This window comes from Pelmatolapia mariae, linkage group LG10_11 (genome assembly GCF_036321145.2).
Source record: "Pelmatolapia mariae isolate MD_Pm_ZW linkage group LG10_11, Pm_UMD_F_2, whole genome shotgun sequence".
NCBI lineage: Eukaryota > Metazoa > Chordata > Actinopteri > Cichliformes > Cichlidae > Pelmatolapia > Pelmatolapia mariae.
Genome location: NC_086236.1, coordinates 61,505,135 through 61,569,931, shown reverse-complemented (window position 1 = coordinate 61,569,931; position 64,797 = coordinate 61,505,135). Strand labels below are relative to the sequence as shown.

General features: G+C 38.0%; 6 protein-coding genes, 1 long non-coding RNA gene and 1 pseudogene across 7 annotated transcripts in view; 4 read left to right on the top strand and 4 right to left on the bottom strand.

The window, feature by feature from the left end:
• The window catches only part of LOC134637023 (C-X-C chemokine receptor type 3-like), a 3,422-nt gene extending 3,060 nt beyond the window's left edge, over window positions 1-362 (bottom strand). Inside the window, exon 1 of the mRNA XM_063487344.1 lies at window positions 251-362. The gene's annotated coding sequence lies outside the window, so the exon portion shown is untranslated. The remainder of the gene's footprint in view (window positions 1-250) is intronic.
• A 4,282-nt stretch (window positions 363-4,644) lies between these two features.
• On the bottom strand, window positions 4,645-6,078 carry LOC134635494 (C-X-C chemokine receptor type 3-like; annotated as a pseudogene).
• A 7,841-nt stretch (window positions 6,079-13,919) lies between these two features.
• cxcr3.2 (chemokine (C-X-C motif) receptor 3, tandem duplicate 2) lies at window positions 13,920-15,795 on the bottom strand. The gene is made up of 2 exons (XM_063487142.1): window positions 15,709-15,795; window positions 13,920-15,533 (listed from the first exon to the last, which is right to left on the bottom strand). Exons 1-2 carry the CDS (start codon window positions 15,730-15,732, stop codon window positions 14,451-14,453), a joined length of 1,107 nt encoding a protein of 368 aa, XP_063343212.1. The 5' UTR covers window positions 15,733-15,795; the 3' UTR covers window positions 13,920-14,450.
• Window positions 15,796-24,038: 8,243 nt separating this feature from the next.
• Window positions 24,039-24,696, top strand: cnfn (cornifelin). The gene is made up of 3 exons (XM_063484873.1): window positions 24,039-24,162; window positions 24,255-24,391; window positions 24,604-24,696. Exons 1-3 carry the CDS (start codon window positions 24,039-24,041, stop codon window positions 24,694-24,696), a joined length of 354 nt encoding a protein of 117 aa, XP_063340943.1.
• A 2,380-nt stretch (window positions 24,697-27,076) lies between these two features.
• tlr21 (toll-like receptor 21) lies at window positions 27,077-30,022 on the top strand. The gene has a single exon (XM_063485937.1). It carries the CDS (start codon window positions 27,077-27,079, stop codon window positions 30,020-30,022), a length of 2,946 nt encoding a protein of 981 aa, XP_063342007.1.
• Window positions 30,023-30,319: 297 nt separating this feature from the next.
• Window positions 30,320-36,190, bottom strand: si:dkey-250k15.4 (uncharacterized). Its single transcript, XM_063487485.1, has 4 exons — window positions 36,139-36,190; window positions 33,037-34,359; window positions 31,299-31,375; window positions 30,320-31,196 (listed from the first exon to the last, which is right to left on the bottom strand). Exons 2-4 carry the CDS (start codon window positions 34,187-34,189, stop codon window positions 30,573-30,575), a joined length of 1,854 nt encoding a protein of 617 aa, XP_063343555.1. The 5' UTR covers window positions 34,190-34,359; window positions 36,139-36,190; the 3' UTR covers window positions 30,320-30,572.
• Window positions 36,191-36,445: 255 nt separating this feature from the next.
• On the top strand, window positions 36,446-41,443 carry pafah1b3 (platelet-activating factor acetylhydrolase, isoform Ib, gamma subunit). Its single transcript, XM_063487963.1, has 6 exons — window positions 36,446-36,508; window positions 36,786-36,876; window positions 37,624-37,713; window positions 37,849-37,965; window positions 38,130-38,252; window positions 39,610-41,443. The coding sequence occupies exons 2-6, from the start codon at window positions 36,796-36,798 to the stop codon at window positions 39,868-39,870; spliced, it is 672 nt and encodes a 223-aa protein (XP_063344033.1). The 5' UTR covers window positions 36,446-36,508; window positions 36,786-36,795; the 3' UTR covers window positions 39,871-41,443.
• Window positions 41,444-42,574: 1,131 nt separating this feature from the next.
• Window positions 42,575-43,367, top strand: LOC134637518 (uncharacterized). The gene is made up of 3 exons (XR_010095130.1): window positions 42,575-42,718; window positions 42,848-42,913; window positions 43,127-43,367. It is a non-coding gene; the product is annotated as an uncharacterized LOC134637518 (long non-coding RNA).
• Window positions 43,368-64,797: the final 21,430 nt, after the last annotated feature.

Here is a 64,797-nt window from a genome sequence, read left to right as displayed (position 1 = left end):
ACACACACACACACATTTTTAATCTATAAAATTGCCTCCCAGCTTTGCTTTTTACCGTTGTTAAAATAAAGCTTCTACAAAACCAGAAGACTCAGGAGTTAAAGACAAGGAACGCTGAGCTTGCGCACACAGGTATTGCAAACAGACAGTAGACAGAATTATCAGTAACTTCCATGGCTGCCGATAAAATGTTCATAATGTTAAAAGACATCTTGCAGGCGGGCTGATATATGCAAACAAATGCACTTACTTCACATAAAGAGCTTCAGCTGCAGAGTTTGAGAAGCTTTCTGTGTGCTGTGGACCGATGATACTAAAAGCAGGACCTCAGTATGTCCTACCGCTTCAACTCCAAGTAAACCAGTGTTAAAGGATCAGTACTGGTCGGATGTTTCTCGCTGTCCCTGGCTTGACGTAGAGTGCAGGGCAAAAAACTGTCAAAACCCCACATAAAGAGCTTCTAACACTAGATGGAGCTGTTGACAACATGACTTTGTGAGATGGGATGCAGGGCACAGTCGTTTTCACAGTCACCTGACTTCACCCGTTCGAGGAATTTAATTTTAATTGTCAAATTTGGATTAACTGAATTAAAAAAAATGCATTCCTTTGAAAATGGTTTGGTACAAAGACTGGGCTGAAAATAACTGAGAAAGCAGCCAATATCCAAAGACAAACTTTGATCGATACAAAGAGAAATATGTTGCAAAATGCGAGAACTACGAGATAAGAACATTTCAAAAAACACGTTTTTTTCTACACATTCTCACATTTTGTAACATATTTACCTGCGTAGCTAGACCTTTAAAAAGCCTGGAGAACTTTTGCTCATAAAATCTGTTGCTCTCTGGCAGCAAAATATACGAAATGAGGGGTGGCTCAAGACTTTGCCACAACACTATATGTCGACACAAAGCTACAGTAAAACAACAAAATACATTACATAATGGATATCCAATGCGGATTTTCTCCCATATCACATATCATTTGTCTAGCTATTTGATGTACCAATATGCCAAATATATGTTACAGGTGGCACTTTAATGGCCATTTCAGGTTACTGCGGAAACTGAGTGTTGGAATTGATATTTTTTATATTGTCATTTGTGCTTAGGAACATATAATCATTTTATTTAGCGAGACGCTTACTTCTGCTTTTCTGCATACCTCATACACACAGTTTAAGTTCATTGAAAGGTCGTATGTCTATGTATGGTATAGCTGGAAATACACACACACACACATGCACCTACACGCACGCACACACACAGAATACAGACATTGATGTTGTTTAGATATGCCTGCTTAAGAATGTCACATGTATTTGTATTTCATATTCATGAATGATTGCTTGCTGACAATAAAAAGTGCTGTAGCGAAGGAATCAGTCGAAGTTGGCTAAGGACAGGTGAAGGCCTGGGCTGACTTCCCTCGCGAGCCACAAAGACAAAGCGCTCTGTCTTGTCTTGTTTTGTCGTGCAGTTATTGAGTGTCTTGTGTTCCAGCGGGGTTTGTGGCTAGATAAACCCAACACTGAGTTACACGTGAGGAATTTAATTGCGCCCGAGAAGACAAATTATTTCACTGCCGTAAATAATCAAAAACGTCATGACAAATATAATTCCATGGATAATATTCATTTGATTTAGATTTTTAGGTTTTTAGGCCTTCTCTTGTACAGTTTCTTCAGGCTTTTTAAGGACACACCGAGACCAGAGTAATATTTTTTAATTATAATCAGAAAGTCTGTGCCCAATATTACAATACACCCACAGGGCCAAAATTATTTAATGAAATTACTTTACTTGTTGTTAAAGCTGCGCAAAGAGCTTCAGAACCAAGCCAGTTAAAACATCTAACAGCCGGTAAATTTCGTTGATGAGGTCTTCTGGTCTCCAGGTTTCAGTTGCAACTTGAAGCCTGTCTACAAGTTTGCTCATTTTTCTTCATTTGACAGAAAAATTTGTCTTCAATTATCTTTGTAGTGAAAAAATGCTTAGATTTGAAAAAAGAGAGCCTTATTATTACATAGATAAAAATAAAACAAATAGCCTAAAACTCAAACCTGGCAAAGAATGTAAACAAACATAATTAAAAACGTCTATACAACAACATCAACAGCAGAAAAATTTAAGAACAAAAAGTAAAAAACAAGGAAAGCACAACAAAGGGTGACTAAGCAGTGGTTTTAAAAAGTATTCATATCCCCGTTACGCTGATACCTCTTAATAAAATCCTTGCCTTGAGGAGTTTTGTAATTAATGAAAAGAGTGTTTAGGAACTTTAATCTCAGTTTAAATACGGGTGTTCTGTGAAGGTCTCAGAGATTTGTTGGTGATCATCAATGAACAAAAAGCATCATGAAGATCAAGGAATGCACCAGACAGGACGGGGTTGAAGTTATGGAAAAGTTTAAAGCAGGGATAGGTTATAGAAACATTTCCCAAACTCAGTTTGCAAGCAATGTTTAATGCCTCATCTGAAAATGGAAAGAGTGCGGCACAACTGCAAACTACCAAGGCATGCTCATCCACCTAAACTGACAGGCCTGACATGCCTACATGCAAAATGCTGTGTGGTGGAAAACTAACACACCCCATCCCCACCATCAAACATGGTGGTGGCAGCTACATGATGTTCAACCTGTTCAAGGCTGCAAAAGGATTATGACTCAAGCAGGGGTCCAGATGTAATTACTATTGTGAATCTTTGGTGAGACTAGAAAATTGCTGTTAACAGAAGCTCTCCATCCAGTCTGACTGAACTGGAGCTATTTTGAAAAAAAGGAATGAGCAAAAAATATAGTCTGTAGATATGCAAAGCTTGTAGAGACATACCTGCAAAGACTTGCAAAAGGTGGTTTGATAAAGTATTGATTCAGGGCACTGCATACAAATACATGCCACGTTTCAAATTTGTATTTGTAAAAAATGTTTAACACCATGTATCATTTTACTCCCACTTCACAATTTTGCACCACTTTATGTTGGTCTATCAGATAAAATCTGAATAAAATACATTTTGGTTTGTGATTGTAATGTGAGAAAATGTGGAAAAGTTCAAAGAGTATTAGTACTTTTTCAAGACACTGTAACTTTCAGGCTTGATTATTGTTCGGCCAACTGATCAGTATGAGAGTAAGATAAGATAAGATAAGCTTTATTAGTCTCACTTGTGGGAAATTTGTTTTGTTACAGCAGAAAGTGGACAGTAAAAGTTACAGTAGAGTACGGAGTAAGTAACAGTTTCCTAGTGACTGGTACAAAATTCAATGTTTTAATGCTTTCTGTTACACAGAACTGTGACTGAATAAAAGCAATCCTTCAAATAAGACTGGTATACAACTCCATCTGTTTTATTCGGGGACTCAAGTGTATTACACCGAGTTTGTTGATGTGTAGATATCCATGCTGCTTTTGGAAAAAGCAGGATTTCCAGACGATGTGGATCCCAACCATGGCCATACACTTTGTCTTGGAATACTTCTATAAAGCACTCTTAAATGAGGATTTTTACTTTCAATTTTAAAAGATAAATACATTTTTGCTAATTAATGAAATAATTAAATTCATTGCAGTTTTTTCCTCACAAAATTTCTTAGTTTGTTTTAAAAATTATCCACAAAGCACTACATCTTTCAAAATTGAAATTTACAATCTACAGAGATTTACACAGTTCATTTAGCATGTTCAAACACTTCTTTAAATTGACACATTTAAAACCAACTCTTAAAAAAATTACTGTCAACTATATAGATAATTGGTACATTTTACTATATATGGGAAGAAAATAATGTACGTAGTTTGGAAATACTGTATATTGTTGATGAGGGAATAATAAATGGCACTTTTGCTTATGTAAAAGTGTTAGCTGTATAAAGAACATGTGGAACATTATAAAAAATGTTTTAGACATAAACACACATTTTAAGCAAAAATCTTAAAAGCAAAAATAAAATTAAAATAACAAATTAACAATTAAATAAGTCAACATGTTCCTTTATGTTGATTTTACGTTCAGTCTGAAGGCTACTCGGCAGCACTGACTAAAGGACAGGAGCTGGAGATGTTCAGATTTTCATTCGAGTGAACAAGACTAGAAATGAGTACATCAGAGAGATGGCTCAGGCTGAACAGTTTGTAGACAAAGTTAGAGAGACATGGCTGACATGCTTTGGACATGCACAGAGGAGAGATTGGAGATATACTGGACAAAGGATGCTGAATGTGGAGATGCCAATCAGGAGCAATCCACAGAAGAGATTTACGGATATAGTGAAAGAGACGATGAAGAGGGTTGGTGTGACAGTGATGGATGCTGAGGATAGGGGAAAATTAAAGCAGATAATATGCTCTGGTGACCCAGCTGAAAGGAAAAGCAAAAGAAGATGAAAACATAGATAGGGTGAGTATGTGTTACATCGATTACGTTGATTAGAGGTAACCGTTTGGGAGAGGCGTCTATTTAAATTCAGTTTGAATTCTTGTTATTCTTGGTCAAAGGAATAAAAAATACAAAGAAAAACAGTTTCAATGGTTTTTCTTGGTGTGGCCATTAAAGTGTTAATTCATTAATTGTCAATGCATAGTCAGGAGTGTAACAATATTTTGCTCACATCTGAGTCACAAGAGGGTCTGTTCATCTTTAATAAGCTAACGGATTCTCTACAATCATCATCCGTTCCAGCTCTTCCTGCTGAACCTGACCGTGATCAGGCTGCTGTCTCTGGCCTACACCAAGATCTCAAAGTGAGCTTTCTGGTTCAGTTTTATTACATCTCAGCATGGTCAGTAAGTGTTGCCTGAAGTTTCCACACAGGCCGAGATACAGCAGAGGCCTCAGGCTGGCGTGAAGGCAGCCTATAGCAGAGGTGACCATAAGAAGGGTTTTTAGTGAACTTTCAGAACCTTCATGTGAATCGTTAGGAGGATCCTGAAGACTGTTCTGGAGAGTGTCCAAAACAAGTATGAAGTTGTACGGCATCCAACACAGACAGAATACGACCACCAGAGACAGGATGACGGTGACATTTCTCTGGATTGGGAGGCCATTACAGCTGCACTGCTGCCGTAGCATATGTGAGCAAAAGATCATCAACATGATTCCAGGTAGCACCAAGCCAAATATGTGGTGTAGCAGGCGAGACCACAACTGCCAGTCAGTTCCAGATTGAGGGTAGATATTAACACAAGTATTATCTTCTGTGTAATTATTTTTACCCACCAGGAAAATCCAGTCAGGTGCAGTGAGGAGGACAGAGATAAGCCAGACTAACAGGCAGCTGATATGAACTAACCAGCGCCTCCCGTGGGAATACAACTGGATGTCATGGATGACAGAGAGGTAGTTTTGAATACTGATGCAAAACAGCAGAAAGATCCCACAGTAGTAGTTGAGCTAGAATAAGATAGAGAAAACTTAGTGTAAGACACAAACCTCTAACATCTATAAAAATTACACTTGACTTCTTCCCTTTCACTTCTCTCCTACTCTAAACCTCTGTTTCTAATCTTGTTCTCTTCTTTGAAAATTTTAAATACTCAGTGGATGTCACTGTCATCCTGTTGAGTACAATGACTGTTCAGCTTTCTCATAGCTTCACTGAAAATGTCTTGTTTTCACTTTCAGTCTCTGTTTCACACAACATCTGGTTCTTATCTTGAAAACAACCCCAAACATCTGGCTGAAAGTCCCAAAGAACCAGTCACAAAGCTGAGTCATCTTTGCAGCCCAGAAGGGCAGCATTAACAGGAGGAGGATGTCCACAAAACTCAGGTGGAGAATAAAGGTGTCTGATAGGCTCCACAGTCTCCTTTTTTGAACCAGAACTGTCAGGAGAATAATATTTCCCAGGATTCCAACAAAAAACACTACGGCATACAGAGCAGGGACCCACACTCCCTCACTGCCTCTTTCCACAGGAACATTATCCACTGTACTGTTAAACACTGTAAACGCTATAGGGCTATTCACTGTATTCGCTGCATCATAATGATAATCATGAGTGTTGTTCTGGCCATATTCCAAATAATCATCGGACTTTAAGATTCCGTCAGTTTCCACATGCAGCTGTGCCATGTCCATATACTGTGGAGACAAAAACAGAACAGACAAAAATACATCAGTGTTAGGTTTAATGTATGTGTTGTAGGTTGCCATTTAAAAAGCTAGAATGCTTCTGTTTGCTCTCTATGTAACCCACGCATGTGAGTACGTGCACGACCTCGATAAGGGGAACAAGCAGCCTTGAGAAGAACAGATTCTACTCAATGAAGGAAGCCACCTGACTGGGACAAGACACCGACAGCATCCTGGGAGGGCTGCACTCCCATCATATAACCACACACATTGTATAACCATGCTTGCACAATACACTTTGTAACCATATATAGTAATTTCTCTTAGTTAATACAGCAACAAGCTTTATGAATATTCATGTGTGTAAACAATAAAAACAAAGTGCAGGGGGAAAGCAAGTTGAAGTGGGTTGGAGACAACTGCTTCCCTCTCGCAAGTGAAAACTTGAGCTCTTTATGACCTCGTTCCTGAGTGAGTTTCTGTTTATCCAGCAGTATCAGGGGTAAAACTCTGACAATCAGTGCCTCAGAAGCTGTATATCAGAAAGTTCTCTCAAATCTCCCCATAGGAAACCCCTAACATAGGCACACCCCACTCGCTGATTGGTAGCTTAAAGCCCCTCATGCACAAAAAGAGTTATAAACACTTTAACTTCTTCTCAAAATTGCCACTTCATTGCCAATTATTAATATTTGTTATTTGTCATTCATGTAATTCATTATTTTATGTCAGAAATTGCCATAGTGACACAAAATTCTGGAATTTCTAACAAGGTCCAAAACAGAAAGTGAAGCTTTACTTTATTTTAGTTTCAGCTGTCCATTGTGTTAGCCTTTGTTTTCTTTATGTAATATGCAGCTGTTTGGCAGCAGGACTAGAGCAGAGCATGGGAGACAGAAGTAAAACCAACCAAGAACTGAGGAAATCCGAGGGCTTAAAAACACATGAAATAAACAAGGAGAGAGGAATTAGCCTGGGAAAACACAGGAAATCTTAAATAAGACTACTCTTAACTAAGGACAAAGAAAAACAAACTCGAAACACTGGGTCAAAGACCAGGGACCATGGCACTTAATAAATGTTTTAGATAAAAATAATGCAGTTATTAAACACAAGATTAACCCGGTGTTTCCAAAACTTTCTGTTCATTATTACCCAGCTGTGTGTTTTTACATTTTAGCAATCAGTGTATGGTTTTTGGCAGTTAATCTTCCATTAAGCTTGACAGGGAGCCTCAAGCAAACGTAGAAACTTGCAACTCCCCTGTTATCCGAGGATGGCTGTAATGAATAGCATATAAATGGACATGAAGAGAAAAACATTAACATCCACGCATACAAAGTATGCTTGTATATTAGATAATCTGCAATAAGCACCGTTTATTTTGTTGTTTTCTGTACTTCCTGCATCAGTAGTTGAACGTGATAGGACAAAAATTATTTTGTCTATTTGGGGCTCACACCTGCATTTGTTGGCAGGTTATAATATTTCGCTTTTCTGATTTCTGGAAAGTGTTGTAATAGAAGTAAGATGACATGAGATGTTATTTTAGGTTGCCACATTTTTTAATACATTGATTTATGTTTTTGTGTGAAATGTTAAAATGCATAAACAATTCTGTTTGCAACATTACAGTACATCCACAGGGTTAACAGACCAAGGACTCTTGGGTGACTATTCACTGAAAAATGAATTGTTATCATCTTTGTGGTGAAAATAATGAAAATTTACCAAGAAAAGAAAACACAAGCATAAAAACCAAACCTTTGACAATATCTACAGACGAACATAATGAAAAACATAATTCAAAATCCATAGTCGAAATTGATGAAGTAAAAGAAAGGAGGGGTGGAGGCTGCAGAAGAATTTTTAATGTTCAAGTTTTATTGATTAATTGATCAGTAACGCAGTTGTAAATTTTTTTTTTAACAATCAGCAGTTAAAAACTTCATGTTTCAGGTGCTTTTACAGAGAATTCTGACTGACTGAAAGCAGTTCCTTGAGTAGGAATGCTATAAGCTTCCAGTTATGTGTCGAACCAGGTTAATTAAGTTGAGTTTGTTCCTGTTTAGACATCCAGGCTGCTTTTGAAAAAAACAAAAACAAAAACAGGTTTTCTTGGGGTTGTGGATCCCACACGAGGCTATAGCCTTGATTTTATAATACTTTGGAAGCACCCTCAGACAAGGATTTTACTTTCAATCTTAAAGACTAAATTCATTTTATAGATAAAATATTGTGCTATCCCCTCATCTTCCCACGAGTGTCTTAATGCTCAGAGGATGTTGCTATCATCCCACTGAGTACAATGACCCTGTTCTGCATGTTCAGCTAACGATCTGGATCCAACCGGAAATATTGGAGCACAGTCAAACTTAATCCAAGTCAAAAACAGATAATCAAAAAAAAAAGAAGCCTCCACACAGGCTCAATCTCTGAGACCTATGCCTTTATTGAGGAAAAAAGGTCCCATTAAACCACTTCAGTGTTGCTTCTTTCTAACAACCTGTACCTGGCAAATTAAGGGGCACAAAACTGACAAAGCACTACAATAAGAGCCGCTAACACTAGTGGGAGCTGTTGATATTGTAAAATTGTGAGATGGGGCGCAGGGTCATGACTGACAAACCTAAAACTGAAGCAGAATCCTGACTCCACTCAATCCCTTTTCAAGTGGGGTGCATGATGCTGTTTAAGTAAACCTAATTACATGAAGTTCACAGTCAAAGACCAATATAGGAGCTGAAGCAAAGGTAAACAGTGATAAATGGAATCATGTGCAAACATGTCAATGTAAATACAGCGTACAAGGCAAAAAACAGAGTTTGTACAATCCTAGTGAGTATCAAAGTGAGAAACAAACAAACAAGCAAGGAAAACATGGAAAGCAGAAGAAATGGTGAGTAAGCAGCTTCTTAAAAAACTATTTATACCCCCGTTACTCCGATATCCCTTAATAAAATCCGGTGCTACCAATTGCCTTCAGAAGTCACGTAATTAGTAAATAAGAGTCCACTTGTGTGAACTTTAATGTCAGATTAAGTACAGCTGCTCTTTGAAGCCCTCAGAGGTTTGTTAGAGATCACTGGTGAACAAACAGCATCGTGAAGATCAAGGAAAGCACCAGACAGGACAGTGATGAAGTTGTGGAAAAGTTTAAAACAGTTAGGTTATGGAAACATATCCCAAATTTTACTGAGTACTGTTTAATTAATCTGAAGAAGAGTGTGACACATCTCCAAACCTGCCGACACATGGTTGTCAACCTAATTTGGCAGCCAGGAGGGCGAAGAGAACAAGTCAAGAAGCATGGTGACTGTGGAGGAGCTGCAGAGATCCACCTGAGCAGTGGGAGAATCTGTCCACAGGACAATTATTCATGGCGGGAGCACTCTGTTCATGCACTCTACAAATCTGGCTTTTATGGAAGAGTGGCAAGAAAAAAGACACTGTAGAAAAGAGCGGAGGTCCACACAAAGATAGATGTCAGTGACATGGAAAGAGGACATGGACCTAACATACTAAAACAAGAAATCAAGAAATATAAATACCAAACTCAGAGTCAGCAGAAAACAACATAATCAGGAAGTCATTGGTACAGAATTTAATGTTACAGTTACAGAGATTTCTAACTGAAAGTGATCCTTTGAATAGGAATGCTACATGTCTCCATCTGTCTTATGTGGTCACCCAAGTGCATTAAGTTGGATTTGTTAATATGTAAACATCCAGACTGCTTTTGAAAATCACAGGATTTCCTGAGGATGTTGATCCTACCCATGGCTACACCCTTTTTCCTGGAAAACTTCTTAAAACAAACACCCTTAGGTTTTTCTTGCTACAAAATTCTTATAATTAATTTTTGTTTTAAAAACTCTTCACACACTCAGCATAGCCAAAGTGAACGCAAAGTACAGTAAAGCACACCACCGCTGGACTTTAGTGGGGATGTCTTCTCTGAAGTGATAAATCACGCTTCTCCACTTGGCAATCCAATGGATGTATTTGGCGGTTGCCAGGACAGTGGTACTTGTCTGACTGTGTTGTGCCAAGCGTAAAGTTAGGTAAAGGGGGGATTATGGTGTGGGACTGTTTTCAGGGCTCAGCCACTTAAGTCAAGTGAAAGGAAATCTTAATAATTCAGCATTCAAAGACATTTTGACAATTTCCTGCTCCCAACCTTCTGGGAATAGTTTGGAGATGGCCCCTTCCTGTTCCAACATGACTGCACACCAGTGGGCAAACTAAGGTCCACAAAGATGTAAATGAATTTGTTGTGGACTTTTTTTTCCTGATGTATAGGCTCTCTGTGGCGATCCGATACAGCTATGCATAAAATAATGCATTCATAGTTTTGTATGTAATTCCAATAATTATTTTAGTTTTGGGGGGAATGTGCAACTGTGCTTTGCAAAAAAACCCACTAAAGCATAAAAGAGCATTTTTATAATAATGCTTTTAGTTTTTTCCCAGAAATTAGAATAGTTTATCAGACAGGACAGGAGAGGTCAGCTCGGTTCGAGTGGAAACAAAGTTAGAGAGGCAAGGCTGAGATGGTTTGGACATGTGCAGGGGAAGGACAGTGGATGTATTAGACAAACGATGGTGAATATGGAGCTGTCAGGCAGGAGGAAAAGAGGAATGTGGTGTTCATAGATGTAGTGAGAAGGACATGCAGAGGCCTGGTGTGACGGAGAAGGATGCAGAGGACAGGGTGAGCTGGAGGGAAATGATCTGCTGTGGTGACTACTGAAGGCAGCATCTGAAAGAGGAATGGTAAAATGCAGATATCCACGGATGACACGTTAACCAGAATTAATCCATATAAGGCCCACCAGATTATAAGGTGCGCTGTCGATTTTTGAGAAAATTAAAGGATTTTAACCCATTTAATCCCACAGGCAACAATTGTTGACATTTTAACCCCCTATTACCTTAACAAAATTTATTATTTTGCAGGGAAAAATTTGGGATTAAATGGGTTCAGTGCACCTTATAGTCCGAGAAATACAATAATTGCCTGTAAAATGTAAACGTAAAAACGTAACTTCTGCAGTGCCAACAGGGCTCAGCAATTGTTTTTCCCCAGGTGTTACATAACAAATTGGGACTGCTGTGCAAGGCCACACGAATAAACTTATAAAGGGATAAACTTAATAATGCGCAGGTCAGAGTTCAGCTTACTCAAGCAGCTCTTCATAGCAGCCCCATTTTCTCATGTAGCCCCATGGGACATTAATTGCTCATCCCTACAACCATATGCAATTTTTATAATTTTCACATCACATCGTGTGTCCTATGACACAAGTCAGTTCTTGATAAACCCAACACAACTCCTATGGTGTGATGATGGCACTGTGAGGCAGGATTAGGTAGAATATAGGCATTTATAATTTATAAAACAGTCTCACAGGTTTTCTATTTATTCTTTGTGAAGTAATTATCAAAGGTTCTATAAAATCAGAAGTGTTCAGGGCAACTGTTTCCAGTAAATGTGCACGCATAGGAATCCAAACGGATACAAAAAGACTGCAAAAAGACTTACTTTGCTGCAAATAAAACATTTATAAAGTATTTTAACAGAAGTTTAAAATACTTTATAAAAGTCAGTAAATATTGCAGGATGATTGTGATATATCCAAATAAATGTACTTACTTCGCATGAAGCTCTGCAGTTTGAGAAACTTTTTCCCTCCTCAGTTGGAAATTTCAAAAGGCATTGATTTTGAAAAACAAAATCTGAGTGATATGATAGTAAATGTGTTTTATCTTACCTGACATAGAAAGCTGGACTGTACTACTTTATGGTAATTTGAACCACAGTTTTAAAATTTGGATTCCCTAGTCAATATGACCCATTGCCACTGATTTTCAGTCCAGTTCTTGTGTAATTTAGCATAAGTCAGGCTTTTGGCAGTGGGGCAGGTGAGTGATCTTCTCTTGGTGGCTCTGTCTCCTCTGAAACTCTGTTTCCAAATTCTATCAAAACAGCTGATTCCTGACTTCTCCCTCTTAAACAACTCTTCTCTTGATAGCAGTGGGCATGTGAAAAGAGAGAGCGCAGGTAAATCTGAAATCACCTCTTTATCAGTAGCCTGCTCACCATAGTGAGCCCAACAGAGATTGCCAGATCATTGCATTGCACCTGGAGAAGGACCAGGAGACCCTGACACAGGTACAAGGACTGTACGGAAAAATGAAAAATGAGTAAACATGTCCAAAATCTGACTCCTTGGAAGCAAAGGCTCAAGAATTTTGCACAGTAATGTAAAGGTGATGAAAGGACGTGCTGTGATTTTTTTTTTAGGTCTCCACAAGACTCTGTAATTACCACTGTTTATATTATTGAATCTCTAGGCAAATTATTTTAATCTACACTGTTGTTTAATCAGATTCCACCAGAGGGCAATCCTCTTACATGTAATCAGACTTTACATGTGTTTTTTTCTATTGTATTATTTTACATTAGACATTGTCTGACATGTCTGACATCTATTGTAAACATACAGTTAAACTTAATGTAGCACTCATGTGTTGTGTTTCATTTCAGTTGGTCAATGTAATGTAATATAAGGCCATCTGTCTTCGTAGAAACAAGCAGGTCTCACAACTCAGCTCTTATTTTGTAAGTATTTAAATTAACTTCAAATAATAGACATAAAGACAGTATACTAAATACCTATTTAAAAGTTAGCTGACTTTGAAATGTGTAATTCTCAAGTAGATTCAAACGTTTTTGTTTTTTTGTCTAATTTTTATGTACTTCAAAATATTTTCATTGCAGTAAGCTACTTTAATGTCAGATCTGTTTACATTTAAACCTCACAACTGCATGAATACTTTTGAAATAAATATATGTATTTTTTTAAATTAATGATGTTATCAAACATAAGGTGTTTCTAAACCTTTTGGTACTTTTGCTTCTTATAAAAACAAATGTTGGGTCTAGTAACGGCTCTTCGGATTTCGCTCATGAAATATCAGAGTTGATGTCTTAGTTACAGTTTCTATATTTTTTGACTTATGCATGGTTACCTCTAAGTGCCTTTTCACGTTTAGCAACCAGTGTGGTTTATGAAGGTTAAGGTTCTTATCTTGACAGATAATCTTCCGTTAAACTTGACAGTGTGCCTCAAGTAAATGTTGCAAGTGCAGCTGTGTTGCAATGGCTTAGAGCTAATGAGTCACTCATTTGTGAAAATTCTTTCTGTCGTCAAACTCGGACCACCTGGCTCCAAACTGTGTGTCACTGAAGTTCCCTGTAAAAAGATCTGACTTTCAGCTGCTCCCTTATTTGTGAAAGATTCATCACAGAAAGTGGGTCTGCATATGTGATATTTGATATGGCAGAGTTTTTTTTTTATGGCAAATAACCTGCCTGAATCACCACCATCTGCACATGCTGGGCAGGTTTTGCATGTCAGGCAAATGTATTAACCCCTTCACCATGGTGCCACATGCAGTTTTCTATAATAAAAAACTAAGCAAGAAAAACAGAGAGCTGTCTTCCTGGAACTTTGCACCTGGAAGTGAGCTCTGTCAACCTTCAGCTTTCCAGCCAAGACTGCTTTCTTGCACAAAGCATAAAGTTTATTCGCTTTGTGGTATTTTCAGTATTTTCATGCTAGATTATAGAGGTTAAATCCATTTAGTGTTTTCCTCAGTGAGATTAATAATTGTGTTTTGTTTTTTTTTTGTTTTTTTTAATTATTTTATTTTTTTAGCAATGACATTCCTGGCAAAAAGTAAACCTGTAGGGAAGCAATGAAAAAATACATAAAAGACAACTGGACAATAATTTCCTTTAAAACATTTAATACAAAAATTTTCAGCATCGGTCAAAATAAAGGTTGCGTTTCAATGATACATAGAAAATTTAAGAAGAGCCATAGCCATTTCATCTTTTGCAGCACTAAACATTTTGAAGCACACAAATAGGATGATTGATTTATACATGCTACGACATAAATTATAACATATACAGATTTAAAATCTTTTAAAAATTTACAATCTACTGGGAATAAATACATGAGATCTGACTCTGAGTACTTATGCAAACGTTACCCAATACTGCTGATCAAGCTTTTTAGGAGTATGTAGAAATCAAAAAATTTCACAGTAAGTTAGCAAGAAATATTTTGTGACACCATCAGCATTTTGCAATCGGTTTTACTCCATTGCTCGTGTCACACACCAAAGAAATCAAAACAATACAAACTGCAAACTTCCAAAAAAGCACCAATAACATGTAGCAAATATTTTTGAGAACATTTTATTTCAGTTTTCACCACACTTTACAATACAAGCTTCACACCCAAAACCACAAAAATATATTTTCATCTTCCTTTCTCTTTATGTATCTCTGACTAAAATCACACCATGACAGAATACGAGGTGTTTTCACTCTCTGCAGAACTGAATGATCCCGTGGCTTTTCTAAGCCTTCGCTCTCGCCACCCTTCCATTGCCAGCCAGCTCCTCTGTCCCAGTAGCCCCTTACACATTCTGACTAGCTCCCGCCTAAATTTCACTCCTACAAAGCCGTACAGCAGAGGATTGAGGGCACAGTGTGACAGTCCCAGACTTTCAGTGATCAGAGTTCCAACGTCAAGCACATAGCCAAGCTCACAGGATGCACTTAACACACCCAGCCTTAGCAGACTATCTGCCAGCTGGAAGCAGGTGTATGGAGCCCAACAGATTACAAATACAGACACTAAGGAGATGATGAGGCGGAGAGACTTGCGCTTTTGGCGGCGAGAGGCATTGCACAGAGACCTGAAGATCCGGATGTAGCAGTAGAGCATAACTAGGAGGGGAACCCCAAAGCCCAGAACTACACTGACAAATTCCAGCCCCACCTGCCACTGTAAAGTGTTTTCAGTGAACCACACCTGGCACACGGGCCCCCTCTGCTGACCGACAAGGTCTATCATTACCACTTGTTTAAAGTAAATGTCAATTCCACTCAAGCCCAGACAGACTGCCCAGATAATGGCACATGCAAACTGAGCATGGCATGTGCTTCGTTTCCAACTTGAGCTGATGGCATGAACGATTGCCAGGTATCTGTCAAAGCTGATGCAGGCCAGGAAGAGGATGCCACTGTACCGGTTTAAGGAGAAGAGAGCACCTGAGATCTTGCAAACAGCCAAGCCGAACATCCAGTGGTGAGCCCATTGCACTGCAAACAGGGGCAGAGTGAAGGCCAGAAGAAGGTCTGAAATGGCCAGGTGAAGGAGGAAGGTGTCTGTTAAGGAAAAGGCACAAGCTCCACCACTCTGAGAGATTCTGTAGCGTCTGATCACACACAGCACCAGCACGTTGCCAACAACTGCCAAGACAAACACCAGGCTGTATACCACAGGGGAGAACTTCTCTGCAAAACCATAGATGTCTTCCTGTAAGCACGGAGCTGCAACAGCTTCTGTCATATTTCCATAATAATCATAATCCTGTGAGAAGACAGAGATACAGAACTCATCAATATCTTTCAAAGACCTGGGTAATTTAAAAAAAGACTTGCTTTTGGACAAGGTTCAGGTAACACTTTGTGTTTCCTAATGAACAATTATGCATAACAACTAAATAAATTAAATTAATAACTAAATTTCAAAAATATCCACTCACCCAGATATTGTCTGTGGTTGACATGACTGAATCTGGGATTGGACGGCGAGCCAGCAGAAGACCTAAAACCTTCCAAGGGAGATGAGAGTACACTGTTCTCATAAACACGTTTGCCAAACATCCCTTTTCACATCTTGCCTTAGCCAGATGACAGAGGATTAGAAAGAAGAAGTAAGAATTTCAGGAACTGATTGTTTTTTTTTCTCTCAGTTTTAGACAGATGAAAACATAGCTAAAGTGGGAATTGATGACTGTTTCAGGAAAATTTTTACACATATTTTTAATCCATGTCTCCACCTAGCTGTAAGCGTCAGCCAGACAGACAGAGCATGACTACTGTGCTTATATGAAAAATATTCCATTGCAAAGAAAACTTAGAAGAAAATGCATCTTCTTTGAAAACATAAATTGATTACACATCATAAAGTAAAAAACAATAAGTTGTCAGGCTTTAAAAAGCAGAAAGTTGTTTTTGCAAAGAAATCCTCCACAACTAAGGAGAAGTGAAAGTGCTTTGTTGGCACAAATTTTACACTCGCCACTATGCTGCAAGTTCAACTTGCTTCGACGTATCAAGCATTTCACTCAACCTACAATGTAGTAACTTGTTTGTTTGTTTCTTCAGGAGTATTTTTTTTTTTCCTGTTTTTGTCAATTTACTATGTCAAAATGTGAAAATATAAAACAGTTTAGAGCTCAGCAGGACTGCATTATAAGATTTATTAAGTGATTTCAAACATTGGTGACTTCTGAAAAAGAAAAAAAAAACATTCCTCACTGAAAACATAAGATCTCTCTATAAATATGCATTACATATATTACTCAAGGGCCGGTGTCCTGCAGGTTTTAGATATCACCCTGGGTCAACACACCTGAATCAAATGATTAGTTCATTACCAGGCCTCTGGAGAACTTCAAGACATGTTGAAGTAATTTAGCCATTAAAATCAGCTGTGTTGGATCAAGGACACATCTGAAACCTGCAGGACACCGGCCCTTGAGGCCTCGAGTTCCCCCACCCCTGGTTTAAAGGATGACAACAGGATATAAGCTGTGTGCAGAAACAATGTTAAAGGTACTTCAAAGGCTCTTGGAAGTGAATTAAAAGTAAATGCTAAAACTGTTTTACTAAATTAGCGTACTAAATACTAAAAGACTCCACTGACACTTCAGGGTATAAATTTTAAATTGAGTTAAGATGAAAAATTTTAAAAAACGTGTTAGCAAGCAGTGGGCAACTTAATTAAAGTCACTCAGTTAAAACTGCTAAAGCTGGATTGACTGAGTGAGCCATGTTAACTCACTCAAAGATTATATATATATGTATAAATAGAGCAAACAAGACTTACCCTCAGAACTTTTATAAAAACAGGATACAAGCTGATGAAGGCTGGTGAAAGAGATACTGAAGGCTTAATGATTGTGCAGGCTTTAAAGAAGACAGGATATGACATTATTTGCATTTATCTTTGTGGTTAAATTAAACATAGGTTTAAGAGGATGACATCAGAATATATCATTTGCTTGAACTGTGGTAGAGATGATTTCCTGCAGATGATGTCTCTATGCAGACTTTAAAAAACTTTAAAAGTTTATGAGGTTTGGGCACCAATGACAACAAACAGTCTGTCCACAAGTTTGAAACTAAGGTGAAAACATAAAAAAGTATGTTTAAGCAGTAGATAATTGCATAGTCAGGTTCAAGAACATTCAAGTGCAAATTGAAAAATTCAGTTAAGAAATGAGTCATAAACGAGACAGAGGCTGGATAGTCTGAGTGAGCCATATCCCCTCACGGTACAAGTGTTATTTTTGAAAAACGACCAGTGCATTCGTTTGAGAGGAACTGAATACTGTTGTGGTTACATCTGTCTCAACCGAAGGTCTCCTGGAAAATTAAGCTATTGTGTAACATCATACATGTTTTTGTGTCCTACTTGTAGAAATGTTTAAATTACAACTTTGAAATAAAAACAATACTTTTTTACTTATAGCATATATACATATGCATATGTATATATGCTACTGCAGTAAAGACAAAGGCATACACCTTTGTTCTTCTGACAGCCCGTCAAACACTATGCTTCCATGTTTAAATTCAAACTTTTTCTTATGTGACCCAATGTAAACAAAAAATCAACCCTAAGTGTTTTATTAATGTGTCATTTTACACTTGTATTTTGTAGCTTTATTGAAATAAAAAAGTAGCAGCATGAGTCAGTTATCGGCGTATTTATTTATTGGTGGATGCAAGTGTTCAGAACACAGATAGCTTTTGGAAAGAAAGGGTCTCTCAATCCTAGAGGTGCATGTTTTAGACGAAGAATAAGTCCCTAACTGGAATGAGAGCAGTCCCTGATGACATTTTGTGGTCTGAGGTGGCAATGTCCTCTAGGGTTGACAGATAGCAACCTGTGGTTTTTTCTCCACCAGTGCTTGCAGCACCATTTTTTTCTGCCACAGAGCAGCGTGCGTACCACACTGATGTGAATTATGTTATAACAGCAGAAAGTGGAGTCTCACTGAGGAACTCACAAGCTCTCCACAGTCAATACAAAATGAGGCTGGGTTTGAGTCAAGCTTCTCCTGTATTTCAGTATCAACTCTTTAGTCCTAAAGGTGTTCTAAACTACTATGTTCACTGAACACTACACTGATGGGCAGTGGCGGTCTTAGCCTGTTTGGTGCCCTGGGCGAACACCCCCCTCTGGCGCCCGCCCACCCCGCCCCCTGCCCCAGGTACCCTCCACCCCGCACCCACACATACAATATATTAAGGATTGTACAATAACATATTTTACTGTAAAAACTGTTATTGGAACAAATCAATAACTGACAATGACTAATTAATATTGTGCTGAACACAGTCCAAAAGATTCAGTAAGCTACATCAGTGTCTACTGTTTACTATCATAGCCAAGTGGCTAACAAACATAAACTGACATTTTCACTATCCCTACTAACTAATGTTATCTTGTTGTATCTCTGTTGTGGTCAGTGCTATCCTCTATGCTGTTGCATGCTGGGGCAGCAGGTTGAGGGTCACAGATGCCAACAGACTAAATAAACTGATCCACAAGGCCAGTAATGTTGTGGGGATGGAGTTGGACACTGTCAGGGTGTTGTCTGAGAGGCAGATGTTTTCCAAGATAAGGACAATCATGAATAATACCTCCCACCCACTCCATGAAGTACTGGCTAGTCAAAGGAGCACATTCAGTGAGAGACTGAGATTACCAAACACACAACTGAACGACACAAGAAATCATTCCTGCCTGTGGCCATCTCCCTGTACAACTCCTTCATCCAATACACTGTAAACACTGCAATAGTTACACCCTTTTTACACACGCTCTATCTACTGTGGAATATTCTTGTCAATTTTCTTGATATTTATTTATAATCACCTCTGTTAATTCTTGATATTTATAATTGAGTGATCTGTATATATTAGTGCTATTTCCTAAATATGTAAAATCTGTAACATAATGTATTGTTTGGAGTTTAGTCTGTTACTGTTACTATTTTTACCATTTCTTCTTGGACCAACTGTAACCCACATAATTTCCTTATGGATTAATAAAGTATTCTGATTATGATTGTTTCAGGACACATGACCTGCCATTATCCAATGACACATCTGCTTACCTGTATCTTTTGCTCGTTTCTCTTTTTTTCTAAACTGAGCACCTGATGGCTTTGAACTTTACTTGTCCATCTTCCATTGGTTTTAATTTTGCACTCCAGTATGAACACCCATCCCCCAATCCGAGGATCACCACAACATAACCTAATAGACCTACACCTTAGTTCACAAATATGCTTTGTCTAGGGTTTATTTCTGGGATTTCGCACAACCCAGGATTCAGACCAGGAATACAAAATGGCTTGGATTTACAACATTATGAATGAATATTGTGCTCTATTTGGAAGCAGCCGCCCCCCTCCCCTGTCGACACTTTGTGTGCCAGACTTTAAATCATCAAACTGTAAATTGTTTACTTTGACTTCAGCACAGCAGCAAGCAGGCGCACCGAGGGCTCTCGCGTTCACTTTATAGAATTTTGAAAAAAAACATTTTCAAACAAATTATAAGTCTGTATCATAATGTCTGGTGTTTCGTGTTTGTTGGTTTGTTTTTATTTTGTTTTATTTTGCGAGCTGGTTATTAGATGCTGCTCCAGCCAGCCAGTGAAACCCCCGCCGCCCCGCCCTCTCCTCCATGTGCCGCAAGCAGCAGGCGCACCTCGCAAACGGAGGGCGCCTTTACTCCCAGCAAATGGGCGGCAGAAAACCGACCGGTGCCTATTCCATCTCCAAAATGCGCTGGCTGATGTCGGGCAGCATGAGTACGAGCAACGTTTTTTTTTCCGATTTGCCCGTGATGCTGCCCCCACCACGATGCCGCCCTGGGCAACCGCCCATGTCGCCCCTATCAAAAACCGCTACTGCTGATGGGCATATCTCATCTCTGTATGCTGACTCATCTTCACCTGAGATTACCTCAACAACAATGCGTCATCAGCAGATTAAACAATGATGTTGGATGAGTGGACAGGTGTACAGTCACTGGTGTGCATTATGTAAAGAAGCGAATTCAGCAACCTCAAAGAGATTCAGTGTTCAGTGTAATGAATGAGGATGTATTGGGACAAATTTGATGTGATGAGAGGGGTTTGACAAAAACCTCTTGGTCCAAGTGCTGATCAATGACTTTACAAAGCGCTAAAAATAAACTTGTCAGTGCTGTGATGAAGAGACAATATTGTTCCAGTATTTCCACATTGAATCATCAAGTCAACTAATATATTCTGTTCAATTCAAAAAAATGTATTTATATAGTGCAAAATTACAAAAACAGTTGCCTTAAGGCACTTTATATTGTAAGATAGCAAAGACCGTATGATAATACAGGGAAAACCCCAAGAATTTGATGGCCCCATATGAGCAAGCACTTGGCGATGGTGGGAAGGAAAAATGTCCTTTTAATGGAAAGAAACCATCGGCAGAACCAAGCTCATGGGGAGGCAGCCACTTACTCCGACTGGCTGGGAGGGAGAAGGGAAAAACAGGCCAAAGACAGAGTGTAGAAGAGAGCCTGAGATTAATAACAGCTAATAATTAAATGCAGAGTGGTGAATGAGGTCATTAAGGTAAGATGGGCCCCAATTATTCAAGACCTTGTATGTGAGGAGACAGAGTTTAAATTTGATTCTGGATTTACAGTGGCTTGCAAAAGTATTCAGCCCCCTTGAACTTTTCCACATTTTGTCACATTACAGCCACAAACATGAATCAGTTTTATTGGAATTCCACGTGAAAGACCAATACAAAGTGGTGTACAGGTGAGAAGTGGAACGAAAATCATACATGATTCCAAACATTTTTTGTCTGAGTGCAGTCAGTTGCCCATAGACATTGCCTGATGAGTGCTAATGACTAAATAGAGTGCACTTGTGTGTAATCTAATGTCAGTACAAATACAGCTGCTCTGTGACAGCCTCAGAGGTTGTCTAAGAGAATATTGGGAGCAATAACACCATGAAGTCCAAAGAACACACCAGACAGGTCAGGGATAAAGTTATTGAGAAATTTAAAGCAGGCTTAGGCTAAAAAAAGATTTCCCAAGCCTTGAACATCCCACGGAGCACTGTTCAAGCGATCATTCAGAAATGGAAGGAGTATGGCACAACTGTAAACCTACCAAGACAAGGCAGTCCACCTAAACTCACAGACCGAACAAGGAGAGCGCTGATCAGAAATACAGCCAAGAGGCCCATGGTGACTCTGGACGAGCTGCAGAGATCTACAGCTCAGGTGGGGGAATCTGTCCATAGGACAACTATTAGTCGTGCACTGCACAAAGTTGGCCTTTATGGAAGAGTGGCAAGAAGAAAGCCATTGTTAACAGAAAACAATAAGAAGTCCCGTTAGCAGTTTGCCACAAGCCATGTGGGGGACACAGCAAACATGTGGAAGAAGGTGCTCTGGTCAGATGAGACCAAAATGGAACTTTTTGGCCAAAACGCAAAACGCTATGTGTGGCGGAAAACTAACACTGCACATCACTCTGAACACACCATCCCCACTGTCAAATATGGTGGTGGCAGCATCATGCTCTGGGGGTGCTTCTCTTCAGCAGGGACAGGGAAGCTGGTCAGAGTTGATGGGAAGATGGATGGAGCCAAATACAGGGCAATCCTGGAAGAAAACCTCTTGGAGTCTGCAAAAGACTTGAGACTGGGGCGGAGGTTCACCTTCCAGCAGGACAATGACCCTAAACATAAAGCCAGGGCAACAATGGAATGGTTTAAAACAAAACATATCCATGTGTTAGAATGGCCCAGTCAAAGTCCAGATCTAAATCCAATCGAGAATCTGTGGCAAGATCTGAAAACTGCTGTTCACAAACGCTGTCCAAGTAATCTGACTGAGCTGGAGCTGTTTTGCAAAGAAGAATGGGCAAGGATTTCAGTCTCTAGATGTGCAAAGCTGGTAGAGACATACCCTAAAAGACTGGCAGCTGTAATTGCAGCAAAAGGTGGTTCTACAAAGTATTGACTCAGGGGGCTGAATAATTATGGACACTTTATTGACGGATCATTTGATCTTACACCTTTTTTTTTTTTTTTTTTTTTTTTTTGAAAAACGTCCTTATATCCATTATGAACCTGGCTGTCTCTCTGCACACACACACACACACACACACACACACACACACACACACACACACACACACACCAGGAGTTATAAGGTTAATGGGCGTGCAGTCAGTTAGCTAGTTAGTACCTTGGGTTTAATATCGGCACATATGACAAAATAAGCAGCTTCTCTCATTTTATTTCAAACAGGACAGTGGTAACAACAATAGGCTATGGACAATTTTAAGTTTTAGATTTTAAATAGGCTATATAAATTTCAATGGGAGCAACAGGACGGTCAAATGTTGCTGATTTTACTACAGAGTAGGACGAATTGTAGGGTAGCAAACATCGTCGGAAAACCCGTTTTCAACACTGCAGGTTACCTGGGTGTAATGTTTTTCAGCTAAAAAGAAACTTGGTCTGACTCCTACCTAACTATATAAAGAGTAACTGAAGGTTAAATGCAGCTAAAATGTCCTGTTTTAAGCCAGGCACTCACACCTCCGCCTCTGTTTGTAACCTTCACTAACACTATTTTTGTACTTTGCAAAGTTATGAAACCTGACAGAAACTCTTCAAATAAGCCATTTAGCATTACCATTACAACCACTCTTTCAAGAATTTTTGAGATAAAAGGAAGGTTGGAGATAAGTAGCCAAGAAAGCTGGTCAAGTGATGGCTTTTTAAGTAGTGGTTTAATTACTGCCAGATTGAAGGCCTGTGGTATAGAGTTGATTAACAGAGATAAGTAAGTCATATTTAAAACTGAAGCATGAATTAATAATGTAATGTAATGCACTGTACATTTGAACTGATGATTTATTACCTTTTTTTAACAAAAAAAAGCCATAAAGAACAACAACAAAAGTGGCATTTGAACAGCCTAGAAGTCAGAAATACTTTGCTAAATTGTATTATATAAGTATAATATTTCCGTGCTTTTCATGAGTAATTTCTTGAGTCACTGGTACATACATACAGAGCGCCACTTTATGTAGTCAACAGAGTATGTGTTCATTTAATTTTTTCAGCTTGTCCCCTGTTATGTACACACACCACACCTGCCATGAAGTCAAAACCTTGTTGATATGTAAATGTACAATAAGTTCCTGCTTTGTCCCTTGAGTGCTATTGTGCTGATAAAGCCTGCATCATTCTAGGTGCACCGTTTTAGGTGTGTGATACGCCCCAAGACCAAACATTTTTTCATTTTTTCCTTTACAAGACATTCAGCCCTGTTTACTTTGTCATTGTTTGCCATCCCATATCAACGTAGAAACTGAACTACAACCTACGCATACTGTGTCACTGGGTATAAGAGCTGTGGTTGTAAACCCTATCCTAGTCTTCAATTTCAGACCTCGCTTTCAGGAGCCAGATACTAACTTCAAGAGTTGAAGGGGACTGCAAATTTTGTTACAAATCAAGGTAGTTTAAACTCATCCTACTAACTGATTTTCTTTATATCTGATTTGGGGTAAACTCTTAATCAAGAAAGATCTAATTGTTTTTGGTTGGAATAAAATCTTAAGAAGCTTTCACAACACAGATTTGGATATATAACATTTGTTATAAAGAAACGATATAAAAGTGTCTCAAAAGTTCTATAAACAAGGAAGTAAACTGGTAAAGTAAGTGACTTTCATGTTTAATTTGCTCCAAGTTATTTTTCTTCTGCTTGCAGCCATGGAATACCAGACAAATGTGATAAATGCACAACCTCAGGTGACTGTGACACAGTACACGGTGTCCTCTGGGTCGTCAGAGTGGAGTACAAATGCATGCGACTGCTGTGAAGACTGCGGCATCTGTACGTGTCTATATAAATTTTATGGGAACATGCTGAAGTTTACCAACAGTGTAACATGAACATAAATATGATGATACATGTCTCACCTCCAGGTCTTTGTGGAACATTCGTTCCCTGCATCCTGGCTTGTAAGGTGGCTCAGGACAGTGATGAAAGCTGCTGCCTGGCCTGCCTTCCTGGCGCCCTGATTGCTTTACGGACAAGCATACGCAACAGATACAATATTGGTGTAAGTGTGCTGCAGATGTCTAATCATTTATTAAACAAGAAGGCTAGAATTCTAATCATGAATTCAATCATGAAGTCATACAATTCTCTAGAATTCTAATCTAGATGGTGTTTTATATTACATTCTTGAAATCCCATCACTCTAAATATGGTTCTGTAAAAAAAAAAAAAAAGATGTTTTTACCAGTTTACTGTGACTTTGCTTTTCCTCAGGGCTCTGTGTGTGACGACTGGTTAGTCATGGCCTGCATTCCAGCATGTGGATTATGTCAGATGGCACGTGAGCAGAAGATAAGAGGAAACTGAAAATTTATACAATATATGATATCCTCAAAGTATCAAAGTAAAATAATACGTGAAAATGTATTTCTTCAGTTTCTGTATCTTTTTTAAAAAAATGGCATAGACATATTGTAGTAAAGCTAAAGGATTTGATAAGAATAAAAGTCGGATAATTGGACTAAACTGACATTTTCTTCTTGTTTTTCCTTTTTCATTCTATAGTTTAATAGGATTACATAGTATATCTGTTATATTTGAAATGTGAGCTCTGAGTCTTAGAATAAGGCTGAAAAACCCCACATCTTTCACTCAAAGTTCAACAGCGACTCATTGTGCTGACACCAAGTTTGTGCAACAAATCAGCGAAAAATCTGACGGATATGTGGGGATTTGCAGCACAAGTGGCTCTTAACCACCCTTAAAAACCCCCAAAACAAAACAAACAAAAAAAAAGTCAACCGGTTTATGGTGGTAAACTATCATCATCATTTCTGAGAACTGTTTTACTACCTACAATATAATTCAATAATGTTCACAATTTTATATTTTTCTTTTTTTAATGTTTAAGATAATTGTGTTAAAAATACGTGATTTATAGATGTCTGAATGCAAACTGTATATCCACTCAAAAACAATATTTCAATAAAACTATTGGAATTAATGTGTTGTGATTAAATAGTTGAACACAGCTGTAAAGGATTATGAAAGAAGAAGAATACGTTGGAGACATCTTCCTCTTTCTGACTGAGTGTTTTATTTTTGGCTGACCATGTACTTCAGAGCTGTCTAAAGGCACAGGGTGAGGCGAAAAGCATTAATCTGAGTAAGTACAAATTAGGGTAACTTATAACTTCAAACTATCAGGACATGTTTTCAGTTTTCCTGGAGAAGTTTGAGGAATGATATCAATATTATAAAGTTATGCTTATAAAGGGTGAATCTTAAAAGTGGCACGCATTATATAAAGAAATTTCTGAAAACTATTTCGCAACTCTTTCTATACATTTTATTTTTATAGACAGCTTCCTCTTTCTGACTCAATGTTTTTGTGGCCACCTAAAACAAAGCTGTCTGAGAAGGCAGGGTAAACAGCATTAATTTAAGTAAGTACAAATTAGATTAACTTCACATATCATGACATTTTCAGTTTTCTTGGGATCGTCTAAGGAAAGGAAATAAACGTTATCTTATTTGCAAAATCATAAGAATTTATGTTTGTAAAGGGTGAAAATTACAAATTATACATATGAAAGTACCCAATTATTTCTCAACTCTTTCTATGCATTTTTTTAACGTTCTAAAATTATTGATATCGTGATTTTTGCCATATATTGCATTCCTGTAGTATTCAATTAGGAATTCATTGCTTTTCAACATTGTGCATTGTGTGGACCGCAATGACGTGAGAGAAACCCTAAAGAGGAGGAGAAGGGCAAACATTCATTTATATTGAAAGTGGATGTGAAAACATAAGAAAAGAGGAACAAAGTTTTTCTCATCGTATAAATTTCTTCGGGGACACGCTCCTCACACCTCAGGATTAGAAGATTCTTTTATGCTGAGACTATTCCTAGAGACTCGCAACTGCTTCTAATAAGAAACGGTAACAGCAACAAGAAAAGGTAAGAATCTGAGCTTGGGTTAGTAAAGTAATTATAAAAATACTGAGTCTAAATTAAAATGTCAGTTGAAGGCAGCAGGCTCCAGCAACACTTGTAGTCCTATATATAAAACAGCTTAATTAATTGTTATTATTTGGCCATGATGAGTGTCCTGTATACTGTTTCTACAATATTTCAAAATGATTAAAAATCAATCAGATATACAATGCTAGTTTGTCAATTTACGTCTTTGTAATGTTTAAATGTACTTGTACTTGGGGCGATCGGGGCTCAGGGGCGTTCGTGGCTCAAGAGTTGGTAGATTGTCTTGTAATCGGAAGGTTTCCGGTTCGAGCCCCAGCTCGGACAGTCTTGGTCATTGTGTCCTTGGGCAACTTCATCTACCGCCTACTGGCGATGGCCAGAGGGGTTGATGGCGCGATATGGCAGCCTTGCTTCTGGCAGTCTGCCCCAGGGCAGCTGTGGCTACAACTGTAGCTTGCCTCCACCAGTGTGTGAGAGTGAATGAATAGTGGAATTGTAAAGCGCTTTGAGGGTCTTAAAAAGCACATTATTATTATTGTCAGATTTTAAGAGAAAGCTGACAACATCAATGATATACCTAAAGCGAGAATTTGCAATCTGATATTAGAATTTTTTCTGATTTGAAAGTATTCTCTTTTCAGATCCCTGTACGGCATTCACCTGATGAAAAAACACAGAGGCCTTCAGACGTTTTCAACTTAATATTTAAACAAACAAAACGAAAAAAGGAGTATTTCTTTGCACTGCAAGAAGACAAAATGGCAAACCTAACTCATCAGCTGCTGTCAGTTACAGTTGTTCTTGCAGCTGTTCAACTCATCAGTAGTTACAGTTTCAGGAACTGCATTGCAGAAGCAGATTCTGATGGGAAAACTTTCAACTGCATGCATCGAAATGCAATGAATATTATTGATATTGTCAGTGACCTGCCACCATCTGCCATCAATCTCACCATTTTAAGAACTCGTCTGACGCAGAAGGCCCTTCCTAACAACAGCTTTAGTAACCTAGTAGACCTCCAGCACCTCAGAATTGATAATAATTCCTTGACAAGCATCAGTCAGTTAGCTTTCCAAGGCTTGTATCAACTGAAGACTCTGAACATGTCATTAAACAAAATATCAGCGCTCAACCCTTCTCTGTTTAAGGACCTGCAAAATCTCACCTCCCTCTTCATGGCCAACAATGCATTGAAACGGCTGCCCGAGGATATTTTTTCATCTGTTCTCAAGCTAGACACTTTAATCCTGAGACAAAACGTTCTGTCAGATTTCTCAGGCATTGCTAAGTCTGTGGCACATCTGACAAATCTGACGACACTGGATCTTTGCTTTAACAATTTGACCTCTCTCAGACACTCAAATGTGTCACTGCCCCAGTCCCTCACTGTTTTGTATGTTTGCAAAAATAATCTATTAACGCTGGGATGTAAGCCTTCATTTCTCAGCTTTATCAAGATTTTAGATTTGTCATACAATTCTCGGCTGCCTACAAAAGCCTTTGATCAAATTGATTTGAGCACTATAAATTATTTGCGTTTGCGTTCAACAAATGTAACGGTAGTGGAGTTTTTAAACATTAGCAACATCAATGCAAGTCATGTTGATTTCTCTGGTACAGGACTGAACAATGACAGCATGCTCAAAGAATTATGCATACTGTTGAAAAAAAGGCTGAAAGAGAAAAATCTTAAAAATATGAACCTGGGTAATAATGGGATTAGGAAACTTACAAATAACACACTGTCCTATTGTCCTAATATCACAGGGGCTTTGGATCTATCCCGCAACAACCTAAAGAGCGCATATTGCCTTGAGTTTCTTGGAAGACATGTATACATAGAAGACTTCAAAGCAGAGCACAACCATCTCAGCTCCCTAGAATACTGTAAAACAAACAAAATGTTTCATTTAAAAAAAATGGAAAATCTGAGTTATCGTTACAATCGCATCTTAAAAGTTGACTCTTATGCTTTCTATAATACACCAAATATCCGGACGCTACAACTTAACATAAACAGTATTGCATTTCTCCATAGACACGCTCTCAAGGGACTAAAAAAGCTCGAGACACTTCGTTTAGACAATAACCTCTTAACCGATTTGTTCAATGTCACATTTGAAGATCTGGTCAGTTTGCAAATTCTTAACCTTCGCAACAACCGCATTTCTGTCATTTTCAAAAGGACTTTTTTCAACCTGAAAATTTTAAATACACTGGATCTTGGAGGTAATAAGATTACCCATTTTCAGAAATCGGGTCTTGATGGACTAAAAAGCCTGTCCAAGCTCTATCTAGATGGAAACCAGCTAAAACAAATTGACCCTTTCTTATACCATGCATTTCAAGACACCCTCACTGTGCTAGATTTACAGAGTAATCAGATTTGCTTCATAACAGAAACTCATGAGTCACCATTCATGAATCTCAGCAGACTGACTGATCTGAAATTAGATCGGCAGCGACCTAACGGACTTACCGTTTTACCACGCACTTTACTACGTGGCCTCTACTCACTGAAATCTTTGTATCTCACCAACAATAACATATACCATCTTGCTCCTGATACCTTTGATGACCTAACAGACTTAAGTTTCCTCACACTGGATAACTGCTGTGTTGGGGTGAAAAAATTAGAACCAGGGGTCTTTAAAAATCTAAGAAATTTGACCAGATTGGCTGCAGAAAATATGGGCATTCAGAACTTCTCCAAAGAGGTTTTTGGGAATCTTACACAGTTACGTTTACTGCAGCTCAACCGCAATGCCATGCAGACTCTTTCTCTAGACGCATTAATGAGTCTGCCTATGCTTCGTTACCTTGACATACGAGATAACCCTGTAAGCTGCACCTGCAACAACGGGCCTTTGCAAAATTATACAAAGAATAACACAAATGTTCAGGTGGTGTACCTGTACAACCTGTCATGCCAACACAATCCAAAACTCAAATTTTACAATTTTGACACTAAAGTTTGTCGCGGAGATATAGGAATGTACCTGTTTTTTAGCACATCAGCTGCAATCTTCTTGTTTACAATCATTCCCTTATTCTATGTTAAACTCTACTGGAAAATGAAGTACAGCTACTATGTGTTTCGGGCCTGGTTTAGCGAGCAGTGGAGCAGACTCCACGAGGAGGAGGAGAATTGTAAATATGATGCATTTATTTCCTATAACTCATCTGATGAACAATGGGTCATGGACCAATTGTTACCCAACTTGGAGGGAGGTGGATCATCTTTTCGGCTTTGCCTGCACCACAGGGACTTTGAGTTGGGCCGTGATATTGTAGACAATATTGTTTCTGCTGTATACAGCAGCCGGAAAACCATTTGTGTGGTGAGCAGGAATTTTCTGCAAAGTGAGTGGTGTTCTCTGGAAATCCAGCTTGCCAGTTACAGACTCTTTGATGAGCACAGAGATGTTCTCCTGCTCGTTTTTCTAGAGCCAATCTCTGAGAGGCAGCTGTCTTCGTATCATCGCATGAGGAAAGTTATGTTAAAAAAGACTTACCTGCAGTGGCCTGGTTCAGACTGTACTAACCCAACACAGGCGCAGGAACTGTTCTGGAATCAGCTGCGTAGAGCAATAAAAACAGGGACCAGACTAGAGACAGAAGAATATTCTGCAACTCGTGAGAGCAAAGAAGCTGAAGACTTTAAGGATGAGAGATCTGATGAAAACTTTTACTTGCAACCTTAGAAAGAAAATAAGAATGTGTGATTTGTGGTTTTACTCAATTAACCTTTCAGTCTAAATGTGTTTTTCTGTGATGAAGTTATGTTGTAAATGTACAATATAATGTGTTATAAATGTAAGAGCAGCTTTTGTTAATTTTATGTTTTGCAGTGTTTGATGTATATATGCAATTTCTAAAAATGTCTTTTAAATTACTGTTTTGCATTTAAAGGGATGCGCAACTTTCACAAACAAATAATATTCCATTATGATATTTGTGTTTTTAATTGTACAGAAGTCCAAAATAAACATAAATGCTTCAAAAGGTTGAAATGATGCATAATCAAAGGCTACTTAACTCAGCAAAAACAGGACAATAGAAAAAGACAGGTTACTCTTCAGAGGATAGCTATTGCATCTATGCTTAATGCTATGGTTATATTCATATGGGAACATAACATGTTTATCACTGACTAAACAAAAACCTTGAAGTGCATAAATTAAGGGAGAATTGTACTTGAATCAGTCATAGAAATATTGATAGCCATGCTTCTATGGAGAGCTTTACCACACATTAGTACAGTCTCATAGGAGGGAAGGACCACTGCTCAGGGCTCAGGAAAGCAGAAAGGGAAGGTGCAGGGTCTCTCTCAAGAATGAATGATGGAGGGTAGTGCATAATATCAGTGTGCTGGGACTTCAGAGAACAAGCTGAAGCGTGACTGAACTGGCTTGAAGGTTGGAAATGGCTGCTCTGATGGTGAACTGGGGCAGCAAAAGAGGGAACACAAGAGTACATGTCAGTTCCAAATGGGTCTTCCTGCTGGGCAATGTGCATTGGCTCTCCTGCGTATGTATCTGGCAGCTGTGATTGGTAAGGAAAAGAGGGCTGGGAGTTGCTGTCAGAGTACTGTAGGCTCTGATTTCCAAATAAGCTGGATTGGTCCATGAAGCTATTTTCAAAAGAACCAAACATAGCTGAATTTTTGCTCTTTGACCAGTTTAAACCATCTTGCCAGTTCTCAGGTACAGAAGCCACTTCTCTCTGGCATAAAGTGGTAGAAGGAGCAAACAAAATGCTTTCTGGAGCTTCACAGGTCTGAAGGTTCATGAACAATGGAGGAGAGAGACTTGGTCTGAGGATATCATCCAAAACACTGTCGGCCATATCCGCAGGGCTCGCCAGCCACTCAGTAACCTTGACAATTAACATAAGGAATCGTTATTTATTATCAGAGAATCTTATATCATAGAAATCTGAAAATAACTTAAGAGTGACAATGTAAACTGAGGGCCTCACCTGTTTTTGACTGCAGTGTGGCTGCAGACTGGTCTTCCAGCTGGAATGTCTATTTGCTGGCATATTAAAAGAGATATCTAAAAATAAGGAAACAAAACTGAAAAAATGTAGGTATGTCATGCCTACTTCTGTTTTTTTAAATAACCACATAAAATGATGTAAAACCAAATTGATGGTTTGTGTCTTTTCTGTATTCTTTATTCTTTACACAAATTAATCGCCTGACATAAAACAAACACAAAACACTTTTTAGGATAGGTCAAAAAATCCAAACCTATCTTCAAACAATGGATGCCTATTAAAAAAAGTATTTTTTTAAATCTTCCTCGTCATGCAATACATGGAGTTAAGATCAATGTTTTCCCTTTAAAAAAAAAACAGCAGAAATGTTGGTTTAAAGATATTTAACAGTAAATAAACCTTTAAAACTATTTTAGCACAGAAGGCATTATCCAGTCATTCTTTATTTAAGGGGAAAAAAGTTTTTTTCAGTGTTTCACTTCTCTTCTGTAACTGTTTTTGCACGTGTTTGACAGAAGGAAGAGGTGGCGCAAAGACAGACAAGTATAAGAGAGGACAGTGGTGAGTTAATGACAACTGATTGAAGTGCAAGAAATGTTAATTATTCTAAAACCATAGATAGACAGATGCAGACTTACACTAAACATCTGTAAGTCTGATGGTAGAGAAGCTGGTCCTAGCTGGAGTACCAACAACTATCTGCCAAAGTTAAATCTGAACCAAACACACAAGGTCTACAAGGCTGAGGGGGAGTAACAATTACTGCAACGGTAAATTCTATAGTACATGACAGCACAAAGACACTAAAAGAAATGGGGAAGAAAAAGTGACAACAGGTAAACGTGATGTAGGTGGAGGTCATGGTCAGTCTCTAAGGGAAACACTTTGTGCAGAATTTGCAATTAGTGTATTTAAGTTGTGTTTGTATTGTGTGCATAAGAACAAAATAATGTGTGTGAGCATACAGGATGCAGCATGCACTATTACTAGTTCAATTTAATCCAAATGACTAAATGGTAAAAAATACACCAACATAAAAAGACAGTGTAAATGTTCAAGCTATCAAACAAAAGAAAATGTACGAACTTAAATATTTCTTACCAATCAGCTTGGCAATATATTACTAACAATCACTTTTATACTAAGTACTTATAAGTAACAATGAATGCAAAGATAGTCCATAAACACTTTTAAAATTAACAAATTTTGAGCATATAATCTGTATCACAATATAATAACATCTATCAAACAGATGTTTGATCAGCTGGAAGTTACACAGTTGAAATTATTACCATGTCAACCAGCATGGCTGTGGTCAAACAGAGATCATTAGACATAATCAGTTAAAACCTGCACCAGAATATCTCCCCTATCAGAGTGATAGATAAAGTAACGCTGATCTTGAACAAATCTGCAGTTTCCATTATATTATGGGGACATGTATTTTAACCTCTAGACCAAAATACTAAATTTTGCTCTACAAGGGCCTGATATCCACTTACGATGACATTATAGTGCCACTGTTCAATTGAAATTTTAAACGAATATCCTCATATGTGCATCTCATTTTTGTCAGAAACAAAAATCAGGTAAAAAAAAAAAAAAATCTGGCAATTCTTTGTTTTTACACTCATCAGGTCCCAGTATGCCCAAATATCAAAAAGAAATAAAAATGCATGCCATGGAAGAGTTCAAGTCTCAAGAGGTTAATGCTCACCTGCGGCAAAGAGATTCTCTTCATTTTTCCTGCTTGGCTCTTGATCATGATCTTGGTCTTTCTTTGTGGGATGCACAGCAAAGCTACGATGTTGCTGAAGTCTAAGGAGGTTCTCTTGAAGCCACGGTCCATGTGTTTCCCTCAGAGAGTTTAACAGAACCTCCCTGCTCTCTGACAGCAGGTTTCTCCTACTGATCAACGGAAGCTTCAAACGTTGAAACAAACGTGCTGCTACTGCACTGACAAACTTCGTTACATACTCTGGATCTTGTGTTCTGTCCTGTATCTCACAGCTGTTAGTAGCGGCTGAACTGGAGAGTTTAAGTGGGCTTGTGGTGAGACCATGAGTCTGTATCTGCTGAACAGGGGGCTCCTGGTTCTTTGGGGTTTGCACAAGAGTAGAAATCACACGTTTCTTTACATTTGTGTTGAAAGTCTTAATATCGTCTCTGTCAACAACTGGAGTCAGCAGTGATTCTCTGCTGTTTTCAGACATGACACATGCCCACTTGGTTTCTGTTGTTAGTACATCGAGGAAGCTGTGTTTAGACCAGTGGCTGCTTTGAAAACTTCCACATGAAAGAGCGAGTTGTTGTTGTGGTTTCTCCTCTGTTGTGACATCTGACTGCTTTGACTCAAACTGGATGTTTTTCTTTTCCTTCTCTTGGCAGTCAGTGTGGGCTTTTGAAGCAGGGTCTGTATTTTTTTTGAATGGCACACAGCTCCCAACATCTGTATCAGCTCCCAACAAACCATCAGTAGACAGTGAAGCAGAATTGTGCGATGCTGAAGATGAATGTGAAATTACAGTGTTCTTTTCTTTTCTTTGTTCCTCCAGTTTTGGCTGTTCACTTAACAAGCGTTCAAAATCAATAGACTTCACCTCATGGTTAAACAGGCCATGGTGTCCTGTCAGGCGGCCGTCTGTGATGATACTGGGCTCCTGCACAGAGCGCACAACACTTGGAAATGGTGGATTTCTCCTTGAAGAACAATGGCAACTAGAACGACAGCAGTTATGCAAATGTGCCATGTCTATGTTGCTTTGGCAATGACGGTGGCGATGATGATGGTGATTTGACTTGATCTTTGAAGTCTCTTTCCAGCCACCTCTTATTTGACTCCTCTCCTTGCGGGTCTTCAGTCGTTTCATTTTTTTCTCCTCATTTGCCTTACTGTAGTGGGTTGAATATCTGGGAAGAGCACTGAATCTTTTTGCAAAGCAACACTTTTTATCTGTTGTTTTTGTTTCTTGTTGAAAATTGTTGACTTTTCCTTCTTATAGAAGTCCTGCCACACACATGGCTCATGCTGCATTCTATTCTGTAGAAAAATAACCACAGTTAGTAAAGAAGGCTTGATAATACAGGATGTGGTTGTACCTCATTGAGGTCGACTCTAGTATTAAAATTAAGAGCAACTTACCAATGATTCAGTGAAAGTGACTAGATATAAATTTGAATCCCTAATCATGTGGGGTTTGACTTGAACATGTAGACCATACATAATACAACTTTCTAAGCACTTCATAAAAATAATAAGAAAGCATGTAACATACTTGGCATAGTTTAGCAGAGATAGATAAAGTATGAAAAATGTCTCCTTTACATTAACATTATTTGTGCAATTAAACCCTGAAGTGAGGATCATTTCATGTACAGTACAAACTGTAAGGAAATTAATTTGCATGACATTTAAAATCATATTAAAAATACAGACACAAAATCATTCCAATATATAATGTATTATTTGACCTGTTCCACAACCACAAGAGTTTCACCATATATGTGCAGCTGTACACACTGAAAACTAGGTTTCGAGAAAAACACTTCACATAAATGGGGGGGGGGGGGGGGGGGGGGGGGGGGAGAGACACTGAGCAGATGGGCCTATTGCAGTCAGACTTTGAGCGCTTTAAGTACCCCTTCAGATATTTTTGCACTTTTATAGCTGTGGTTACATTTCTCTGTGCATGCATGGTTGTAATTATTCATAACGTTTGTAACTGTATAGATACTGAATAGTAAGGTGAGTTGAGCTGACTACACCCATCAAAGTTGCCTGTCAAGTTCATATGGTCTGCTGTTAACCCTGTGTAAAAAAAATAAAAAATAAAAACCTTGAAAAAATATAATAATAAAAATATGTGCAGTATTGAGATGACTGTAAGTCAGAATTACTGCTTATAATATATGTGAGTGTACTTATTTCTACTCTGAATGTCTGGGGGGGGGAGCCCCGGACAATATCCTGTATGCACACAAAAAAGTGAGAACTTATACTTCTGTTTGCCCTGTTGGGCATTCCTACAGCCTGTCATCTGCCTCCATCTCACCCCATCCCACTTCTGTAACACCAACCTGCTACTTTCATTACATCCATAAACCTCCTCTGCAATCATCCTCTTTTTCCTTCTGCCTGGCAGCTTTATCTTTAACATGCTTTGCCCGTTGTGTCCACTGTCCATCCTCACCATATGTCCAAGCCATTTCAACTTTGCTTCAATGTCCCTCCTAGTCACTCGCAACTAAAATTTTAGAATCTTCAGCGCCACCTCCCGTCTTTTTGTCAGTGCCACCGTCTCCAAACCATACATCATCGCAAGTCTCACTAACATCATCTTAACGTTCCTTTTCTATTCTTCTATTCTTATGTCGCCAATCACACCTGACACTAGTGCCCACCCACTCCACCTCGTCCACAACCTCTTCATCACTTCCTGTGTGGACTGTTCGTTGCTTTGGATGGTTGACCCCCAGGTATTTTAAACCCAAAACAGCTCGAACTAATACTGAAACTTAATGAAAACTGAACGAAAACGAGCAAACTAACTGAAGATAAATTGAACTGTTTAAAAAAATATATACTTACAACTTATGTCTGAATTATGTCAGCAAACTAATTTGGAGATTAGCAAACACCTACTATCCCCAGGTGTAATTTAAGTTAAGGTGACACGCGGTGCATGAAGTCAAAGCTGTAGCTGCTTAGAAGCGCAAAGTATTTCCAACTTTAGCAAACTGTAAATCAGTTAAAACCGTAAATACATGAGAAAAAATCAATGAAAAGGAAAAATAATTCATTAACATAGTTTCTACTTACCAAAGTCGTTCACAACCGCTTAATTTTACCGCACACCGAATGTGTCGTTGCACGGCAACACGCAGCCGTTGCGTTTTTTACACGCAGTGATAACGCCCAAGAAAGCCCACGAGTTGGACGAAACTACCCTCACAAAACGAGGGGTTACACAGTATCAACTCTGCTCCATTTCTCTACTTATGTAATGCTTTATTTTTTACATTCTCATATCATATGTTGCACACCACAAGTTTATATATTCAGACGTCGGAAAATTAAAATATCTAAAACTATACATGTTGCTGACTACTCATGATAATGGTACGCTCTGCTGTACTGAACCTCACTTCCGGAAAGTGATTCGGGGGACAACAGTGTTTTTGATTTAGTGGTATGCTATGATAAGTTATACCTCTTAATGCAGTCATTATGTTAATCTCTACCCTTTTCCATTCTGCAGAGCACAGGCCTATTTAATTTCACAATTTCTCTTATCTTTGTTCAACTACATCTCTTATGTGTTCCAGCATGTTGAGCTAGCTATTGTAGCTAACTTTGTTAGCTTCCACAGATCTCTCAAGCGAACAGGGCTATGGGCTATTTATGAATTGGTTTGTGTACATTGCTGAAAGTGTGAAGAACTCAATGCGACTGTTTTCCCAACACAGGTAAAGCAGAATGAGTGCAGGAGAACCAAACCCAGCCGCCACACCCACTCCCTGTGAAGACACGCAGGGAGATGGACGATGGATGTCTATGGTGTGTGACTTTTATATTATTTATAGGTTTTATAAAGTACGGTGTTATATTATTCCGTTTGCATCGTTGCTGATGTTTAGTTTTGCAATCACTGAAGATAAAGGGAAGCTTCATAGTTGAAAAGAGCCAGCTACTGACATATTGTAGTACATATTGTTGTAATAATGGCCTTCATAAATTATTCAAACCTGTCTAATAAATGAAAATGCAATGGATTGTGATGGGTGTGCAGTTTTGCAATTGATTTGTGAAAGAAAGGAAAAAAGGCAAATTAGTATTTTTTTTTCAGACACATGGGGATATACATAAATATTTCATTAACTGATTAAAAAAACCTTAGAAAAATATGCTCAGTTTTCTCTGTCCACATAACAGCGCATTCTAAATACATTTTTGTACCTGGACTTGTCATGTAAAAATCAAATTGCTGGTGTTACATTCAAGACTGCACTGTGATGATACCAAAGTGCTTCTAGAAAGTAGACTCGCCACTCGTTAGCCTTTTGGCATTGCCATCGGGCATTCATTTGGGTAGTTATTTTAAAGCATGTCTCTAAATGAACACAAATGTCAGTAGTCACCAGAAAATCAAAAGAAACATACCATGCTGATTCTTAAAAAAAACACAAGGTTTTAAAAAGTTTATCTTGCAATATGTGCGGATGTTGTGCAATGGTTGGTACTGTAGTAAAAATATGTATATATATATCTAAAATTTTGCATCTTTTACATTTTTTCTTTTTGTAGCACAATCGGTTTGTGTCTGACAGCAAAGACAAAGAACCTGATGTCCTGTTTGTTGGAGACTCTCTTGTTCAGCTTATGCACGAGTTTGGGGTAAAACAAAGATTGCATTGATATATGTGCCTCTGTCCATTATGTAACTGATTTATGTTTTCTCATAAATGTTTTCAAAGTGTGAAAACTTGTTGTGGAACATGTGAATGCAATATTATTGTGGTTTGTCTGCAGATATGGCGTCAGTTGTTCTCACCTCTCCATTGCCTTAATTTTGGGGTGGGTGGTGATGCAACACAACATGTGCTGTGGCGACTGAGCAACGGTGAACTGGATAACATCAGCCCAAAGGTTCAAAACAGTGCCAGAAATAGAGAACATGATCATGCTTGTTTATTCACACAAAAGACTGATTGTGCTCAACTCTGTGTTAAAATCCCACTTCCAGGTACATTGGGCCAAAATATCAGCGACATGTGTTCAGTCATGCATTGCTTTGTCTTTTGTTGTTGCAGGTCGTAGTGCTGTGGGTAGGAACTAACAATCACGGTCACACTCCTGAACAGATCTGTGGAGGCATCTTGGCTATTATCCAAGTTATCAAGAACAAGCTTCCCAATGCCCACACGCTTGTACTTGTAGGTGTTTTTCCTAATGCATTCCTTGTATCGGGTGTTAATCTGCTCACCCGCAGGTTTTTTGAAAATGACTAATGAAGTTAATTCAACCATCAAAGTACAGTGCGATGTCACCCCTTTTAGCAGCGTCTTAGCTATCTGAAATGAGGTGAAGTATAAAGTTATGGATGCTTCTTCATAGGCTGGAACTTTGATTATCTGTGAGCCATTTCACGTAGTATATTCAAGGATTTTAAATATACACTGTAGACAATGCTCATAAGAATAAGGGCTTGGAAGTATTTTGTTCTGAGGCCCATTTGGAAAAACAGTAGCAGCACGCACTCTACAGACATGCTCTTCAACGAGTCTGCATCTTGATAGGCGCTGTGTAGAAGCTGCAATCGCTGCTGATGCTATTGCAACTAAAGTTAGAAACTGAAATATTTTAGGTACTTAGAATAAAAACGAGACTTTTGAAAATTTAATGCTAACTGGAACAATTTTGTGAACCTTAGAAACTAATATCAAATGAAAATACAGAGGAACTCTCTTCAGCTTGAGTCTTTGCCAATTTTGTAGAATCTATCAATGCAAGTTGTCTGATGAGCCTGTGGTGAATATGTTTATTGAGACTGGGATGAGTTAAGTGTATTTATGACGTGTTATATGTATTCTAATAACTATTCCAAAATTCTTGAATTTATTATCTTGCTATAATGATCTCCTCTTTAACGGGGTTGGCCAGTCTGAACAAAACTAACATCAGATCACTAGCATCTATGTTTTTTTGTTTGTTTGTTTTTTTTAAAAAAAGACTTAATAGTTTGCTTTTTTTTTTTCATGTGCCATCTTCGATGTATGTCACCTGTATGTAAGTTAATGGTTTAAGAAAATTGGATCCGCAGTAGAATTTTGTTCAAGTCACCACTAAATACAGAAAGAAGAATTAGAAAACGTGCTGCAAACCTGGCTAACTCTGGTAATTAAAAAAAGACTGAGATTTTCAGACAATAAAAACTAAACTGAAACGGCAACAGTTTAGAAAATCTGCTTAAAAATCAACTGATGCTATATTGTATTGAAACCAAAAAACTATATTAACTGTGGATATCTTAGATTGTTTGGATCACAAGGTTTTGTGCTATATGATATGTAGTTTAAAGTAAACCAGAAGAGTCTCTGCCTGGTCAGGTGACTGTTAGGGGGCCAAAAAGCTGTACTTGTTTCAGACAGGTCTGAAGTTTAACTGTATTAATTTACTGTATATGTACTAGGGGCAGAAACTTAATTGGAAATTCAGCTAACACGCATATTAAGTTATGAAATAAGGTATATGAAACATTTAAAAATAAGTATGCTAATGTTTGTTTTCCAGAGTTTACTGCCCAGAGGAAAAATGCCAAACCCTCTACGGGAGAGAAATGCCAAGGTGAACGAGCTAGTAAAGGACACCTTAACATCTCTTCCTCATGCCTCCTTCTTCAATGTAGACCCCGGCTTTGTTCACTCCAATGGTAGCATCTCCCACCAGGACATGTACGACTACCTTCACCTGACCCCGAAAGGATATCAAGCTGTATGTGAACCTTTGCATGCCCATCTCAAGGCCCTGCTAGGTGAACCTACTGACAACTGAGCATCTAGGTCACAAAAGTACACTACCACAGTGGTCCTTGTCCCTGTTTCAAGAAACCATTGCACTTATTTTATTAAGATGTGTAATGATGGATAGAATCAGTTATTAAGGGCTAAGAGCTGCATAAACTATTTGTGGAAGACCTCTTCAAGGCCTGGGTTGGTGACCACTGTTAAAGACAATGTGACCATACGGTTTTTTGTTTATATGAATTGACAAAGTCCTACTTCCATTCCCAATATTGCACCTGTTCCATTAGCTTCTCTGACACACAGAATCAATACAATTGGACAATTTTGTTTGTCATCCAGGGACCCTCTGGTTTAAGAGAATAATAATGAGCTAATTATACTCTCCATTATCGCCCTCATGATTGGCACCGCTCACTAAAAGTGATGTCACATCCACTGGTGCAAGTTTTTGTGTCATTTTAGCCGGTCGCACACCTCTCAATTTTTTTTACCTGTGTGTGGGTGGCATTGGCACCATGGCCGGTAATTCCCAAATTCTACAGAGGGAGATGTTCCAACAGCTTGACAAAAAGACTTCTTAAAAACTCAGCTTCTGGTTTGAGCTTCTTCTACTCTGAAAGAGGGCTGATGTGGAGGTTTTATCTCAGTGATGACAGTTTGTTTTAGAAAATGCTGTAGAGGGTAACTGAGCCCTAAGCACCAGTATTAATGGTGACTGCTGTGGTGATATCACTGTTTGCAAATGACACGACTAATGCGCTGACCATAAAGCACCCTTCAACGATACGTGAAGCGATGGCTGTTAGAGCACACATCAGTCCAGATGTTCAGTGGTCATGAATAAATTTCACAAGTAAGCAGCAGCTTTATATTCTAAGGAAGACATTCTGTAGGTCAAACCTGCTGAATGCAGCACCTTGTTAAAGGCTTGCTGTGCTGCAGATGTTATCCCTTTGGCTATAGCTCATGAATCCTTCACACACAAAAACAGGTTGCACTTTCTTGAACTTTAGGAACAGGAGCTTGTTGGAAAAGGATGCAGGATATATCAGGTTTAAGCCAAAATATGCCTGTATACAAGATACAACAACTGCCCTTCTTAGAAGATTCTTGTAAATCATCTCAATTTCACTGTTCTTCAGGTTACCTTTATTTGGCAATAGCTGTATTGCAATGTCTGATGTGTTTGGTTTCTTTTTTGTACCTGTTCATTTGAAGGACCAAAGTGTTTTGGGGTTTTTTTTTGTTTGTTTTTTTGCTTGTCTGCACTTGCAAACAATTGACCGTTACAGTTTACTTGCTTTTCAGCATATCATGTTATCTCATTAATGCCCTTGTATCTTTTCCTTTATCCATAACAGCAACAGAGTATTCATATGAGAGACTGTTTTGTTGCAAGGATAGATGTGTTTGAGTAGGTCGAGAAGCTGTGGCGATACATCTAGAAGTCTTTTGTAATGGCTCCTTCAAATATTTAAAGGCTTTACTTCACACTAACCTGCTTCTGGGCCTCTTGTGTGACGACTGTGCTACATTACATGAACAATTGGATGGCCAACTGTGTAAGTGATGAAAGATATGCATTAAATATCAAAACAAGATTGGATCTGTGTGTTGAGTACCACTGATGCAGAGCTACATTTTTAGGCCTTGGGTTCATCAAGAGTACATATAGATTGTTAGATGTGTAAAAGAGATTTATTACTTTTGCTTGACTGGTTTTGTTCCTGTCTCACGCATATTTTGTGAGCAGAGAGGCACGTTTCAGAAACTTGAGGAAGGCAAACAAGTCTAACTTTGTCCTTACCACCCATTTGTGAGTTTTACCACGAATCTGATCCTTTCTCCAACTGTCATCACACATGAAACAAAAGCAGAGCACTTACAGCTCTTCTTGACATTAGCAAACATGATTTAATATTGACAGTGATGTATCAGTTGCAGTCATGCTGACAGAAGTGATAGCAGCCAGCCAGTTTTTTAAAGAGAGTAACAGATATATCCTGAAGACAAAATATGATCCCAATTTTTATCAAATCAGTGAAAGGCAGAAGATAAAATGTATATAAAATGCACAATAATGTAAAATAATCACATAATAAAAGAGTATTGATGTATTAGGTTCCCATCAGGAAAGTTTAACTAGAGACTATCAGATGGGCACATCTGACATTCAAATGCTCGTTTACCACATCACAGTAACCCTGTGAATCTCTCTAAAAGCAAAAAGCCATTACTCAAAACCACTATCTGTTGGCAAGTGTACATCATTCTGTCAGTCACTGCCACACACCGTAAAATTGTTTTTTCAGCCAGTTGATTAATGTGCTTCAGCTATGATTTCATCACCATCATCCTTTATAAAGAGCCGGAACACCAACCCCATCATTTCTTCTCTGGGACTGAAGTCAGTGCACAAGCAGGATTTCTTTCCCCGAGTTCACTGAATTGCCTTTTCTCCAACATGGGACCCAGGGTGCTTTTGCCACTGGCTCTTGGGCTGGTAATATTCACTGATTGCATCCAAGGTATAGTATGATACTTCGTAAAAATCTTTTTGTACCCTGTGCACCCTATTCTATTATTTTCCTTTTCATTTGTTAAAGGTGTTCATGAGATGAAGAAACACAGCCTGGTTGTCAGCGCATTCACTGACGGTATGTGAGATTATTTTCTAAACACATTTCGACGAGACCAGCTCCTTAATGATAGTTACAGGTTTGTATCTAAATACGTACTTTATTAAAATTGTCATTATAAATCTTTTAAAGTTATTTCTATAATAAACTGTGCTACAGGATCTGCTGTTGGAGAACTACTTACAACTGCACGTCCAGTAATCCAAAGACAGGACAAAAGACCTTGCGCCTGTAAAGGTGACATGAGAATTTTACCAAAGAATGTATAAATTTTTACATGTATCGCTTTTGTGTAAGTACATCCTCTCTCTTAGAAAAATACAGTATTTCCAACCCATTCAGCTTCTTTTATTATATGTCACTCAGGGAAGGAAATGGGTGTGATGAACAAAGCCTGCCACTGCTTGAATACTGCTGGATACATTGGAAAGTGTAAGTTGCCTATAACTTCTAAGATTTTTGGAATAGGGAAGGAATAAAATGATGAGAAAAATCAGTGATAAAATCAATTATTGTATTCTCTTTATTATCATGACGTAGAGTGATTACAGATAGAAGTTACACGTTTTTTCATTTCATTTTTTCATTCATTTTCTTTTTTTGTGTCCAATTGCTTTATCTTTCTGGATTCATTCAAACCACAAGCGAAAAAACACTGCAAGATGGAAAAGTTCAAGAACATGAAGATATGCCAAAGGATTAATAAATCCTTCAACCCCTCCGTGCCCATATGAGCAACAAAAAGAAGCCCTTCATTCTTACACATGCATGCTTTTGTAAGACTCTTTGCCAATCATATTTTCTATGCATACACATGATATTTTTTACAAATGCAGTGTAAAAGAAACTTTATCACTGGAATTTGAATTCACTATAACTTTCTGAATGGGACCATTATTATTTTAAATATCCCACTTAATAAAATCTCCAAAAAATATATTATGTTGTCTTTTTTTATTCATTTTTAAAAAAAGCAATCACATCAAATAAGGTGAATCAAGATATAATAAAACATCTACGTACATATATTAATAACATGGTTAAATGCTCACAGTGATTATAATTTGTAAGGAGTACACTTTCCCGGCTTTCCTTTTATGAAACCATCCAAGTGTATTCACTGAACTAGCTCCAGGGGAGTGATTACAATGACAGTATTAAAACTAGCGAAACTACATTTTACTGTTAATAGATATAATATTGAACATAAAAAGTAGGCATTGCACTAATAAAATAACGTGTATGTCTAACATTAGGATTGTGGACTGCGCTATGTTTTCCTAATCATTGTGCAGGAAGATTGTTGTCAAAAAACAGGGAGTGAGAAAGAAGCCTTTCATTCTCAGAAGACTTAAGAGTGTGGAGAACTCAGTTGAACAACACAGGCGCAGAAAAGGCAAACAGAACCATCATCATCAGACTGCCTTGGTATGGGAAGTGGATGGCAGGGGCGTGAGCTGGGGGTGGAAATATGACAAGCAAAGAGACATGTTTGAAGTTAGAACTGAAAAAGAAAGAAAAACACTTACAGCATATTTGCAAATTTATAGCACAGCCTGTGGCCAATTTTAAAAGATGGGTGTGATCATCATAGTTTCTTTAAATGCTCCACACTACAAAGAAGTCTTTTGGCATTAACGTCTCAAAATCTTTTGTACATTTCACCTCTATTTTCTTATGAGGTCATAGGTTATAGTAAAATACCCCTTGCTCAACAACACTAAAGAACTTGCTAAAGAAAATGAGTAGAGATAAGATGTGTGGTTTATTCACCTGTGACGGTAAGATTTTGGTACATTGTGATATTAGTCACGGGGTTCCATGCCTTGCATATGTAATTCCCAAAATTCTGGCTGGTTGCAGGGAATACAATAGTGGATGTCTTCTGTAGAGGTGTTGACATATTGTTGAAGAACCAGGAGAACTCACACGCTGGTCGAGAATTAGCAGTGCATATCAGGGACACGTACATGAACATACTTGCAAAATACTTGGAAATGGTCGGTCTGACTGGGCCATCTGGAAAAAGAAAGATTTAGTTTGAATAATGTACTGCAAAATTATGAATAGTGTTTTCTTGGCACACAATCCAAAAGAATATTTGGCAGATTTCTCAGAACTAGTCCTCAACAAACACTCACAGTTCACCAACAGTCTGTACTGGGGGCTCACATGACCACCAGCCTTATTGGTAGCAACACACTGATATGTCCCTTCACTGTCCAGTGTCACTGGGGTGAAATGCAGCATGTTGTTTTCAGTATTATAGGACACATATGAGTTATTAGAGGTATTCGTGTTAAGCTTCATGTTGTCTTTCATCCAGTAGATCGTGTCATAGGGCCCAATAACCTCACAGGTGAGAGTAAAGTTTTTAGTGTCGATTGGAATTGTAGTGTTATTGATCATCACTGACTCTATGGCCTCTGTAGACGCAAATTACAAGGTGTTAAACACAAAAGAGCATCACATCTTGACTGGAGTACATCTCCATGAAATATTTAGACTTTAAGAACACAATAAGAATTTGCATTTGATCAGTTTCAGAGCCACATGTGCAACAAATTTCCCAAAAATCTTAAAGTGTTCATACCAACAACTGTGAGCGTAGTGGAGTTTGTGCTGCTCTTTCCTGTCACATTATTAATGGCCATACATGTGTATTCTCCACTCATGTTGAAAGACAAGAGGCTAGTTGCGTACACTGACGTGTTGGACACAATTGATCCATTGAACCACCAGCAGAATTGGCTGGGCGGCACTGACATGGCAGAACAGCTGAAGACGGCTTGACGTCCTGTTTCAGCAAAAGCTGGCCCATAAATAATGGGCTTTTCTGGACCATCTGTAACAGCAAAAGAGGATAGATGACTCTAACAGTAAGAATCTAGAGTGTTAACTTTTTTGTTAACTAGAAAGTTCTTTAAATTGTGCCCATGTTGGACTCATGCAAGTACCATTCTTCAACTTGCAGTTAAAAATGTGGTGATGGATCAGCATGATGCAAAAGAGACTGACACACCTGTCCCTGATGAATGTTCTTACAGACGTTTTGAATATCTGTGCCCCTCCTGAGGAAATGTATTGTCTAAACTTTTGAGCACAAAGCAACACTGGAGTATTATAAGTATTATAAGGTAAAGATAACGCTTTGACTTAGTATGAGCTACCACCGAGCAATTTAACATTATGAAGCAATTTCATAGTCCTACCTTTAATGCAAAAGAGTAGCCTACCTGACTATATTGCATGCAAATTTGTCTTTTGAGCTAGGGTAAAGTATTATCCAAATTTGGATATGTTCTGGTCAGCTGTGCAGTTCATTGTATATTTATTGTGTTGACTCCTGTGTCTTAAGAGGCATTGTAGTTGCAACACTGAAATACTCTTTGATAGTTTTAGCATGAAATTGGTCACCTGTGTGTCAAGTCATTATGTTTTTCACAGCTGTGTGGGTACGGTTCAGCATGTAGTGTGATTGCTATCCACACCAGAGCATGCAACACCAGTGCTTTCTCAATGAAAGCTGACTTTGTAAAATTGCTGCATTAAGTAAATTACTAATCTAATGTGAAGCTAATACAAATTGAGGTGCACTTTTTGTAAAAGTGATCAATCGGGCAATCGCGGTTAGGCATATGAGAAGCAAGTCTGCACATTATGAACAGACTCTTTTTGTAGAATCCATGTTTTAGAACCGAAATACAATGGATTTACCTAATTTAAGGTGATGCACCATTGACATTGAACCATTTAGTAGCATACATTCTATACATTCTAATATACTCACAATTGACAATGAGGTTATAAGTAGGGCTGGTCTTGTTTCCAAAAGCATTAATAGCCATACAGCAGTAGTTTCCATTATCATAGCGCTCCACCATACTGAGGTGGAGCGTCTTATTTTCCCTGTAGAAAACAGTTCTGTTGTCATCATGCAGTATCTCCCCATTCTTCATCCAGTAAATGTATTCAGCAGGTCCAGTTACATTGCATGTTAAGTTATATGAATAACCTTCTATGGCCGGCATCATTGGTGCTTTTACTTCCACATTTTCTATTTGATCTGCAAACAAAACAAACAACACAACAGTCATTTAGTCAGAAAGACATGACAAAGGTAACTTACATCAAAGCTGTTGTTAAAAAGGTCCAGCAGTGCCCACATTTAACCTTTAGTATGAGCCCTCCAATACTCCAGAACTGGTATGTTAACCGCACTGGCAAAAGGCAACACCATCCTTTAGCACATCGCGGTGAGTTTTAAATGGCCCACGACAGCCACACAACAGCCTGTTCTCCCTGATGCCCTCTGATTATAGACATAACATTGATAAATCACACACTGGCACGCTATGGAACACTTTCTTTTTTTCAAAACCCCCAAAACATGAAGAAATGAGACAAACACACATCCACATAGACATGCAAGTATAATTTAACATCTGTGCATTGTCTTTTATATACGGCCTTCTGTGAAGTTCCACACGATATTAATATGTTTTATGTATTTGTAAACAATTTTTCTGTGCCTGAACTTTTGGTATTTCACATAACTGAATTTCCAGATAATTGACTTGCAAAAAATATTTTGAATCTTGAAATGTTAAAATCATATCACTCAGTTGCATAAATCCTTAAAATATCAAACTCACAGATGACAACGAGCATGTAAAGAGCGCTGGACATGTTTCCAGCAGCATTAATAGCCAAACAGTAGTAGTTTCCAGTGTCATATCGCTTTACTGGATTAATCTCAACTGTCTGGTTATCCTTGTGGAAAAAAGTTCTGTTGTCTTCATGCAGTCTCCACCCATTCTTCATCCAGTAAATGTAGTCAGCAGGTCCAGTTACATTGCATGTTAAATTATAGGCGTAACCTTCTTTGACAAAGGTCACTGGTGCATTTAATTTTACATTTTGGATTGGATCTGCAAACAAAGCAAACCACACAACACTTAATTTCTCTATTTAGCTGTCATTCCTCTTTCTAAGAAGGAAAATAAATTAAATACACTTTTTGCATCAACCCAAAAACATGTAGGCTGTTTTGTTAAGTATTTAAATCCCAAAAATGTCTAAATACTGCTAAAAAAAAATATCATGACTCTTCATTTGGATCTTCCTTACAGCAAACATTTTCTCAGGGATGTAGATATTAAAACAATTTGTGTCTAGCATTTGAAAATGAGTACAAAATTAAATAAAACTAGTTTTCAAAAAAAATACAAAAAACACTTTTCATTGCTTTCTGTCATGCTCACAATTCACCAGTAGTCTGTACTGGAGGCTTTTTTGCTGGCCAGCCTTATTGGAAGCAACACACTGATATATCCCTTCATTGTACGTTGTCACTGGGATGAAGTGCAGCATGTTGTTTTCAATGTAATAGGAGATACGTGAGTCATTAGAGGGGTCCATGTTGAGCGTCACATTATCTTTCAGCCAGTAGATCGTGTCATAGGGCCCAATAACATCACAGGTGAGAGTAAAGTTTTTAGTGTCGATTGGAATTGTCGTGCTTTTGATCATCACTGACTTTATGGCCTCTGTAGACACAAAACATGAGAGTTGAGAGGGTAAGATGTCTTTAGTGTTCTTTATTCTTGGAACACATTAGCAGCCAGAGTCATATGTTAAAAATGTTTCATCTAATTCCTTTGAATCCTAAAGTTTTCATACCAATCACGGTGAGTGTTGTGGAGTTTGTGCTGTTCTTTCCTGTCACATTATTAATGGCCATGCATTTGTACTCTCCGCTCATGCTTAATGACAACACATCGGTTGTATAGTTTGATGTATTGGCCACGATGGATCCATTGAACCACCAGCAGAACGTACTGGGAGGCACTGACTCGGCAGAACAGTTGAAGACAGCTTGATCTCCTGTTTCAGCAAAAGCTGGCCCATAAACAAAAGGTGTTTCTGGTCCATCTGTAACAGAAAAGGAGATAGATGAATATCTAAACAACTATAAATGTAAAACTTAAAAATTGTTAATTTAAACATGACACTCAACTGCATAAAATCTCTAAATATTATACTCACAGTTGACAAAGAGCATGTAAGGAGTGCTCATGCTCTCTGAAACTGCATTAATAGCCATACACTCATAATTGGCATTATCATAGCGCTCCACCATTCTGATGTGAAGTGTTTTGTTATCATTGTAGAAAACCGTTTTGTTGTTTTGATTCAGTGGCTCCCCATTCTTCATCCAGTAAATGTAATCAGCAGGTACATTTGTGTTGCATGTTAAATTATAGGAGTAACCTTCTTTGGCAGGCATCATTGGTGCTTCTACTATTATGTTTTGCAGCGGCTCTGCAAACAAAGCAAATCACAAAATAGCTCTTTAGTTCTCCCCCGAGGCACCTGTCTCCTTTTTATGAATGAAAAGTTATTTTGTGTACACCAAAAGAAAATGGTCACGTAAGTCTTACCGATAACAGTAAGCATTATGTAGGCAGTGCTGTTTTTGCCACTGATGCTGTTGAAGGCCACACAAAGGTACTTTCCACTCATGCTGGTTGTCAGAGACGGTGTGACATACTCTGACTTGTTGGAGACCAGAACATTTTCAAAGTACCATTCATACCTGCTGGGAGGATTAGATGTTGCATTGCAGGTGAATGTGACGTTGTCTCCTGCCTTTGCCAAATTTGGTCCCATGACATTTGCTATCTCTGGTCCATCTAAGCACATAAAGAACACCACAAATTACTTTCACTGAAAAATGCTTATGTGACTACAGACATTCAGATAATACAGAACTGACATCACAGTGATAATTGTTATGTTAATAATGATACAAATACTTACAGTAAACTGTGACTGTGAAGCGGTCGCTGGTTTGGTTGCTTACAGAATTAAAAGCCTCACACTGATAATCTCCACCATCTGAATGCTGGGTTGAACTAATAGTTAGTGTCCTGTTGCCCGTGCCAAACTTTGTTTTATTGTCAGCAGAAATAAGTTGATCATTTCTCCACCAATGAATGATGTCAACAGGTCCCGTCACTTCACAGCTCAAAGAGAATGTCTCACCAAATATTGCTGGGTTGATAAGATTCACCACGACTGCTGTCACAGGATCTGTTGGAGTTTAGTAAGTAATTTAAATTCACTCAAATATGTAACCTGAAAAAATACGGCATGTTCAACTAGATAATTCCTCTGCACTGTACAAAGGCAAAGGCACAAACCACAACTCTTTCTTTTTGGTCTTAATGGTCTACCAGCTCAGCAGATCTAAGCAGCAAAGTAAAAAATAAAACAAAATAAATTTTTAAACATATACCAAACCAAACTTACCCACAATCTGGATTGCTGTCGTTTTGCTGCTGAATCTCAGCGTGACTGTATTCTGAATTAGACATGTGTAATTTCCCGAATTGCTCTCAGTAACGTACTGTAGTGGAAGACTTGGTTCAGTGTGGTTATTGTACACTCCATTAACCATCCACTGGAACATTGCTGGAGGACTGGAGACTGCTGAGCATGACAGTGTGATATTAGATCCGCCTTTGTATATATTCATAAGGGGCATGACTGTCATCTCTGTGTTACTTGGGCCGTCTGGTGACAGAACAGGGCGTAAATTGTTTTAGAGGTTATTGTTGGGATAGCAGATTGTTTTATAAATTGTATGCATGTATTGGTGTCTTTTGGTTCGAACTCACAGCTGATAGTCAGATTCAAAGGGGCGCTGATGTCATTGCTGACATTATTAGACACATTACACTTGTATAGTCCTTGATCATAGCGGGTCACGTTCGTGATAGTGAGAATGGTGTTTCCACTGCTGAGTTGAACTTTTTCATTGGCCGTGATCATTGAGCTCCCATTGAACCACTGATAAGACAGGGATGTGCCTTTGGACACACTGCACATAAGTTTTGCTGTGTCATTGAACTCCACCAGGTTGGTTGTGCTTGTCTGAATGGTCACATTTGAAACAGACTCTGCAGAGAATAAAATAACAAGGCATTTGTCATGTTTTATTTAAGCAATGTGTCCTCCACCAAATATATATGAAAATGTCACCCAAATGTTGAAATAAAGTCAGGTTCAAGATAAAAACAAATAAAAACAAAACATTCTTATAATAAAAATTGGGCTCCTTGGGTGACAGTTTTGGTCTGTTGATTGGTCAGTCCAATTCTCTGGTTAGTCAGGGATATACTTTTATTTGCATTTACTTCTTAAAAGTTTTGTTAAACAATGACTTGGTGTGATGTCATGTTCTGAGTTGGTATTTACCCTAACTTTTATCTGTTTGATGTAAAACCTTAGAACTGAAAGAGGGTTTACTTTCCTTTTCACAAATATATATTGTAGGCCATGTAATTGTTAAAATTTCTTGCAACAATTTTGAAAATCAAGATCAACATATTTTTGATAGTGTTATTTAAATTTATAGTGTAATTTTGTTCCTTTTTCCCCAGAGAGATATATCTACAATGTGATAGTGTGAGTTGTTTTTCTCTTTAACATAATGGAACCAAGAGACTCTAACAATGCCTCTTTTTATAAATCATAACAAAGTTAATTATTATTATTATTATTATTATTATTAATAATAATAATAATAATAATAATAATAATAATAATACAGAAATCTTGCAAGTATAATGTAGGAAGTGAAATCTTCTTGAAATCCGTGCTGGTGACTAAACAAGAAAAATGAGAGTGCTTACCTTCAACCGAAAGTGTTAACTGAGAAAAAATTTCATTGTCTACATCCTGCAGTGCGTAGTTTCCAGAGTCTTCCAATTTTACTGAGAAGATGGTCAGTGATGAAGTACTTTGGTCAAAAAATACTCTACCTTTCCAAGTTTTGGAAATAACAACAGTCGTATAGAGTTTTATCACAATTTGGCGGGTGTTGAATAGCCATCCGCCTGATGTGACATTGAAAGTGCTGCTAAGTGTAACATTGTTTCCCACTGCGACGGGGTTCTCAGAGGCATATAATGTCTGACTGCGTGTCAGATCTAGAAAGAGAAAGCAAGTAAAATATTCATTCGCCACGTAGTTGTCATCCACACACTGGGACAGAAGTAGTTACAAAAGTACTGATATATTTCAAAGTAGTATATTATATAAATAATATACTGTAATAATATACTATGTATAAAGAATTTTAATTGATATTAGGATCTATAAATTGTCTAATTCTCTGACCCTGTAGTTATTGTAATAGTCAATAAAACTCTCATTGAACTTCACTTATCATTCAGTTTTACCTGTGAAGGTTACTGCAGCCAAGAATAGGATGAACACCACCGGAGACTCCATTAAGCTCCTTGGTATCCTTTCCCTAAACTTGAATCTGGCTTTGATGAATAAAATCCCGTGATATTCTCTGCTACCTGCCTTCAGATCAGCTAATATTTACTCTGTAACACTGCAGCTCTTTGTGTTCTTGATGCAAATGCCTTCCCCTGCCTTCACCATCATCATACCACCTCAAAGTCATGACCACGCCTTGTTTTGCCCTGTTATATTGATGCTTTACAGGTGCACACCTATGAGTGTCCATTTACTGTATTCTGTTGTTCTGCAACTTTTTCCAACCAAGGAAACACGTGGATTTTATCATTTTACCACGTGACTCTGTACCTAGAATGCAAACCAAATCTGTGGAATCTTGGTCTCTGAACGTCATTTTAGTATTCTCATAAAAAAGATGAGTCACCTCTTCCCACAATAGAGATGGAAAACACTGAATTGGACAAAATAAAAACGTATTTTGGGGTTAAGCATTTGTAGATTCAGCAATGATGATCCATCCAAATCTATATCAGTAAATGCCTTCTTATGGAGAGGTTTGTGTTTGGATTATTTGGTTATGAGTTGCACCCAGAATATCAAAACTTAAAGAATTTGTAGAGGACAATGGACTCTCTGTCCCACTATACTGGATCGTCTCCTTCTCCTACTTTGTTTACAGTAACCAAAGAGACACGGGATGAATGTCCTATTCATCTGTAAACAAAATAACAATTTTCTTTCCCCCATAAGACTAGAATAAAAAAAAAAACTTTCACAAATACCTCTCACAATTAGCTCAATTTTATATTTTCAATATACATGAAGTCTGCTTTTCTTTTTTTGGAGCACTCAATAACATGTGGTGTTAAAGGCTATAAACATTAAATAGATTTTAAGTGAAAATATACCAATAATAGGGTTGTTAGAGAAAGGAAATGGCAAACAAAGACATGATCACACTACTCATAAAAAACAAGGTTGTTGCATTCACTAGCTGAGGTCACATCCTAATTTAAGTTTGACAGTATTTCTAGTAGATGATGGCAGATGGCATTAGAATGAACTGAGGCTGCAGTTTCAGGAAGGCTTCAAAGGGGACTGACCGCAGCTCACTGGGCCAGGCAAATCCCCCCGTACTAATGAGAGGTGAGCTGAAAAAAAGCAGAGAGGGTAGGGCATAAAAATGAGAACAAACACCCTGTATTGCAGAGAGGGTCATATATAGACTGGAAGGGACATGTATGAGGTGTAGTTCTGCACCAGAAATTCAAATAAAGTATCTCCAATTAGCTGGAACTGGCTAATCAATGATCAATGTTGAAATCCTAACATACACTGCTCAAAACATTAAAGGAACAGTTTGAAAACACATCAGATCTCGTTGGGGGGTAAAAATAATGCTGGATATCTTTGCTTATATGGACTGGGTAATGTACTTGTAATTGAGATGGAAAGTAAAATTATTAACCTACAGAGGGATGAATTCAAAGACACTCCAAAAATCAGTACAGCAGGACAGTCCATTTTGCTGAGATTTCATCCTGTTACATAAAGGGCAGTCAGGGTGCTGTTGCTTAGCTTTTAGAGGTCTGTGTGTCCTTCCACGCCACGGATATGCCTCCCCAGGCCATCACTGACCCACCACCAAACCAGTCATACTGAACAACGCTGCAGGCAGCATAACACTCTCCACAGCTTCTCCAGACCAGCTGTGGACACAAAAGTCACATGAGAGACTTTTGTGTCTCTCATGTGCTTAGGGTGAATGTGATGGCTGCACTTACAGCCACACAGTGGTAATATCCACCATATTAGTGTAGAGGCTTATACATAACATCGCATTCACATTTGTCTTTCTTTAAATATAGAAATTAATTTACAGGACAATGAATAACTGGATTTGGTTTAGAATTAGTTCACATATCCATATAACACAGTATTCTAAAATAAGTGCGCACATTTTAGTTTACACTATTATGTATGATTTAATCTTTGTTTTCTGAGTTATCTTAGTTGCAGCTGCTCCAGTCCCTTGATTGAGGAGCCAACAGGTGGAAAAGGGGCAGAGCAAGCCTTGATGGAAAGCTGCAAATTGGCTCATTCCATAATTTAGGACCATGGGGGGGAATTGGAGTTCATTGTGTTAGTTTCAGTTAGGTTTTGTGTGTCTTACCCCTTTTTGTGTTTTTGTGGGCTGATCAGCCATTATTAAGTTTCCCCTTTGTCTCGTTAAGTTAGGTCAGTTTGTTTGAGTTATCAGTATTGTTTGTTAACTTTGAGTAGAGTTCTGTTATTTTGACCACTTTTATGGGCCCAAGATTTCGATTCTTTTTACATGATTTAACCAATTATTTTTTGGGGTTCAATAAAAAAATCCTTTTTTTTTCTTTTTTTTAAACTTTAACCTGTGCCTAAGTTTCCTTCGCTGCTCGGTCCATCACAGTGAACGTGCTATCATCTGTGAAAAGCAAAGGGAGGCAGTGCTCCACAGTGAACACAGTTTGTGTTGAGAAAAAACAAAACAAACCAAGAAGTACTGACGTTGCTGTTGTAATAGTAACAAATGCACTTGCTATGAGCACATTTGCGGTGATGTCGTTTCTTATGTTGGCGTGATTGTTGAAGGTCAGACAGCAATATGGACCACTTTGGTCTTTGCTGACACGTAACAGCTCCAGTAAATGGCCTGTTATGTTTATAAGCCCAAGTTTTGGACTAAACTAAAACTGTTTAGTCCAAAACTCCAATCCTCCAGCCCACTAAAACTGAGCTGGAGGATTGGAGAATGGAGAACACACCATGGACAGATTGGATCCAGCTAAAAAGGAAAAACGTTCGGTCCATTCATTTTGAGCACTATGTTATCTCGTCCATCTGAGAAAAGCAATGACAATTAGGCAGACGAGAGACATACAGAAAAATAAGAACTGTGTATTGAAGCTCAATGATTATATTACTATATAAAACTGCAGTAGTAGTGAATATGCTATTGCCCAACTCACAGCTGATGGTAAAGTTTACTACATGGTCATAGCAGGTCACACTGATTACAGAGAGCTTTTTCATCAGTGAGCTGAGCTCTGTAATTGGAAGTAACCTCAAAGCTGCTGTTCATCCAAAAGAAGGAGATTGGAAGGAGAATGAGATTGAGCACTTGATGATTGATGAGCTGCTGAATTCATTCAGACTCTTTGGTTCACACTGATCAGCACATGTATAATTCATTCTGTGGTAGCCAAACGGATGAAAATGAATGTTTACAAATGTACTTCATGACAATGAGGTTTTGCAGTAAGCATACAGTTAAAGTGTATTAATTGTAATGAATATTAATTCTAGTTATTCTTAGACCACTTTATTATATTAATTTTAATTATTAAATATGATACAATACATCAGTACTTACAAACAGTACTTATAAATATTATTCTTAAACATAAAATGTTCCTTTTTGGTTCCATTTTGGTAAATGTAATATAATTTAATATAACTGATATAACTAAACGATGACTGTGCTTTACACCATCATTGTTTCCTAAACTAATACCATCATTAGCCATGACGTTTTAGGACAGTATACAGTACAAACAAAGCAAAAACTTTACGCACAAAAAAATGGGAATTTAGCCATATTTCTTTTATTATTTGATTATTTATTTTTGTGCTTTAATTACCTACTTAAAATAATTGATAAAAAAATTATATATAATCCCTGCCATAAGTATCAAAATATTTTGGTCTAAATACCCTACATTGTTTCTCAAATTGCCTTATCTGAAAATTTAAACTACAACAAAAAGCCAGAAACAATGTGACAAGCTGAAGTTCTCTGCTTTATATATTCATCCATTTTCTGGCTGGAGCCTATCCCAGCTCACTTAGAGGTGGGTTACACCCTGGGCCATGACAGAGCTAACATAACAAGGCAGACAACCACACCCTCCCATACTGACAGGCAATTTAAAATTACCAATTAACCAAACAGGCATCTTTTGACTGAGGGACGAAGCCAGAGCACCTGCAAATAACCAGATGCAAACAACATGTAAACTCAAATAAAAGGTGCGGTCTGAGCAGATTCGTATCATTAACCTTGTTGCATGGAAATGACCAGTGATGGGAATGCGTTACAAGTAACGGCGTTACTAACGGCGTTACTTTTTTCAGTAACGAGTAATCTAACTAATTAATATTCCTATCGTTACAACGCCGTTACAGTTACTAACAAGAAAATGCGGTCCGTTACTATTTTTCAACATACAGACGGTTGAAGCTGTGTTCAATTACACGACCACTTAAAGACCAAGCAACAGGGTGATATATACCAGTTTTTAAATTGTGTTGATAGGCCACGTAAAACCAGAGTCATGATAAACAAGAATAGTTTCGTCACGTTTATTGTCTAAGGACAGCGCTAGCAAGCACTCTCTGCTTATGAGCAAAAAAACACAACAACAAAAAAACCAGGGGAAGTTTTAGGAGTGACGGCGAGAGAGAGATAGAGAGCGAGAGAGAGAAAGACAGCAGAAAAAGAGAGAGAGCGAGTTTTGAGATGTGAGAGATTTGTGACGTTTACTGTGTTTGGAGTGTGTAGTTAATGTGTTGTCTTGTGTAGTTAGTGTGTAGTTTTGTGTTGTGTGTCAGAACAATGAGGCGACTGCTGTCTCCAGGTAGAAACAGGAGTGATACACCTGCTGCTGTCAGACCTGCAGGTATCAGGCTGTGATGTTCTTTTTTATAGTGGACAGAAAGTATTTTTTGGGAGTGGCACAAATAATTTGTGTGGCATCTTATTGAAGAACAGCTGATTGTTCTGTAAATAGTTTGTAATGGTTATTTAAAAAATATCAAGGTAAAAGGTAAATGGATGCAAATAACTTTGTTGTTTGCAAAACTTGTGCATAGGATTTTAAAATTGACAATTTATATTTGCATTTAAAGTTATGAAATATGATTCATTAAACGTGGTTGTTACAGTAAAAAAAATAGTAAAAAATATAACTTTTTCTACTCTGATTTTATGTTTTTGTCTGATTTTAGATCAATTGTGTTAATACAGTATGTCAAAATGAAAACATAACTGTAAATTCAGACACGTGAGGTTGTGCTGAAAAGGATGATACCAAACAAGGCAAAGTAAATAGTTTTTAAAGGTGAAATGTGGAGGGAAAATCAAAAGTAGTTAAAAATGGCCAATTATACCCTGGACCCCAGAGGGTTAAACATTTTTTTTTAAAGTAAAGCAATAGTTACTTTTCAAGTAATTAATTACTTTTATAATCTTGTAACTCAGTTACTAACTCAGTTACTTTTTTGAAGAAGTAACTAGTAACTATAATTAATTACTTTTTCAATGTAACTTGCTCAACACTGGAAATGACAATTGGGATAAAAGAAGCATACTAACATACTGACTTACTTTGGACAGACACGGGGGCAGGCAGAAACTAGATGACACTGCAACGTGACGAACAGGACACCAAAAACAACAAACAGCAAAAGCACGTAGACGGTAAGGAACAGGTTGTTTTTCTCTTTGCTGGTTGTTAGTCCAAATACCACAAGACAGGGGCCTCCTGAATTCCATTAAACCTTTTCCAATATTATTTTGGGATCATTTTTCATTACAACAGAAACCTGTTCCAGTAAAATGTTTAGTGCAAACAATTCATCAGCATATTTTTCAAGTTTTTCCGTCCTGCTTACCCTCAGTGTGTCGAAATGTTTTTGGTCACTTTACAGAACTGTAAGAATTTATAGCCAGTGTTCACAGTTTCTCTTAAGTTTGCTTTGGCTTTTTGAATATGTCATTCATTATGGTGCCTTTATTTGCTCATATGATTTTATCCTTGTTCTGCCTTACATTACACAATTTGCTCTGTCATTTAAAGTCATTTAAGTTTAGACAACTTTTCTTTCTTTTTTTCCCTTACGTAACATTATCAGAAACTGGACTTCCACAAAAGATGATTTCATTTTTTGTAAAACACCCACATGCATTTCATCTCATAGTATTTACTCAACACTGATCACAGTTTTTCCAAAGCATACTTCAGCATACCCAAAATAAAAAGTCAGTAATAAATATAATGCATGAAAGCCAGGGTGAAGGGTTCAAGTGTCAGAGTGACTTGCTGAAATGTTTCAGAATAAATGATTAACTTTTTTTGATGCTAATACTAAAAAGTACAAATAAGGAAAAGCTCTTATATTTTTTCCCAACCTTTCCCTGAGACTTTATACTTTCGCATTTACCTTAAATGCTTGTGTTTCAGTTATAATGTTTGGCGAAAAACTACCAACTTCAAACCATTATTAATAAACCATTTGAAATTCTGCAAAAATGGTTCTCCCAACCTTGAACATCAGCACTTCTTTATCTGTTCTCACCTAGAACTGTAAGGGTAGTGTTGACCCTAAGTTGTGGGACAGATGTGACGGATCTAAGGGTGAGCGCTCCAGTGAGGATGTTGACAGACGCCCTCCTACTGTGATTTGTAAAAACCGCAGCCTGGCTCCCAAGCCAAGTAAGGATGAGGAACTTTCTTGCTTGCTTCCACTGTTTGCTGCAGATGGAGACAGAGAAAGCGTCAGCGTGTCCCTAATTACAACAGGACTGATGGAAGGCATGGATCTCCAAAGCAGCAAAAGCCAGAAAGCCTGCAAACCTGAGAAAGACAAATAACTGATGTATAGAACAGAATTCCAATTTTATTCAGCATGAATGAGTCATGATTACAGTTTTATCAGTATAATGGGGCTTATCTTATATTAAGCCAGGACCACAATTGGTGAAGTGCCTTCAGTTTTCTTCTTCATTTTCTTCCAGCGGTCTGACTGTCTCTTTGCTGCTTCTCCACAATTATAGTTGTCCATTGTATGACCAGCCCTCTACCCATGGGCATATGGCAACAGCCACAGGTCTTATCTGCAGGTGTTATAGGTCATCTGGGTTTCATGCTTGTCAAACTTCTCAGAAAGGTGATAAAATTTTTAGATTTCCAGATCTGATAATGCCAATCAGCATAATGATTTTTAATCCACATTTTGTATCAGGTTGAAATGGTTCTTCCTCTTTACTGTCTACTCCTATATTCAATTCAATTCAATTTTATTTATATAGCGCCAAATCACAACAAAAGTCGCCTCAAGGCGATTCACCTATGCTTACATTTCTGCTCAGGCCCAGACTATGAGTTTCTCTTCTTTCCTGGTTTCAGTGTGCAAACCTGATGTAGAACTTCTGCTTATGTCAGAAGTTCTACAATGTCATAAACCTTACATTCCAACTGTAGATCAAAAAGCTCTGCGTGCATGGTGTACTGCTTTTTGAATTGAATGCCTCAAACTGTAATGCGGTGACCCATTACAGTTTGAGGCATTCAAATTGTAATGGGTCATTACAGTCATCAAGTTAACAATTAAGAGACATAGAACAAGATGTGCAGTGTTGTGCGTTAGACCAGAAAACTGTATTATTTCTTGAAGCGCACAATTTACCTACCATGAGTGACACCCAAAATAAACAACTAGTTTCTGAAATAACAGTAAAGGAACTGGAAAATGCCATAAGAAACTTGAAAGCTAACAAATCGCCAGGAAGTGACGGGTTCACCTCCGAATTTTACAAAGCATTTAAAGAGGATCTCTTTCCTATATTGAGAAAAACATGCAATTGGGCACTTAAAAAGGCACAAATCCCACCCACCTGGAAAGAAGCAATTATATCTCTCATACCAAAGGAGGCCAAGGACAAGAACGAATGTGGGTCATACAGGCCAATTTCTGTACTTAATGTAGATTACCGTATCTATACATCCATTATGGCCAAAATACTCTCTAACCTCATACATAATGATCAGGCTGGTTTTATACATAAACGTCAAACCCAGGATAACACAAGACGCACTTTACATATAATGAACCATATACAACAACATACAGAGCAGGCTGTGATCATCAGTCTTGACGCTGAAAAGGCATTTGACTCTGTTTGCTGGCAATACCTATATAGAGTTTTGCATAAATTTGGTTTTGATGAACTAATAATAAATAATATAAGGGCAATATATGATAATCCATCTGCAAGGCTTAGGATCAATGGCCACCTAACTCAATCTCTAACATTGGAGAGGGGTATGAGACAAGGCTGTGCCTGGTCTCCTCTTCTCTTTGCTATTTTTCAGGAACCATTTGCCCAACATATTAGGCAAAACAGAAAAATCGTAGGTATTACAATAAATGATGTGGAACATAAAATAGCATGCTATGCCGATGATGTACTTTTATTCCTAAAACACCTGAGGAGGCTCTGCCGGAGGTAATGAATTGTCTTAAAAACATGGGCCCAATGACAGGATACAAACTGAATCTAAATAAAACTGAAGCTCTCCCCTACAATTATAGTCCATCCGAAAAGCTTAAACAAACATACCCATTGAAATGGACCACAGACTCAATTAAATATTTGGGGGTAACACTTACTAAAGATACAAGTAGATTATTTGACAAAAACTATAACTATCTATATCAAAGGGTCAAAGAGGATCTTACAAAATGGAATCATATCCCATGTCTGAGCATAAGCTCTAGAATAGAAACCATCAAAATTAATGTTTTACCAAGATTTCTATATCTGTTTCAGACTCTCCCACTCCAGATTAATCAAAAAGACTTTACTGAATGGGACAAAACAATTTCTAGGTTTATATGGCAAGGGAGACGACCCAGAATAAGATACAAAACATTGCAACTGCCTAAAGCGAAAGGCGGCTGGGGCCTCCCATGCTTAAAAAAATACTATATTTCAGCAATGATTAGGGCCGTGTTGCATTGGTGCGACCCCCTCATATAAAGCAGCATGGAAGGAAATTGAAAGCAAAACAATATCTAATATGCATATACAGGCAGTTCTAGCGGATAAAAACCTACAGAACTACCTTTCTAAAATAAGAAATCCCGTGGTAAAGGCCACACTAGGGGTCTGGAAAACGGTGATAAAAGAAAATAAGCTGGAGAAGGATATAAAAATATTAAAATGGTGTGCATATGATTCAGAATTTACACCAAATCAAATGGACCCTAGTTTTAAAAACTGGATAGATAAAGGAATTACTTCGATGTGTGGTATAGTAAAGAAGGATGAAATCATGAGTTTCCAAACTTTAAAGCAAAGGTTCCATTTAGAAAACCAAGACCATTATAGATACCTGCAATTAAGAAACTTCTACACCCGAAGCATCAAAAACCAAGCATCTACTACCGTGAGGCCACTTATTAAACTCTTTGTAAATGCTTATAAATCAGAAATTAAGAAAGGTGTAATCTCACAAATATACAACAGTCTCCATGAACTCGGCAATTATTCAACAAAGTATATAAAAGAAAGATGGGAGAAAGAAGGAGGTCAGGTAATTACAGAAGAGGAATGGCAGAACATTTGTTCCTTTCAGTGGAAAAGTACAAAATCACATGTATGGAAGGAATTCTGTTGGAAAAGTTTTACTCGTTTTTTCATCATCCCAGCTATAAAGGCACATTATGATGAAGGAAGTTGTGAATGTTGGAGGAACTGTGGCACCGAAACAGCACATCACTATCATATATTTTGGGATTGTAAGAATATCAAGAACTATTGGAGAGAAGTCCATAAAGCGCTACAAAACATATTTGGTACATATTTACCCTATGACTTCAAATCCATATTTTTGGGGTATATATCCCCAGACATAAAGGGTATAGATAAATACTTATTTGGCGTGCTGCTGGCTGCAAGTAAAAAGGCACTGACCAAAAAATGGTTGACACAGGACCCACCAACATTAAACAGCTGGATTGATGTAACTTTTGAAATTTACAAGATGGAAAAGAGAACTTTTTTAGTGAATCTTGAGTATGAGAAATTTGTAAAACACTGGGGAAAATGGTTCCGCTATATGAGTCCTATAAGGCCAGATATTGCTGATACTTATCATTGAAGGAATGGCCAGGCACTTTTCTTGCTTGCTTACTTTGTTTTTGATAATAACATGAACTAATGTTATGTCACCATCTACTACCGAAAGTGTTGGTTTTATAGCTGCCCCCTCTCTGGATGTATATAGTCACATAATATACCTGTTTATGCGTATGTTTCTTTGTTTTTTTTGTTTTTTGTTTATTTGTTTGTTTTAATTTTACCCTTATATGTGAATCTATACTTATATGTAGAAAAAATGTTTTTTGATGTGATGGCGGTCATTCAGACTATTGTATATATGAGTCTAAGGACAAAAGACGCCATCAAACACTGTGCTTTTTGTTTTTGTTCTTTGTATGACTTCAATAAACACTTGAATTAAAAGAAAAAAGAAAACTGTATTATTTCAGACAACCAATTGTTTTCACGCACTAAGAAATACTCTTTCCCACGTTGGATGTGAAGCACAGGCAAACCATTATGCCCCTCTCAATAGCACTGAGTAAACAGCGGGTGCATTGTTTGAGCTATGACAGGACGAAGTTCAGCATCTGAGCAAACCTGTGCTGTGTATACTGGCCAAACAGAAGATGTGATTGATGTATAGGTCATTTGTAGATCTTAAAGGTAAGTGTGAGGGGCCCTGCTGACATGAAATTATAGTCTTAACTCTTAGGTCCCTATTGCTGATCACTATTCAGAGTCCTAGAAAAGAAAAAACAACATTTGATGAGCCATGCCAGAGTTTTATAAAAAAAAAAAAAACAACTTATGTTTTTACAAACAAATATGATGTAGTATAGCTGCATCCTGCATTTGATAATGTTTTTGTACACATCATTTTAATGCTAAGGGTGAAATGGTGGGTCTAATTTCAGCCAGTGAATGCAAAACTTTGTAGTTTAATCTACAAATGTTTGACATAACCAATAACCAATAGTTAGCTACCTAATCAATCAAATGTAATGGAATTAAAAGCTAAGCTAGGTATTTAATTATGTTTCACTATTTGGTTTTAATAAAGTATGAACTACCTGTCAGACTTCTGCATTAATATTTTTTTAACATCGGTGTCATCGTGTGACTTTTTGGTCTATCCAAATATATCTGGTGTAATATGTTTTGAGTTCATCATATACAAAGTTCTGTTGTACTTTTTAAAACAAGTATATTGTATGATACATCTGAAAAACAAAGGAAATGTCAGACCATGTAAATAGAATGAGAACAACAAAAACAACAATAAATAAGTAGAAAATGGTAATAAAATGTTAATGAGGAAGAGCTTCTGCTTGATACCCTCATATGAGGAGTTTATATTACAGCACCCATATTATCAGAAATCACTTTTCCCATAAACAGGTAGTGTCATCCTTCCTTACTTGGCACAGAGCCTGAAAGGAAAGAAATAGAAACATCTGATGGAGGCCTGACATCATCTAAAAAAAAACCAAAACTTCAATGTGAGCAGGTGTGAGCAGATCATGTATCCTTGGGTGGCACACCTAGTCAGATTCAATATTTGTTTACAGTCATGCTTCAAAGTCTTGCAGGAAACCCAAGATAAGATAAGATAACCTTTATTAGTCCCACACGTGGGAAATTTGTTTTGTCACAGCAGAAAGTGGACAGTGCAAAAGTTATGAAGCAAAAATTAGAGAACACTGTAATACAATAAGAATAATATACTGTACACAACTGTATAGAATAGAATAGAATAAATTAAAATAAAATACTATATACAATAGAATAAAATAAAATAATATCTACAATAGGTTAAAAATAGAATACAAATGCTATATACAACTGAGTAAAAATACAACTTTGTCAGAAAAGAGTATTGCACTTAGTGTTATTGCACATGTGTGGGTTTGTGTGTTTGATCAGTTAAAGTCTTTGTTGTGGAGTCTGACAGCAGTCGGGAGTAAAGACCTGCGAAATATCTCCGTCCCACACCGTGGGTGCCGCAGTCTCCCACTGAAGGAGCTGCTCAGTGCTGTCAGAGTCTCCTGCATGGGGTGGGAGATGTTATCCAACAGGGATGACAGCTTAGCCACCATTCTCCTGTCACTCACCACCTCCACTGGGTCCAGAGGGCATCCTAGAACAGAGCTGGCCCTGCGGATCAACCTGTTTAGTCTCTTCCTATCCCCGGCAGAGATCTTGCCACCTCAGCAGACCACACCATAAACGATGGCTGAGGCCACCACAGAGTCATAGAAGGTCTTCAGGAGTTGGCTCTTCACTCCAAAAGACCTGAGTCTCTGCAACAGGTACAGCCTGCTCTGCCCTTTCCTGTAGAAGGCGTCTGAATTATGAGTCCAGTCCAGTTTGCTGTTCAGATGAACACCAAGGTACCTGTAGCTGTCCACAGCCTCAATGTCCATACCTTGGATGTTCAGTGGTTGCAGTGGAGGATGTTTGTGCCTGTGGAAGTCTACCACCAGCTCCTATTAGTGTTGATCTGGAGGTAGTTCAGCTGGCACCAGTCCACAAAGTCTTGGTTCAGTCCTCTGTACTCCTTGTTGTCCCCATCAGTGATGATGCCCACTATTGCAGAGTCATCAGAGAACTTCTGCAGGAAGCACTGGGTGGAGTTGTGGGAGAAGTCTGCAGTGTAGATGGTGAAGAGGAACAGAGCCAGAACCGTTCCCTGTCGGGCAAAAGTATTCGCCCCCCTTGAACTTTTCCACATTTTGTCACATTTCAGCCACAAACATGAATCAATTTTATTGGAATTCCACATGAAAGACCAATACAAAGTGGTGTACACGTGAGAAGTGGAACGAAAATCATACATGATTCCAAATATTTTTTACAAATAAATAACTGAAAAATGGGGTGTGCGTAATTATTCAGCCCTATGAGTCAATACTTCCACCTTAGAACCACCTTTTGCTGCAATTACAGCTGCCAGTCTTTTAGGGTATGTCTCTACCAGCTTTGCACATCTAGAGACTGAAATCCTTGCCCATTCTTCTTTGCAAAACAGCTCCAGCTCAGTCAGATTAGATGGACAGCGTTTGTGAACAGCAGTTTTAAGGTCTTGCGACAGATTGAAACATGTACAGTCACATATAGT

What these genes read in the sequence shown, in the direction of transcription:
- pafah1b3 (XM_063487963.1), top strand. Translation starts at nt 36,796, where the DNA reads ATGAGTGCAGGAGAACCAAACCCAGCCGCCACACCCACTCCCTGTGAA. An exon ending in AGCTTATGCACGAGTTTGGG is followed by an intron (nt 37,714 to 37,848) that starts GTAAAACAAAGA and finishes GTTTGTCTGCAG; the next exon opens with ATATGGCGTCAGTTGTTCTC. An exon ending in ATGCCCACACGCTTGTACTT is followed by an intron (nt 38,253 to 39,609) that starts GTAGGTGTTTTT and finishes TTTGTTTTCCAG; the next exon opens with AGTTTACTGCCCAGAGGAAA.
- cnfn (XM_063484873.1), top strand. Translation starts at nt 24,039, where the DNA reads ATGGAATACCAGACAAATGTGATAAATGCACAACCTCAGGTGACTGTG. An exon ending in CTGTGAAGACTGCGGCATCT is followed by an intron (nt 24,163 to 24,254) that starts GTACGTGTCTAT and finishes TCTCACCTCCAG; the next exon opens with GTCTTTGTGGAACATTCGTT. An exon ending in GCAACAGATACAATATTGGT is followed by an intron (nt 24,392 to 24,603) that starts GTAAGTGTGCTG and finishes GCTTTTCCTCAG; the next exon opens with GGCTCTGTGTGTGACGACTG.
- cxcr3.2 (XM_063487142.1), bottom strand. Translation starts at nt 15,732, where the DNA reads ATGTCAACCACAGACAATATCTGG. An exon ending in CAACCACAGACAATATCTGG is followed by an intron (nt 15,534 to 15,708) that starts GTGAGTGGATAT and finishes GTCTTCTCACAG; the next exon opens with GATTATGATTATTATGGAAA.
- tlr21 (XM_063485937.1), top strand. Translation starts at nt 27,077, where the DNA reads ATGGCAAACCTAACTCATCAGCTGCTGTCAGTTACAGTTGTTCTTGCA.
- si:dkey-250k15.4 (XM_063487485.1), bottom strand. Translation starts at nt 34,189, where the DNA reads ATGAAACGACTGAAGACCCGCAAGGAGAGGAGTCAAATAAGAGGTGGC. An exon ending in AGAGAATCTCTTTGCCGCAG is followed by an intron (nt 31,376 to 33,036) that starts GTGAGCATTAAC and finishes CCTTATTTTTAG; the next exon opens with ATATCTCTTTTAATATGCCA. An exon ending in CACACTGCAGTCAAAAACAG is followed by an intron (nt 31,197 to 31,298) that starts GTGAGGCCCTCA and finishes TTAATTGTCAAG; the next exon opens with GTTACTGAGTGGCTGGCGAG.